The following is a 72,089-nucleotide window of genomic DNA, read 5'->3' as shown; positions in this document are numbered from 1 at the left end:
TCCCAATCTTAAACCAGTCCGTTGTTCCGTGGTCTGTTCTTACTGTTGCTACTTGGTCGTTATACAGATTCTTCAGGAGGCATACAAGATGACTTGGTATCCCCATACCACTAAGAACTTGCCACAATTTGTTATGGTCCACACAGTCAAAGGCTTTAGAATAGTCAATAAAACAGAAATAGATGTTTTTCTGAAACTCCCTGGCTTTTTCCATTATCCAGCGGATATTGGCAATTTGGTCTCTAGTTCCTCTGCCTTTTCTAAACCCAGCCTGTACATCTGGCAATTCTCGCTCCATGAACTGCTGAAGTCTACCTTGCAGGATCTTGAGCATTACCTTACTGGCATGTGAAATGAGTGCCACTGTTCGATAGTTTGAACATTCTTTAGTGTTTCCCTTTTTTGGTATGGGGATATAAGTTGATTTTTTCCAATCTGATGGCCATTCTTGTGTTTTCCAAATTTGCTGGCATATAGCATGCATTACCTTGACAGCATCATCTTGCAAGATTTTGAACAGTTCAGCTGGGATGCCGTCTTCTCCTGCTGCCTTGTTATTAGCAATGCTTCTTAAGGCCCACTCAACCTCACTCTTCAGGATGTCTGGCTCTAGCTCACTGACCACACCGTCAAAGCTATCCCCGATATTGTTATCCTTCCTATACAGGTCTTCTGTATATTCTTGCCACCTTTTCTTGATCTCTTCTTCTTCTGTTAGGTCCTTGCCATCTTTGTTTTTGATCATACCCATTTTGGCCTGGAATTTACCTCCAATGTTTCTAATTTTCTGGAAGAGGTCTCTTGTCCTTCCTATTCTATTGTCTTCTTCCACTTCTGCGCATTGCTTGTTTAAAAATAATTCCTTATCTCTTCTGGCTAACCTCTGGAATTTTGCATTTAATTGGGCATATCTCCCCCTATCGCTGTTGCCTTTTGCTTTCCTTCTTTCTTGGGCTACTTCTAGTGTCTCAGCAGACAGCCATTTTGCCTTCTTGGTTTTCTCTTTCTTTGGGATGTATTTTGTTGCCGCCTCCTGAACAATGCTGCCAACTTCTGTCCAGAGTTCTTCCGGGACCCTATCTACTAAGTCCAGTCCCTTAAATCTATTCTTCACCTCCACTGCATATTCCTGAGGAATATTCGTGAGCTCATATCTAGCTGATCTGTGGGTCTTCCCTAATCTCTTTAGTCTGATCCTAAATTGTGCAAGAAGAAGTTCATGGTCTGAACTACAGTCAGCTCCAGGCCTAGTTTTTACCAACTGTACAGATGTCCGCCACCTTTGGCTGCAAAGGATGTAATCAATCTGATTTCGGTGTTGTCCATCTGGTGAAGTCCATGTGTAAAGCCGTCTCTTAGGTTGTTGGAAGAGAGTGTTTGTTATGCAGAGTGAATTGTCTTGGCAAAATTCTATCAGCCTATGTCCTGCTTCGTTTTGTTCTCCCAGGCCATACTTACCTGTAATTCGAGGTGTCATTTGACTGCCCACCTTAGCATTCCAGTCTCCTGTGATGAAAATAACATCTCTTTTAGGCGTGTTGTCCAGTAGGTGCTGCAGATCCTCATAGAACTGCTCTACTTCAGCTTCTTCAGCATTTGTGGTTGGGGCGTATATTTGGATCACTGTGATGTTAGATGGCTTGCCCTGAATTCGAATTGAGATCATTCTGTCGTTTTTGGGGTTGTATCCAAGCACTGCTTTAGCCACTTGACTATTAATTATGAAGGCTACTCCATTTCTTCTGTGGTCCTCTTGTCCACAGTAGTAGATCTGGTGGTCATTTGATGTGAAGTGGCCCATTCCAGTCCATTTCAGTTCACTGACGCCCAGAATGTCTATCTTTAATCTTGACATCTCACCAATAACTACATCCAATTTGCCCTGGCTCATAGATCTTACATTCCAGGTTCCAATGGTGTGTTGATCCTTAGAACATCGGATTCGCCGTTCACCACCAGCACCGTCGGCCGCTAACCGTCCTTTCGGCTTTGAGCTAGCTGCGTCATCACGACTGGGGCTAGTTGAGCTCATCCTCTGTTCCTCCCCAGTAGCATTTTGACCATCTTCCGACCTGGGGGTCTCATCTTCCGATGGTATACCGACATATCTCTGGTTGTACTGATCCATTTAGTTTTCACGGCAAGAATACTGGGGTGGGTTGCCATTACCATCCCCAGGGATCGCATTTAGTCTGACCTCTCTGTCATGACCTTCCCGTCTTGGGTGGCCCTTCACGGTTTAGCTCATGGCATCATTGAGGTGCTCAAGCTCCAGCACCACGACAAGGTAACGATCCTTTGCGGAGCCTTTTAAAGTAAGTTTAGTTTATTTGTGTTTCAACTGTAGTCATTATTATTAAATGGGGACCTTGCATATCAATGAACAACTGCAAATGCACATCTGATTACCTTTTTGCCCTTTTTTAAAGAGTGATGCTTAAGTCCATCTTTTTGGTGCTTTTTTTTTCCTGATTCCATGTTCATGGGTTGTTGTTGATTTTTTTTTTTTTTTTTGGTAAAATTCAGTTCCTGAAGCTGTGGGTATTAGCCAATATAATTACAGGCATGACATGTGCCTTTCAATGTTTTTTGCTTCTTTAATAGATAGTTTCATTGCATACATAAAGAGAGTTGCCTACGGTACTATTTAAAACAGGAAGGGGACACTTTTTTGGTGGGGTTACCAAAAATGGTAGCGCCTAGCCATTGGCTGATTTTGAAAAAGCTGAGGAGGATCAGATCTGCCTAATACCTGAATGGGAGATTATTGGGAAATCCCAGGGCTGAAGGGAAGTTGAAACAAGATCCTTGAAGGCAGCCAGGGGCAAACCCCTTCTGTACTGTTGCCAGAAGAACTGCATGGCTGAGTCCACAAAGTCACTAGGAGTTGAACTTGATTCATGAGAGGCTTTATTTTTAACCTGCTGAGGCTCAAAGACAGGAGTGGTCAAGAAGGGTGCAGGCGTCTCCTCTTTCTCCACCCCCACCCCCCAATTCCTTCGTACTGCCCAATATGGCCCTGAGAGGAACAGTTTGTTCCTAGAAGTCTCAACAGATGATTTGCCAATGGCGTTTAAAATTAGGGGAAGAACCACAAGAAATTAGACTGCTCACTCAAATCTCCCCCCAAAAGCCAGCCCTTCCCCTGATATCACCTCCCCCCAATTGCTCATAGCCCTTCCCCTGATATCACCCGTCTTCCAGTTGCATCATCTGCAGCCCTCCAGCTGGTCAAGGGAATAAGTTGCAGGGTCCAACTCTGAGAAAGTTCTCTATCTTGGTTTAACAATTTTCCCCCTTTAATTGATCTAGGCAATTGTTAACATTAGATTCATTTGTTTAAAATTTGGGCAGCTTCCTGTGATCATTTGCACTATCATCTGTGCCAAATTCTATGAAGTCCGGGTGGATGATTTTGATCTTCTAATGATTGGAATATATAAGCATTATTAAAGGTAGGATGTAGTTTATACTCTCTGCCCCAGCTGTGTTGGCCCTCCTGTTTCTTGGTAATTAAGTCACAAAATCATCAAGATTAAAGGCCAAAAAAAGCCAGAGCAAAGAATCCACTGATTTGTGGAAAAGGTGAGAAGAAAAAGCAGCAGAATTAAGCCACTGTGGGTATAAAATTGCACGCTTGTGCTGCATAGGCAACCCGTAGAAGCCACAGCAACATCATGCACATCACTTAGCAAACAACACACATGACACAGTTCATGTCATTTGTGAGGTGATGTCATGATGCCCACAATAGCACTGATTTGCTATCCCTTGCTCCTGCCTGTGGACTTCCATGTTACAGCAGTGGGCAATCAACTGTTTCATTTACTGTAACTTTATTCCTGTTTGCAAAAAAATCCTCTTATCTAGCTGAATGGAATAGACAAAAACTAAATACAATAAAATACATACATACGTATATAGTGCCTCTGAGTCAGCGTTGACTCCTGGTGACTTCCTGGACAAGTCTCTGCAGTTTTCTTGGCAAGGTTTTTTCAGAAGTGGTTTGCCATTGCCTGCGTCCAAGGGCTGAGAGGGAGTGACTGGCCAAGGTCACCAGCTGGCTTTGTTCCTAAGGCAGGACTAGAACTCTTGGTCTCCAGGGTTTTAGCCTGGTGCTTTAACCACTGCACCAAACTGGCTCAAGTAAAATACGATGTAAAAAAAATAAGACACACAGTAGCTGGAATCATAAAACCATAGTTAATACAGCCAAGAGATGAGCTACACACACACACACCCAAGGCCCCATGCTCAGACACAAAACCAAGTTTTCAAGGCCTTTTGGAAGGCCAGCAAGGTTGGGGTCAATCTTCCACCAAGTCCTGGTCTAGGAGCCAAGGAAAGTTGTGTAGAGTCAGGAAGTCTGTGATTTCCTACTAAGTCCTGCTCAGGAGAACCACACAAGTTATTTCTACCTTCCATTTTTTTAAAAAAAAGTCATGTTTCCCACCCCGCCCCCATTTTATTAATAAAGAATTTGCAAACTAAACTGTTGTAAAAGAATACCAAGCACTACTTTGACCTCTCCCTCGTTTTACCAAATGTTCGAAAGACAACAGAGATGGAACCTGACAAATACATTTGGGGAGAAAGTTACACAGTTTAATTGCTACCCTGGAGAGAATCAAGGAAATTCGTTTTTCCTCATGGTCTCCAGCAGTGTCTGTAAAAAGCCACAGTGGTATAACAGAATCACAGAGTTGGAAGGAACCTTAGAGGTCATCTAGTCCAACCTCCTGCTGAGTGCAGGATCCACTAGAGCAGCATTTCTCAACCTTAGCAACTTTCAGATGTGTGGTCTTCAAGTCCACACATCTGAAAGTTGCCAAGGTTGAGGAACACTGGACTGGAGCATCTCTCGCAGATGATCATCCCTCTGTTTAACAATCTCCTTCACTAAATCATCACTGCGTGTAGCAGCCTGTTGCAGCTCATAAAGTCAAAATGATAGCACATGCATCATGGAAATGACAGAATAATGTAATGACATCTGATCTGCATGCACACATTGTGGTATTTGCATCGTGACATCATGACACACCTGCCATCATTTGTCCCCTTGGGTGCCCATGATGATCTCTACTGAGAATTGGCAGGATTATCTTATATACATTAATGGATCTGAGCTGGCAATGAATGTTTGAGAGACCTTGAGTAATGGTGAAAATATCAATGAAATTATCAACCCAATGGATCTGTTCACACAACATGCTTAGCCTGGTCAGTTAAAGACCAGATGGCTACTTTTGTATAATGTTCAAAGTTTAATGGGTGGAGGGGAGTTGTGCTAACATGCTGTGCAAACCAAGTCTGTTTGGTTAGTTTATGGATCAGTGCATTGTATAAGCCTAGGAAATGGGTTAACGCAATAACCAAGTTAAATGTGTTGTGTGAATGCAAGTAATATGAGGCTGCTATAAAAAAAACAAAGCAAATTCTATGCTTGTAATCATTAGAAAAGAAGTTAAAAATAGAACTGCCAACATAGAAAAGCCCTTACAGGTAGTTCTCGCTTAATGACCACAATTGGGACTGGAATTTTGGTTGCTAAGCAAAGTAGTCATTAAGTGAATCTGACCCAATTTTACGACCTTTTTTGCAGTGGTTGTTAAGCAAATCACAGCAGGTTTTAAGCAAACCATGTGGCTGTTAAGGGAATTGCATGGTTCCTCATCGATTTTGCTTGCCGAAAGCTGGCCAGGAAGGTAGAAAATGGCAATCACATGACCACAGGATGCTGCAATGGTCATAAATGTGAACTGATTGCCAAGCGCCCAAATTGTGATCACATGATCATGGGGACATGGCGATGGTCATAACTGTGAGGACCAGTCCTAAGTCATTTTTTCAGCACCGTTGTAAGTCCAAACCATCACTAAACAAATGGTTGTTAAGCAAGGACTATCTGCATACTTATCTATGGTGAACCCACATTAGAAACGTGCAATTCATTGTACCTCAAAAATATAGAGCTGGAAAAGCTGGAAAACAGGGTAAATAAAATTATTAGACAACTTAGAGCAGCTCTATATAAGGAAATATAGCATCTAGAGTTGTTTAGCATGAAAGGTGGGTAAGTGAAGACATGATAGCTGGTATACAAAATCATGCGTGATATGGAAAATTTGGATAGGGTTTTTTCCTCACTCTCTCATAATGTTTTATAGATGTTCTATGTATTATTATATCCATAAACTGTCTGCAGTCCATCTGGACTGAAGTGGAGGATAGATTGCATAAATAAATAATGTTGGGATTCAGGTCATCCTGTTAAAGCAAATGACTGGAAATTCAAGCCTATTAAAAGCAAGCCTTTTGTTAGCCGTTATACAGCTCAGCCAATTTAGTTTTAAAAGAGGAGCAGAGAAATTCATGGAGAACCTGGCCACTTGGTTCTGGGCTACCTCCTGAATCACGAGCAGCACACCGTAGGCAGAGGGGAGACCATTTTACTACTGCCCAGGTTGACAAGTTTCCTGAGCCCCGATCCAGCCTCAAGGGTCTCGTTATCCTGTAATGTTAGTGTCAGGCTGGCTTAAACCTCTCAAAGCTTTTGGCTGTCAGTGACTGTTTGCTTGCCCCCTCCAAGCAAAAGAAGGACGACCTTCTTCCTTGCCTTGGCAGGGGCTGAGACAAAGCAAGAGGCAAGTGAACACCTAAGAGCAGTGATAGAGGAGTAAGGAGTTGGATCCAACAGCACGGCAAAGGAATTGGGGATCCAGTGGCACGTTTTCCAACGAACGCATTTTATTAAAAGGCTTAAGCTTCCATAACCTGCAGCTCTCTTCCTCCTAGGCATCCTGATATTTTTCCATCATGGACTAACACGACTCTCCTCCTCTTATAACATCCCCAAGAGCAGGTTTCCTACATGCCTTCTCCCAACTTAGCAACTGGTGTGGACTTTGCCACCCTTGGGAGCCTGAATGCTCCACCATTTTATCCTGTCCTAGAAAAAGCTTCACCTACATTTCTACCTACAGAGAAGTTTATTCGCTTCAAATGAGATTATGCCATTTTTGTCTCCCCAGACCTGCACATGAACCAGAACAGACTGATGCACCTGTAGCACACTGTCCAGAACGTTGATGTGCAGGTTTGTAATTTTTGTTTTAAAAAAGCCCACAGGAAGATATTTATTAAGGAAACGTCCATGTTGAAATATTCTACATTATACTACATTCGCTTACTAGAGAATGTAAGTCGGTATTAATGTTGCTGGAGAATGGTCAATATCGATGGGGACGTTTACCAATCCAAACGATAAAAACAAACAGAAAGGCAAACAAGAGGTGTTGAAAATATCTTCCTTATATCATGGTCCCTTCCAGTTGGTCTTGTGAATAATCTCCTCCCATCCACAGATGCTCGGTTACAGGCTTAAAGGCACATGCATACCCCAGGTTAAACCGTGTGGGCTTATTCTGCAGATGACTGAGCAATCACAAAGCCGGGTCCAAGTGAGGAGTAGAAAATAGGGATAATTGGGCTATCCGGCAGCTGCTGGAGTGGTAATATTGCAGGTGGGGACTGTGCTGAGAAAGCGACAGCCACCTGTCCTCAGGACATCAAGTCACCCATCACCCTCAGTAGGCTTAAAAATACATGGCACCCGTCTCCAAGGGAAGAGAACAGATGCCAGATGGGCCATGCCAGCAGCAAAGCTGAAACAAAAGGATGGAGGGCGTTTGCAGAGAACGGGAGAAGGCTGAGCACGCGCAAGACAGACAGGTTCCCGATCCCTTGGCTAAGGGCTCTTCCTACCACCTCTGCTTCGTGGCTCGAATCTGGTTTGCCCTATAATTCCAGGAAGCTGAGCATTGGGTCACAAAGGCGGAAACTATCCAGCAGAGGTGCAGGATCCAAAGCAGGATATAGGGTTGTTCCAGGAAGAGCTAAAGCTAGACAGATCGATTTTATCTGCACCCTCGCACCTTCCTAAGATATTTAGGGAATGAATGAATGAATGAATGAATGAATGAATGAATGAATTTATTTAGTTAGTTAGTTAGTTAGTTAGTTTATATAGCCCCCCTCCCCCCCAAAAAAATCTAAAATAAGTGACTCAGGGCAACTAATGATTTTAAAAAAACAGCAAAAGACCCCAACAATAAATAAACAAACAAACTAGACAATCAGCAGCCAAGTTTTTTTAAAAAAATCAGTATACTGTAGATATAATACAAATATTTCAAGAAAACTAACCCACAGGCTCCAATAGACACTCTGACCCCCAAGCACAGGAACACAGCCATCTCTTCAGGGCCTTGTGAAAGGCCAGCAGGGTGGGGGCCAATCTGATCTCGGAGGTGGGGGCTGATGTTTCACAGGGTAGGGGAAGCGACAGAAAAGGCTCTCTTCCTGGGTCCTGCCAGGTGGCAATCTTTAATGGATGGGACCCATTACGTGCTTCTTCTGCCAGATCTCATGGGATCTATAGACATGATCAGGGAGAGGCGGTCCCACAAATAACCTGGTCCTGCAGCATGGAGAGCTTTATAGGTAACCACCGGCATCTTGAATTGAACTAAGAAGCATACTGGCAACCAGTGCAGCTCATGGAGCAGAGGTGAAGATTGAGAACCACCCATAACTGCCCACACTGCTGCATTTTGCACCAGCTGCAGCTTCTGGATGCTCTTCAAGGGCAGCCCCGTGTATAGCACATTCTAATAGGCCTTCTAGGAAGTGACTAAATTGTGAGTGACAGTGAGCAGAGCCTTCCAGTCCTGGAAAGGGTGCAATTGGCACACAACACAAAACTGTGTAAAGGTGCTCCTGGTCATGGCTGCTACCTGTTCCAAAGCCATTCAGATAATCCATCTCATTGAGATTGAGGGTCCAGCAATGGCTTCTTTAGGAGGGACTACCCCTTCTCTCAAGGAAGAATTGACCACTGCCAGAACCCAATCACATGTCACCTCCCAAGAAGCTTTTAGCTAGCCAGGAGAGACATATGTCTAATATGGAAGAGGCCAAGCTAGCAGTCCCTAAACCCCTGTCTGCTTTATCAGGAATGACAGGGTCGAATTCTTCCCAGATAACTAAGCTAGACTGAGCTTCAGTCCCCTGCAGGGGACCTGCCTCAAGGCCAGAGTCCAACCTGAGTCTCAGCACTTCATCCAACAGATGCCAAGCATATTCCGCATGGCAGCCCTGCAAGTAAACCTATGAATCAGTCCTCCCTAGGAGGGCCTGGATTACTTTAAACAGGGCAGCTGGATGACTACCCACAGATGCATTAAAAATGGGGAAATACTGGCATTTCACCATTCTTATCATGATGTTAGTCTTTAATAGCAGCTGTAGCTTATGCTTAGGCAGGTTCACTCCTCATTGTCCTCTAGTGGCACTCTAGGCATCTCTTCAATTGTTTCATCTCCCTCAACTCCTTGGTAAACCAAGGGGAGTTTCAGGATCTGCAGGAAAAGAGAAGCCTCAGGGGCACAATCCAAACAAAAGCCCCCACTGCCCTCTTGTTCCAGGCAGTGACCAAGGCCTCAGTCAGACTGCGCATCAGACCTTCAGGGACAATCCCATGCTCCCTCTAGAGCAGTGTTTCTCAACCTTGGCAATTTCAAGATGTGTGGACTTCAACTCCCAGAAGTCCACACATCTTGAAGTCGCCAAGGTTGAGAAACACTGTTCTAGACCCTGCTGGGTCCATTGGTTGCCTGCGGCAGACTAATTGAATAAGTCCAGCTTGCCTACAGCCAGAGGGAGCACCAGAGAACTCCAGGGACAACAGAGAGAGATCAGACCATGACAGAGGAGTGTTAGCAGTCTTTCTCAACTTCAGATCACTGGCAGTTGTAGCTTAGCAATATTTAGAAGACCACAGTAACCCCTATCCTTTCTGGATGGGCTAAGGATGATGCCAGGATCTTTCTATCAAGGTCTTCTCCTGACAGGAGCTGATGGATCATGTCACCAAGTAAATCAGCATCTTGATTGAACTGACCTGTTTGGCATCCTCTGTTTCCTCCTGACACAGTATCTCCTTTGAAGTCTGATGCCATAATGAAAGAGAGGGTATTCACACTCAATGTACCATTTTATCCTCCAAGTTCAAATACCAGCTCGCTTCTCCTACCAGCTATTAAGGGAGGAGGAGGAGGAGGCTTAGAAAGATGGAAAACAGGCTGGAATAAGGCAGTATCTTTGAACACTGTGAAATAGTAATGAAGCTGATAATGGAAATTTATGACAAATTATTTGCTTGACATTGCAAAATCAGGTGAATCCCAACACTTTCATGAGACAGAAGAAAGACAGTAAATACCACAGAAATCTCTGTTTGCTGACTCTTCTTAAAAATGCCCAGTCTGGCTGTATCCAATGGTCCATGAAAGAGCAATTAGAACAAGAAATACAATAAGAACTTATCCAAAAACTGGAACTTTGGCTCATTTTTTCCTCTTCCATTCCAATGCCGGATTCTTTTGTGTTGTGGTACCTGTGTGACTTTAAGACTGAGGGCATAAGGTAGGGATTATTTTTATTACTCATTCTGTAAGCTATTCAGGGAGCCATTTTCCATTAGAGAGCTAGCTAAAATGCTGAGTGTATAGCTACTGCATTAGCAGCTACCGATCAAATCTGATCCAACTAAATTTAAGTCCCATGAATTGAATGGTTCTGACTTTTCAGTAAGCATTTATACCATCACAATGTAAGAGACTGACCTACAAATCCAAAAGATGTCATTGGAATCTTTTCCTAAGTATGACTTTAAGAAAGGAACTATATTTTCCAGATTCAGTGTCTTCCATCTGTAATGCATATGTATGTATGTATGTTCTGATTTACAAGATTAAAGAAATTAAAAGATTTTTGCTGGATCAAAGTTTGTTGTTGTTTATTCATTTAGTCGCTTCCGACTCTTCGTGACTTCATGGACCAGCCCACGCCAGAGCTTCCTGTCGGTCGTCAACACCCCCAGCTCCCCCAGGGACGAGTCCGTCACCTCTAGAATATCATCCATCCATCTTGCCCTTGGTCGGCCCCTCTTCCTTTTGCCTTCCACTCTCCCTAGCATCAGCATCTTCTCCAGGGTGTCCTGTCTTCTCATGATGTGGCCAAAGTATTTCAGTTTTGCCTTTAATATCATTCCCTCAAGTGAGCAGTCTGGCTTTATTTCCTGGAGGATGGACTGGTTGGATCTTCTTGCAGTCCAAGGCACTCTCAGAATTTTCCTCCAACACCACAGTTCAAAAGCATCGATCTTCCTTCTCTCAGCCTTCCTTATGGTCCAGCTCTCGCAGCCATAGGTTACTACAGGGAACACCATTGCTTTAACTATGCGGGCCTTTGTTGTCAGTGTGATGTCTCTGCTCTTAACTATTTTATCGAGATTTGTCATTGCTCTTCTTCCAAGGATTAAGCGTCTTCTGATTTCCTGACTCTGCAGTAATCTTTGCACCTAGGAATACAAAGTCTTTCACTGCTTCTACATTTTCTCCCTCTATTTGCCAGTTATCAATCAAGCTGGTTGCCATAATCTTGGTTTTTTTGAGGTTTAGCTGCAAACCAGCTTTTGCACTTTCTTCTTTCACCTTCATCATAAGGCTCCTCAGTTCCTCTTCACTTTCAGCCATCAAAGTGGTATCATCTGCATATCTGAGATTGTTAATGTTTCTTCCAGAGATTTTAACTCCAGCCTTGGATTCCTCAAGGCCAGCTTGTCGCATGATGTGTTCTGCATACAAGTTGAATAGGTAGGGTGAGAGTATACAGCCCTGCCGTACTCCTTTCCCAATCTTAAACCAGTCTGTTGTTCCGTGGTCTGTTCTTACTGTTGCTACTTGGTCGTTATACAGATTCTTCAGGAGGCATACAAGATGACTTGGTATCCCCATACCACTAAGAACTTGCCACAATTTGTTATGGTCCACACAGTCAAAGGCTTTAGAATAGTCAATAAAACAGAAATAGATGCTTTTCTGAAACTCCCTGGCTTTTTCCATTATCCAGCGGATATTGGCAATTTGGTCTCTAGTTCCTCTGCCTTTTCTAAACCCAGCTTGTACATCTGGCAATTCTCGCTCCATGAACTGCTGAAGTCTACCTTGCAGGATCTTGAGCATTACCTTACTGGCATGTGAAATGAGTGCCACTGTTCGATAGTTTGAACATTCTTTAGTGTTTCCCTTTTTTGGTATGGGGATATAAGTTGATTTTTTCCAGTCTGATGGCCATTCTTGTGTTTTCCAAATTTGCTGGCATATAGCATGCATTACCTTGACAGCATCATCTTGCAAGATTTTGAACAGTTCAGCTGGGATGCCGTCGTCTCCTGTTGCCTTGTTATTAGCAATGCTTCTTAAGGCCCACTCAACCTCACTCTTCAGGATGTCTGGCTCTAGCTCACCGACCACACTGTCAAAGCTATCCCCGATATTGTTATCCTTCCTATACAGGTTTTCTGTATATTCTTGCCACCTTTTCTTGATCTCTTCTTCTTCTGTTAGGTCCTTGCCATCTTTGTTTTTGATCATACCCATTTTTGCCTGGAATTTACCTCCAATGTTTCTAATTTTCTGGAAGAGGTCTCTTGTCCTTCCTATTCTATTGTCTTCTTCCACTTCCGTGCATTGCTTGTTTAAAAATAATTCCTTATCTCTTCTGGCTAACCTCTGGAATTTTGCATTTAATTGGGCATATCTCCCCCTATCACTGTTGCCTTTTGCTTTCCTTCTTTCTTGGGCTACTTCTAGTGTCTCAGCAGACAGCCATTTTGCCTTCTTGGTTTTCTCTTTCTTTGGGATGTATTTTGTTGCCACCTCCTGAACAATGCTGCCAACTTCTGTCCAGAGTTCTTCCGGGACCCTATCTACTAAGTCCAGTCCCTTAAATCGATTCTTCACCTCCACTGCATATTCCTTAGGAATATTAGTGAGCTCATATCTAGCTGATCTGTGGGTCTTCCCTAATCTCTTTAGTCTGATCCTAAATTGTGCAAGAAGAAGTTCATGATCTGAACTACAGTCAGCTCCAGGCCTTGTTTTTACCGACTGTACAGATGTCCGCCACCTTTGGCTGCAAAGGATGTAATCAATCTGATTTCGGTGTTGTCCATCTGGTGAAGTCCATGTATAAAGCCGTCTCTTAGGTTGTTGGAAGAGAGTGTTTGTTATGCAGAGTGAATTGTCTTGGCAAAATTCTATCAGCCTGTGTCCTGCTTCGTTTTGTTCTCCCAGGCCATACTTACCTGTAATTCGAGGTGTCATTTGACTGCCCACCTTAGCATTCCAGTCTCCTGTGATGAAAATAACATCTCTTTTAGGCGTGTTGTCCAGTAGGTGCTGCAGATCCTCATAGAACTGCTCTACTTCAGCTTCTTCAGCATTTGTGGTGGGGGCATATATTTGGATCACTGTGATGTTAGATGGCTTGCCCTGAATTCGAATTGAGATAATTCTGTCATTTTTTGGGTTGTATCCAAGCACTGCTTTAGCCACTTTACTATTAATTATGAAGGCTACTCCATTTCTTCTGTGGTCCTCTTGTCCGCAGTAGTAGATCTGGTGGTCATTTGATGTGAAGTGGCCCATTCCAGTCCATTTCAGTTCACTGACACCCAGAATGTCTATCTTTAATCTTGACATCTCACCAATAACCACATCCAATTTGCCCTGGCTCATAGATCTTACATTCCAGGTTCCGATGGTGTGTTGATCCTTAGAACATCGGATTTGCCGTTCACCACCAGCACCGTCGGCCGCTAGCCGTCCTTTCGGCTTTGAGCTAGCTGCGTCATCACGTCTGGGGCTAGTTGAGCTCATCCTCTGTTCCTCCCCAGTAGCATTTTGACCATCTTCCGACCTGGGGGTCTCATCTTCCGATGGTATACCGACATATCTCTGGTTGTACTGATCCATTTAGTTTTCACGGCAAGAATACTGAGGTGGGTTGCCATTACCTTCCCCAGGGATCGCATTTAGTCTGACCTCTCTGTCATGACCTTCCCGTCTTGGGTGGCCCTTCACAGTTTAGCTCATGGCATCATTGAGGTGCTCAAGCTCCAGCACCACGACAAGGTAACGATCCTTTGCTGAAGGGATCAAAGTAAAAGGTCCATTTTTTCCAATGTTTCATCACAAAGATTTTTTTTTATCATAAAGCATACTTCGTCATAAAAATATTTCTGTTTCTTGTATAGAATCTACACCAATTTGTCAAGCTTTGAGTTGCTGGTCCCTTTATCTTTTCCATATCTTGAATAATATATATGGAGTAACTAGAAAGATGGGTTCACACAACACACTAGGCTAAGCTACAGTGGGCTGGCTAGTTAGTGGTTCAGTGTGTTGTGAGAACTCAGCTAATGTCCCATCATGTTAAGGATTGTCTGGTTTATTTGTTCATACTTTGAATACTATAATTTCCTTTTGGGCTTCTGTATTTGTGTGGGGCAGAAGGCCTTCCCAAGATGCTGTAATCACTATATCCTGTACTGAGTCAGCAAAAATCCAGATGACCATTAGATGGCAGCAAAGTTATTCTTAAAATGCTTGTTTTTTCAAGAGTGTCTGCAAGGGAGGGAGAGTGAAAAAATGTAAAGTTTTGATGCATATAAAAAGAGGTGGGGCTTCTGTCACATGATTTTGGCTTCCATCTTGACTTTTCTGACACACTCACACCCCTCCCATGGACATCCCTGAGTTCTTTGCTACCATCTAGTAGCACCCTGGATTTTGGCAGCTGAGGAAAGGAAATTTCTTCTACTTTCAATTCTTTTGAGAATTATAGCATGCCCATATCTATGACAACTCTCTATATTAATTGAAATGTAAAGGGCAGATTTAGAATTACTCTCATTTATTAAAACACAATTCTTCCTAGTTAAGGATAGGTGAACTGTTTGCAATTAAAAGCCACATTTATGCACGCGTCTGCACATATACAAATACAGTGTCCCAAAGTCACAGAAGGTATGATACTGACCTGATGATGCTATTCACAGTGATGGAATAGTTGACCTATTTTTTTTTTAGATGGGATGGAGGAAGTTATTTTTGATATTAATAGATGTACTAAGCCTGCTAGAGGACTATCAAACAATAGCATGATTTGGGGGGACTCTTTAAGACACTGAAACCCCCCACAAAGTCTGCTTGGTACGCTCCAAATTTAGATGCTAACTATGGATGGCTACCTTTCCAGCCCGCATTGCTTTCCTGGCTAAATGTGCTTCACCTTTAAATCAGGTTTGAGACAGGACACATCTTCAAAGAGAGGGCACATGGCTCCCAGCTCCTAGTGATCAACTATCTTTAGCCTTACCTTAATAATATTCCCAGGTCACATGCACCAATTGTCGCTATCTCCTGGCGATGGTCCCTGTGTTCTATGTCTATTATTCAGCATCCCGCTTTGGGATTCAGTCTAATGAAAAGCAAGCTAAATGCTGTTATAAATACAGTAAATGGAAAAATAAATATTCAGGAATTCATCCTTGGCAAATCCTTGTCCTATTTAGCCTTTAAGGGGAGAACTAAATTTACTTTGAGGGAGAGATATGGGAGTGCCTCTGGTTTTATCTTCCTATATCTAATAAGGACCTAACTGCAATTCTAAGTTCAATAAAAACTAGCATCTTGGAATCAAGGGTAGCCTGCCTTTAATCATGGAGGTCCATTCCACCCTAAGTACCACAGCTCATGAGATCATGAAGCAGTGTTGCTCAGCCTTGGCAGCTTGAGAATGTGTGGACTTCAACTCCCAGAATTCCCCAGGCAGCATGGAGAATTCTGGGAGTTGAAGTCCACACATCTTCAACTTGCCAAGGTTGAGAAACACTGTCATAAAGAGCTGAATCAGACCAAAGATCTATCCAGTTCAGTTTTCTGGTTCCTACTATGGTCAGGCAGTTGCTTTCAAGATGCTCACAAGCATGCAGGTAGGAACTGCTGCTTGTTGCTTCTTACCCTAAACTGCCTTGGACAAGAAATGCTAAGAGAGCATCCATAAATGCATGGAACCCTTTTTAGTCATCAAATATACTTCCATCTTGTGAGGCCATTGGGGTTCCTTTTATTAATTTGGGGGGATGGTGTTTTTTTCAGTTGGGGGACAGGGGAGAACCAGCAGTTCTATATAGCCCAATTTCAAGCAGCCCATAGCCTTTTTTATAATCATTCAGATCCATCTGTCTGTCTCCTACAATTGCCAGGGGAGATAGAGAAAGGATCTGTGTCTGTGCGTGTGAGAGAGAGAGGGAACTGTCCCAAAAAGATAAAAAGGAACGTTAAAAATAGGGAGAATGCATGGCCCCACCTTCTCTGGGTGACAGCCCCACTCACTGTTTGTTTTGGCCCACTTATGGCTATGGCCTCACCCACTGCATGTGGCCCAAAGCAGATTATGCACATGGAAATTCAGCCCTCACAAAAAAAAATGCTGGTCCATCCTTGATTTATGTGTTACAAGCACTTTGCAAACAAGCTACTCTGCAGCACAAGCTGGGGAAGTGCCCACACAGCCAACAAATTTGGCAGCCAGTAAAAAAGAACATGGAGTAAATGGCAATGAAGGGCTAGAAAAGGAATGGGATGCTACAAGGTCCTTGAACGGAGGAGAAATCCAGTGAAGACATAGCCCAAAATTTCCCTACCTGGTGCCCTCAAGACTCATTGAATGACAAATCTAGGCATCCTCCAGTCAGCAGGGCCATTAATGGCAGGTGGGCCTCCCCATCATATCTGAAGGGCATCGAGGTGGGGAAAAGTGGGATCCAAGACCTTCAGGCCACGGTGCACTGAGCCACAATGTGGCTTTGTTTGATTTTGGCTCTCCATGGTATGTAACCCAGCCAGTTATGTCTGATTCAATCAATCATAGTTAAACAACCTTGACTTAGGGTGCTATGTGAATTCAGAGTGGTGAGTTCAAGTAGGAACTCAGGTTGAATCAATGTGTGACCATGTTTAGGTTTGCTTCTATAAGTATAGTACTGTCTGTGTTTCTTTAATGGCCTTTGCTCATTTAATGTTCTTTAAAAATTGAGCTTTTTCCTTGTGCCAATCTGTCCCTGGTAATGACTAATTGCTACAGAGGGCACATCTTGATAGGAAGGAGGACTTAAGGATCTACGTGTCCATACGCCCATAGACCCTTAAGGATCTACGTGTCCGTACGCCTCTTCTGGTGGTTAATGCAGGGTCAGCCTATTAGAATAACAATCAGCCTTGGCTCAACTCATGTATTAATGTTTCTTTGCTAGGAATAGACCTTTAACGATTTCATATCTTGAAGGGTACCTGAGTGTCCCTTGTGGTTATCTTGTTTCCCTATCAGTTGTAAAGCAGTCCTTTCTATATCTGAGGTCCTTTGCTAACGACTACACATAATCAAACTGGATCAACATTCTTGTAGCCCTCGCTCTTTGCTCCTCTGGATGCAACAGACCAGTGAGTCAGTGTAACCTGCTAAGCTTGGACTAATAAACAATCACTTGGATTCTCTCCATTTATTGGTGCGTTGGGGGTAAATTATAAAGGGGTTGTTTGGTTTGGGTTATTATAATGTGCAGTCCATGGTATACCCATGGTATATAACAGTGTAGGATGCCACTCTAGCCAATCATAGCTTTTTCTTAAGGAAACCACATGGTCTTTGAACTAGGTCTACCTATCCCACCCCATACTTACATGCAGGATGCTCTTCACAAAAAAGGATGCTAGCATGTCCATTGGTGTTCATGAAGGTCTGGTTTGGAGTCTGAAAATGAGGGAGATGTAATGTAGTTATTTGCAAACATTTGAGGGCCACCTTCTCATGAGACTTGGTATCTTGACTTCAGTGTGCAATCCTGTAAATGCATATGAATGGATGCTCATTTATTTATACCAAAAATGGTAGAGACTCTAGGCAGTTTGTAGTAAAAGTAACACACCCACCAGGCGATCAAACCATCTCCAAACACCAGCAAATTGAAAAATCCCCCAAAATACAGTAAAAACCTAATACAGTAAGTGAGTTGTAATGTAATAAAAATAAACTATACTGAAAGCCAGCCCATAACCACCATTAGTGCCAAAAGGTCAGCAGAAAAAAGATGGTCCTAACAGCTTTATGAAAGGCTAGAAGGGGAAGACGGTCCATGAACCTCAGGGGGAAACCGGTTTCATAATGCAGGAACTGCCCCTGAGAAGGACCATGTTTGGACCTCCATCTCTTTGGGGAGTCTCGCCATCCCTGCTCAGAATGAACACACAGGATGGGCAGAATCTGGTGAGAAGAGATGGTCCTGAAGGTACATGGGAGCCAAGCCCAGAGGTCTGAATAATTAACACCAGCATTTTGAATTGGGCTCAGAAACTATTGACAAGCAAGGCAGCACCTGAATCAGTGTTATGCAGGTAAGGCTATCCATCCCTGCCAGCAGCTGGGCTCCTGCATTTTGGACCAACTGCTGGTTCTAGGTCATCTTCCAAGGCAGCCTCACGAGTGTGCATTGTTAGGACTGTAAGTGGCTCAGTAGTTCCTGGTGTGTGTGTGTGTGTGTTTGGAGATGAGGGCATGAGTCATTGTTGCGTGGGTTTCCCAGTCTTGAGAGGCCCACAGCTGATACATCAGAAGTTGGACAAAGACTTCCTTGGCCACAGCCAGCTGTTTCAGGGGCGTGTAACCTCAGAGCCTGAGCTGAGCCAATGATCTACGGATAGCACCTCCATCTTGCAGAGATTCAGTTTAAGCTTGTTTTGTCCCATCCCCTCATGCCTCCAGATTCCAAGTAAGGATCTCCACGGCATCTTCAAACTGGCCTAGGGTGATAATGTACATTTAAGCATCAAGGGTATATTGTGGATACCTCACCCTCAACCAGCAGATGCCTTCCCCCAGTGGTTTTATGTAACTGTTAACTAACATGGGAGAAAGAGCTGAACCCTGTAGTACCCCACACTGGAGCAACCACTAACCAACCATTTCTCCCCAAGTGGAACTTCCTCCTTAGCACAGTGCAGAACCATTGTTACATATCAATGCTCTGCTTCCTTTCCATATATTACACACACACACAAGCAACTGCTGAGCCACATACAGTTCTAACAAACAGCAGAGAAAAGCTTTCACCAATGACTCTGTTTGCCTGGCTTGTTTATCCATGGTTAAGTTAACCTAGTTCACTCCATTAACCCTCTTTTCTGGATTTGCACAACATTCGCAGCTGCAAATTAGTCACTTGGATTGGGTTCATATAACGCATTAAGCAATGACGACAACAAAAACCTAATCAAGGTTAAAACTAACCACGCTTAGGGTGATTTGCAAATGCAGCCAGTATGAAATGGGAGAAGATCAGGGGCTGAGGTTAAGGGTAGAATATTTCCAGCTGTGAAAGGTCAGAAGCTATAGGAGACCAAAAAGTCCTTTGGTGATGTAATCTTAATGCATAGCTATCCAGGAGTAAGTCTCAAAGTATTCAGTGGGGTTTCTTTCAGGAGGTCCATGCAGGATTGCTGTCTCATTCTTATGTTCAAAACACCCTTTCCCAGCACCGCACCAAGCTCGCTGCAGCCTGGGGGCTGAGAAATCCCTGTCTCTGTTGCAACCCTTGGGACTGCAGCGGAGTTGCTGGGTGCCTTTGCAAGTCATAATAATTCCAGGACTGCAATGGAGGCTGCCAGCAGCAAGCAACCCTCTATTCACTGCAGTGTGAGAGCATGAGACAGTGGTTCTGGAAAAACTCACACCAGGTGTGTGTGTGTGTTTTAAAGAAAGATGCACTCACCCAGGGAAAGGGAGAGGAAAGGCTGCACGGATTACATGCAAATCCAAGAGAAACCCTTACAGTGCAAGGAGGTAGGGATTGCCGGGTCTTGCAAAACTTTCTGAGGGGCTGGGCTCACGCTGCATAATATAGTCACTAAAACGGGGTGGGGCATTTGAGATTGTGCATTAGGATGTTGCACCAACCAGCCCATCACATTAAGCCACATTGTGATTTATTTTTCTGGGCATGGCATAGTGTTACACCAGGTTTAGGGTTTAGCTTCTCTGAACTTAAAGTGCCAAACAAATCTGTATGCCTTTTCCAGCATGAGAAGCTGAGTTCCTCCTCCAGTGGGAGCAGGTAGGAGCAGGCAGGGAAGACTCCTTCCCCTCTTTTTGCCCATCATCACATTTTAACTCATCCAAGTTTTTGCTTTCTTGAAGCTAAAATCCAAGCGTTGCTGCCACTAAAAGGTAGTGACTCCTCTGGGCTGAGCTCCGTTGCTGGTAACTACATGGCCATACTCACCAGCTTTCTTGGCAGCAATGCAGCACTGGTTTGCTCTTGCCATCAAAGGTTACTGCATGGGGACAGCAGAATTCCTACTGGCAGGAATGAGGCTGCAGTTACTAAGGGACAGCAGTACACACACACACACCCATTCCCTCTGCCCTTCATGAGTTGCCCTTCTCCAGCATGGCAAGATTCTTGACTTGAGGGGGCTACCTCAGACTGCCTGGTGTGCCTATTTTGGATAGATCCCAGGCCAGACTGTGGGGAAAGGCCCCTGATCAAGGGAGCAGGCAGGGAGGAGTGGGCATCGTGGGTACACATGCACTGTTTTGGCAGAGGCAGTACATGCTGGCACCATCACAGCTGCATTGCAGCATTTCCTGAACAGGCAGAAGCTAAGTGGAGGCCAAGTGCTGGAAGGTAGAGCTGTGGGGAACATGCAGCCTGCCCTCTACCCGTGAATGGGCTTTGCTGGGTTCCCATCACCAGAGGCAGAAGAGGCTCAGGATTAGGGCTGGGGGGAGGCACTATCTTGTCCTTTGCCTCCAGCCTCAGGATATCTTGGGAAAGCTCCATGCTTCACCTGGTCTTTCAAATGCAATGCTCTTTCCTTGCAATTGAATCCAAACACCTCCCCAGATTTTCAAGGGCCCATAAGGTAAAATCTCTCAATTTTTTTTTTCACCCAAATGTGCAGCTGAGCACAGGCTGCCTTCGCTTGCAACGGGAACCAGTACTGGGTCGCTAAGCTACACAGCTGTGTGTGCCTTTGGAGTGGGTATTCAGTGGGAGGCAGGCAACTGAACCACCTGTACACAGATACAGATGGGATTTAGGCCCACACTCTTCCTGATTCAGCAGAGGAAGGTTGCACGATTGCTTAGGAGCAAAACACACGTCAGTATCCGCCAAACTGAGACTCACTCATGGGGGTGGTAAACATTAATCCACGGAACTTTGAACCCCAATATATCCATCCAGAGAACAGTCTGTGTGCTTCAGGGATGTTTCAGTAGCTAGTTCAAACTTGCATTTGGGGCTAATTCTTCTGCTCCATACTCAACTGTCACTGCTGATCCAGCAGGGGTGGCTTACCAAAGCCCCCAGTCCCACATCCTTCCACAGAACCTCTTTTGCTCTGACCACTGCTGCTAAAAAAGGCTGGCAGAATTTCCTGCTATTTTTAGATACAGGTACTCCTCGCTTAATGACCACAATTGGGAACAGAATTTTGGTTGCTAAGCAAAGCAGTCATTAAGCAAATCCGACCCGATTTTACTGACGTTTTTTTGCGGTGGTGGTTAAGTGAATCACTGTGGGCATTAAGCAAACCACATGGTCATTAAGTGAATCACATGGTTCCCCACTGATTTTGCTTGCCAGAAGCTGGCCAGGAAGGTCAAAAATGGTGATTATGGGACCACGGGACGCTGCAACGGTCATAAATGTGAACCAGTTGCCAAGTGCACAAATCTTGATCACATGACTGCAGGGGATGCTGCAACGGTTGAAAGTGTGAAGACCGGTCATTAGTTGTTTTTTCCAGCACTGTTGTACGTCTGAACCGTCAGTAAACAAATAGTTGTTAAGCGAGGACTACCTGTAGACGATGATAGATAGTTGATGATAGAAGATAGATAGACAGACAGACAGATATAGAGAAATCCCCCCCATAAGCTTAAGAGGGTTAAACATACACAGAGAGAGCCTTTCCCCAAACCCCAAAAAAGCATGAGGAAGCCTGGCCCAGCTCACCTTTTGTCATGATGCCTGCATCCACTACAGCCCCCGCCTGGCCAGCCAAAGAAGCTGCACCCCCACCGTCTTCAAAAGCTTGATCACCCCATGCAGAATCAGACTCCCTTTGAGAAGCTGCTTCTCCTTTTGCTAAATACATTTCTCCTTCTCATCGGAAGGAAATGTCGTTAGAACTCATTTATATGATCCAGCTGCAGGCAGGCAGTGGAGAAAAAAATACTGTAGAGGACTGGACAGTATTACCTCCCTGGGCATGGGGGGCGTGCTGGATTCCAGCTCCCGTCAACCCCAGCCTCAGCATGATGGGAGTTCTAGTACAGCATCCAGGCAGAGGCAGAGCAGGCAAATACCGTAGAGAAATCTCTTGGATAAATAGGGAGTGTCAAAGCATGGAAGCAGCGACTGAATACACAAAAACTGAATGTTCTCCTCTACGGGGGGAGGGGTCCCAAATGCTAACAAAAGAATAAAGAAAATGCTTTGCTCCTCCAGAAGTAACCATTGTGTAATCCATCTTTAAATACTGATGTTCATCTTCTCTGGGAATGCCATTTCCTACCCAGTTCTGTTCCCAGGGCCATCTAATCCCTTGAGGTTGGAGCAAACAGGCCACACCCATTGCAGTGTTTCTCAACCTTGGCAACTTGAAGATGCGTGGACTTCAACTCCCAGAATTCCCCAGCCAGCCATGCTGGCTGGAGAATTCTGGAAGTTGGAGTCCACGCATCTTCAAGTTGCCAAGGTTGAGAAGCACTGCCCTATTGATTAAGGCCCTAGGAGAGAAGGTGATGCTCCTAGAAGCTCTCTGACAATTAACTACATTTAGCGCTGCCTCCATCCCACCTGGGGCTGGGCCCGAAGACCCTCGCCTTCTTTCTCCAGTCTGCTGGCTTCTTCTGAGCCTGGCTGTTTAGGGTGGGGCGGGGAAGAGTTACAGCGGCCCGCCTTGGCTTCCCCCTCCCTCTTCATCCCCCTTGCTTCTGATCTGTTCCTTGGCCGTCTTCCCTTCCTTCCCGCCCTCCTTTTCAATCTGCCAGTTCTGCAGATGGATCCCGGCAAGAAAGAAGCGAGTAAGCATAAAGTGCTGGGGCCATAAAGCACAATTAACTGACACATTAATTTTAGACAGGAGCAGGCAGCAGCAGCTCAGCCCATCCCAGGCATCCAAGTGCTGCAGTCTGCAGGGTGACTCAGCAGAGAAGCCAGAAGCCCTGAGTACTGGACAGACAGGAGAGATACCAGCCTGCCAGCACTCCCCGCAACTCAAAGGTCTTTTCTCTAAGGATATCCTCCCAAATGCTTTTATCCTATTTGGATCCAGTTTGAATCTTCCAAGACTTCACTGATAGCTTCTGGCTTTGAAAGGGGTCCTGTGGATTTTTGCCTGTGATTTTTTTTCAGGGCTCAACAATGTATAGGAGCATGTAGTTTCCCACCCATGGCTACTTAATGGACGACCAGCCTGCTTCTGTGCCAATCAAGAAAGTAACATAGTTATGCTGCTGTTTTCAGCCAGAGCCTTCCAGATGTGTGTGAAGGGTAATTCCCTGAATACTCAACTTGACTACCTTAGTTGGGAATTCTAGGAGTGCTGTTCCAGCAGATCTGAAGCATGTTAGGTTGGGAAAGTCCAATATTATCTATGTTTTTATTGGACTGATTCCAGTTAGCAAATGGCTCAGTCACACAACCAGTAATGAAAAGTATGTGTGTGTGCCTTCAAGTCAGTTTTTGACTCCTGGCAAGTGCCTGGACTAGGCCCTGCAGTTTGCTTGACAAGGTTTTTCAAAAGTGGTTTGCCATTGCCTCCTTCCTAGGGCTGAGAGAGGGACTGGCCCAAGGTCACCCAGTTGGCTTTGTGCCTAAGGTGGGACTAGAACTCACAGTCTCCTGGTTTCTAGCCTGGTGACTTAACCCCTACACCAAACTGGCTCTCCAATGAAAACTAGGAAGTTGGTAAACTATGACTTCTACTCCTGGTTTGCCAGATGCCATCCTGACTATACCCCTAATAGTATCCTGGCTTTTTTTCTTTGCTTCCAAATTCTATCCTGGCTGTAGATTGGACCAAACTCTCCTAGACACATCTGATTTCCCATATTTCTGACTAGACTTTGCTGCCTGATTCAGTTTAGCTGTTCAAAAAAGGTCACATTTTCAGAGCTCTGGCTGATATGGAATCCATCAATTGGCCATTGGAAGGATTAGGTCGGCCATAAGGAACCTTCCAAATTCTGTATTAAGATAATAGCTATGTTTGCCAACACACTAACCATGGTTAATTAAATAGTAATTTACTAAATTAACTCAGTTGTCTAGGTTCATACAACATGCTGAGTCATAAACTAACACATGGGCTGGGTGTGGGTAATACAATGAGTCAGGGACGAGAAAACCAGACACTGAGGACCAGGACAACGTTTGATTGGAGCAGAACATTTCTCTGAGGGATGGGTGGGGCCAGGTTGTTCTACTGGCCTTCTGCGGTCTTCCAGGAAAGCAGAGGGCGGAGCTTCCATCCCACTGGGATTGGAGCATTTTGCCCAAAGGATCTGGCTGGAGTCCGAAGGCATCAAAAAGCTCCTCCTGGATCCTGCATGAGCTTCTTTCTGAACAATTTCCTTTCCAGTTAGCAATAAGGTGGCAATCATCAGAAAGGAGAAAACACACCACACTTACTACCCCCTCACCACCAAGAAGAGCAAAAGAAGCACACAGGTTTGCATAACTTGCAATAAATGCTGATTTCTAGGAAATGAGAGAGAGAGATGGTATAATTTTTAAAATTATGTCTTTTTCACTGGGGAAGATTGTGGCCAGTAACCTATGTTCAGTGTGCTGTGCAATTTTCTGCTTTCCATAGATGAGTCTTTTCAAGGTCCTGTTGCTTTCCACTGATTGTATACAATGTTTTTTGGGGGAGGGAGCAGTGGGGGTCAGGATAGTTTGGGTACATCAGAAACCTCAGAGAAAGTCTAAGGCTTATAGAAGTTCAAAACACTTATAAGAAAAAAAACCAAAGGAAGATTCATAAAATGCCCAATAAAAACTGAACATGCTCAATAGTCACAAAAAAGCTGAGTTTATTATGGAGGAGGGGGATGAAAACCCGATTAAGAGGAAATGAAATGGAATTTTCTAAAAGTGTGTATCCTCCATTTTGTTGCAGGTCCCATGTCTTAATGTAACACTAGCAGTGCTGAGAATCTCAGGTTGAAAAAAGGTAGACTACCTTCTAGCAGTTCTTCAAGCAATTGTTTGAGTGATTATGTGTTATCAAGTTGTTTTTATGTGTTATCAAGTTGTTATCACCACATAGATTTTCTCCATGATAATCTGTCCCTAATGTGGTCTTTCAACGGTGCCCCCATAACCATAACTGAGTCCATTCACTTGCTACTGGTTGCCCTTTTCATCTCTTTCCTTCTACCTTTCCCAGCATTACAGCCTTTTCCAGAGAGTTAGGTCCTCACATACAGTAATGTGTCCAAAGTAGGATACTTTGAACCTGATTCAAGCAGTTAGTGTGCCACTAAAGAAACTATGGATCACTGAGAACAGATCCAAGATTAAAATGCTAACATGGTTGAACACATAGCTTTATACTAAGAAGACCAATTTTTTCCCCCTCCTTTAACTTGGGAACATTTCTAATGACCGTCTTTGAGTAGCCTTGATGGAAAAAGAAAGGGGATTGTGGATCAACCAAAGTAAGAAAGAAAGATTGATGATGAGTTTAAGTTCTAATGCAAGAGTTGCTGAATGTGTGGCTTTTTCTGAAATACAATCATCCTCCCTCTAAATATCTGGCAATTAGATTGGCTTTCTTCTATACAACTGAGAACTGTGTAGGACTGCGATGGACTTTGGGACCTTAGGCTGTCTCCTCTAAAGTTCTATGTGGCTGCAAAAGTTCTTTGTGGCTGTCTGAACCCATGTCCCTGGCTAAAATACCGCCTTGTGCCAAAAAAGCTTTTGGCTTCTGAGAAACCGAGACAATCTCAGCAGGCAAAGGAGCTTCTGAAACTCGATGAGCTGATGGCATGACTGACTTTGCAGTTCCTTAAAATAGTGGTGCTGTGCAGCAGGACTGCATGGGGAACCACAAAGGGAGGTTCAAAAGACAACTTTCAGCCAGCTTACCAGACCTCGACACACCTTACCTTAAGGGGCATCAGGCAGGATTTGAAACGAAGACTTGGTTGTCTCTCACAGCTAACCTCTAGTTGAGAACCATGAGTGGGCTATCATGGTAAGATTAGCAGCTGTAAGGCCTGAGGCTTCCAAGGTGTTTAGAAGCCTCTCTTCTCCTCCACCTTTAACCACCTTTTCTCTACACCAGGATAAGAAACCTGTGACCTTCCAAATGTTGCTAAACTACAGTGCCCAGCACCCCTCACCACGGGTTATTCTGTCTACAGCTGCTAATTATATTTATCAACATCTGGAGCAACTCACATTGCCCACCTCTGCTTTCTACTTGAAAACAGAGCCTTTGTCTACTCCTAATTTCAGAAGGCCCATTTTTCTCTGATTTTTTTTTTAATTTTAAAGATTTATATCCTACTCTCCAACATGATAATATGTCCAGAGCATATTCAGATAAAGTAATAAAACAAAACTAGGTTGCCCAGCTAGGTGATTGCACCTGGCTGATCTTGCCTGATCTCAGAAAGCTAAGCAAGGTACATGGGTGTCGTGCATGTGTGTCAAAAAAGTCAAGATGGCAACTGTGACTGCATGTTCAAAGCTCTCTCCTCTTTTCATGGGCATGCACATAAACCATTCTTTGTAGGATTTAGCCTCCAAGGCGCTCACTATCTTTGCCGCCCTTCTCGGCCTCCATCGTTGTTCCTTTGCAACTGATCGATACCAGACGGCATGACTCTTCTGGACTGAGAGTCCCTCCACAGATTTACCCAAATTAATGTCAATCACCACATTTTGTGCTAATGAATTCTGCCGGTTAAATATGCATTGGATGAAAAAATGCTCCCCCTCCTTTTTTTTTATCTGTCCTAAATCTTAGTCACTTTAGTACCCCGATTGCATTCCCCCACTCAGTTGCCTTTTTTCTGAGCTAAAGAGTCCCAAATATTGTAGCCTTTTCTTGCAGGGAAAATGTTTGAGCCCTGCGATCATTTTGGTGGCTTCCCCCTCTTTCTCTCTCTCTATTCTACCCTTTTTCAAATGCGACCGTCAGAATGGCACACAGAACTCCTAAATTAACCTGAATTGCTTTGTCTGTATGTGTGTGCATGTGGCTTAAGATGGTGTGTAAACCCAAGCCCATTTGATTCATTTTTGCCATGATATAGTGTGCAAACATGGACAATGAGTCAGTTCATTAACCAGGTTAAGTGCTCTGTGTGAACATAGCCAAAGTGTGGGCAAGAGTAGAGGAAAGAATAACTGGCTGTTTGGCGGGATTCATGTCTTGTACTAATTCATAGTTTATTTTAACCATGCTTTCTTGAATAAGCCACAACTCCCTGGCTTCACACAGCATACTAAACTAGAAATCATGGTTTTAAATTAGAACGCTGGAGTTCACATTACATACTAAGACAAAATTAAACAGGTTTCACCAGAGTTTAGTGTACATGTGAATTCAGATAGTCTTTTGAGGAGAGTTAATGCTGGGAACCTTTGGAAACATCCTAGAACAGTGTTTCTCAACCTTGGTCGTTTGAAAATGTGTGGACTTCAACTCCCAGAATTCCCCAGCCAGCATGGCTGGCTGGGGAATTCTGGGAGTTGAAGTCCACACATTTTCAAACGACCAAGGTTGAGAAACACTGTCCTAGAATAACTCAGTTCATAATCCAAGGACATCTGCGGAGGGGGGAGGGGTGTTAAAAAAAGTCACAATAGCAGCTGCAGCTACGAAATCAAAACTTGCCCCTTTTTAACATGTGTCACAATCACACAGTTGCGGCTGCCATCTTGATGTTTTGGACAACCCCCCACTGCAAAGGACACACAATATATTTAACGTATTTATTGAAATGACCCATTTTCTGGGTACCACAATATATTGAACTGTAAAATAATTTATGGCCTAATTTCATACTATACACTAAGTAACCTCTCCCCCCACAAAATGTCCAAATTTGGCCATTGGGAATTTAATAGCGGGGGTGGGGGGCTGTGGATTGTTGTTTGTTTGTTTTAACTTTGCTTGATGTCTTAAAATCAAGAAGATACACAACAGGCAAGTCTGTATTACTGATTTTTAGCTAATTGTACTATGTGCTTAAATTTAAAATAAATAACATTTTTTTAAAACTACAAATAACTGTTTGGAGAAATACTATAAACAAGGTATTCCTGGGAGTACTGCTTTTGTAAATTCTATGGTAGGAAATAACTAGATTTTCAACCCAATCATCTAATAGCAAACTATATCTAATTATTTATTATTATATTTAGTTATATTTATATTGTATCCTTCTTTTACTATATGGATGTTTCCATGAAGTTATCAGGAGCCAAGCAAATGTTTCCATTTTTTTTTCTCCAGTAGGAAAAAAATGACATAACTGGATCTCTACAGCACCTGATTTTAGCCTCAGAACAATCCCGTTCACACAATGCAATGGATACTTATATGCTTAGGAACCATGGTTTAGTCAGTTAATCCACTTTTCTAGAATTATCTGCCTGTTGTGTTAACCATTCTTGGATACTGTACCCACCTACCCCTTGGATTCATGTTGGTACATTTGCTGTTATGTCTCAGGCAGCAAAATGTCCTGTGTTTTATTAACCTATTATTAACCTAGGAAAATATCTTACGTGCTGGCCTTCAGGGAGTAATATCTGAGCCATTTTCTAAGCATCCAGCAGCCAACCTATGTCACAGATTAGATTTTTTTGTGCTAATTTATTTGGACAAGGCCTTAGAGTGGCATATTGGGATGCCCCTCAAATTCTGGGTAAGATTAGGACAAACACTAAAACTAATAAAATTAAGTGCACCTAATATTAATATTTTCTAGCAGTGTTCCCAAGGCTGTATGTGGAAAACATGCTTAACCTAGTAGTTGGAGTTGCATAACATGAGCAGTGTAGTTAGTTTTAACTTCAGCTGAGGGATTGTGTGTGTGTGTGTGACTCAAGTGTTGTGTGAATCCAGCCTGTTTGGGTCATTTAGGATCCAGTGTATTGTGCAAATCCAGAAAATGAATTTTATTTAATTAATTTGTTGTTCAATCATGTCTGGTCCTCAGTGACTGCCTGGACTAGACTCTGCAGTTTTCTTGGCAAAATTTCAGAAGTGGTTTGCCATTGCCTTCTTCCTAGGGCTGAGAGGGAGTGACTGGCCCAGGGTCACCCAGCTGGCTTTGTGCCTAAAGCGGGACGAGAACTCACGGTCTCCCAGTTTCTAGCCTGGTGCCTTAACCACTAGACCAAACTGGCTCTCAGAAAATGAATTATTAAGCCTGTAATGCAAGTCCTGCCACTGAATCACAAGCTGGTCAATTGTGCAGGTTGTATGAATCCAGAAAATTGAGTTCATTGAATAAGCTGTGATACAGCTTACGACCAGTAACCATTTTGTGTCCATGTACCTGATCTTAGAATCAAGTTACATTAACAATTAGAATTCAACAGCAATTTTGGGAGGGCTCTGGGGCTTGCATATAAGGCGTCTGTGTGTGTGTGTGTGTGTGTGTGTAGGAGGTGTGTGTAGCTTCAGAAGCCTGAAGCTGTGCATTTCTAGCATAGGAATGTTCCTGCTTGTGGGCTGATGGTGGAAGCCTTTTGCTATCCCCACAACTGATGGGAGGGCGGTCCAGGAGGATGTCCTCTAGTTACCTAGCAACCACCATGTGCGTTTTTCTTCCCATTTTTCTCCCAGCCTGCAAGAAGGAAGGGCAGAACTAGAATGTGGAAAGAAGCAACAGCCAGAGAGAGTGCAGAGCTGAAGAAAGAAAGGAGAGGCGCATGGGAGAAAGCTGGGGAAAGTCTCAGCTCTGACAGGATAAGTGGACTGTGGAAATGAGAGTGAGAGGGACAAAGAGATTCAAATATTCAGAGGTACCCTATGGTCTGTGCCACATATCTCAATATTTCATTCATGAAAAAAGGGTCCCATTTGCGGCAATGTTATTTCCTTATCAAGGCCCATTTCCGGTGTTTCCCCTCAGGAGGACCCATAGCTTCAACCGCCTGCCTCGTTTATTCTGCCCTAAGCACTTTGTGAGCTTTTCATTAAATGCTAGGAATTACTCATTTATAATCTCCTCTAATCAGAATTTTTGAGGAAGCATCAGCGGTGAAACAGAGCCACTATGGAAGTGGAATTCTAGAAGACAATTTTCTGAGAAGCAGCCTAAGATTTTTCGCTTGCCATGGACCCCGTCTTCGGCTGGGAACCAAAAGGCCCTTGGTAGAATTTTATCTTGAAACGGCTCAGCAGTTTTTGCTCCTTTCTGCCCGCTTGGATATCTACACAGTTACTGGCAGTGGCCATTAAAAGAATGCCTCACCACTTGTGGTGAAAATTCCCAGAAAATGTTAAATAAATCAGGCATAGAGCTCATAGGGCCACAGTCTTGTCCAACCAAGTGAGATCAAAATGCTTCTATTTACTTTGTAGTAATTATTGCTAGATACTATTTAACATCTGCCTCGTGTGGCGCAGAGTGGTAGGCAGCAATATTGCAACTGAAACTCTCCCCACGACCTGGGTCCAATCCCAGCGCAAGCTGGATTCTCGGGTAGCCGGCTCAGGTCGACTCAGCCTCCCATCCTTCCGAGGTCGGTAAAATGAGCACCCAGCTTGCTGGGGAAGGTGATGACTGGGGAAGGCAATGGCAAACCACCCCGCTCTAGTCTGCCAAGAAAACGTCGCGAAAGCGGCATCCCCCGAGGGTGAGACAAGACTCGGTGCTTGCACAGGGGACCTTTCACCTTTTTTTTTTCACTATTTAACATACAGTATGCAAAATGTATGCAAACATATGTCCTCTCTGGACACTTCTTTGGGTTTTGGCCAAGTGTAAGTGGGCACTCTAAAACATTTCTACATATCTACTGTAATGTGGATTATTAGTGGACTGATTAAATTTATATGTATATGTTAGTATATTCTCCGAGAGTAATTGTGGAAGGCCTTGAGAATTCCAGAACACGAGGATTGAATATGCTCAGAGGCTAAGGATTGTTAAGGAACTGCGAATGAAAGTAGAAAATGAGGAGAAAGCAGAGTTGGAATGAGGTATGCTTGAAAAGGGCATGGTTAGCTAGTGGACTTCCTGGGCGCAGCATTGCACACAGCAAATTTGAGTTTGGGGGGAAGGGTGTGTTGCAGCATGCATTTGCTACCGCCTATCTAGATTTTTATTGTGTCTGGGCTACAACCTTTTTTCAATAATTACAAGATCCATTGTAAAATTAAATCTTTTGAAGGTTGTATGCACTGTGTTTTTTTTAATTAAAGAAGCACTTATCAGTTCATGAACAGCTGCTGCTTCAAAAGCAGGATAGGAGCTCTTGCAGAGGTGCAATGCATCTCCAACAGATAGAGGAGAACCTTCTGTCGTAGAGATGGTGGGTGGGGGTGAATGCTGGGGGCGAGACAGTACATGAATACAGGAGTGCCTCTGTTTTCTTCCAAGGTTACATTAAAACTCTCCAGGGTCGGTGCTTGGTGAGCAGTGGGGTGTGGATCTGAGAGTTCCTCCTTGGACAGAGAAACGGGAACACCTGGAAAGAGGTAGCAAGAGACACTCTGGAACATTCTGAGGTTCTTGCTGGGGATGAATCACCTTTGTCTCCTTTAATGCCCCCTCTGCTCACTCGTCCTTATTTTGGACAGGCTGTAAATCCAGCCTGAAAATAACCACCAGCTCGGCTTCAGACCTTGTGAAATATTTATTCCTCTCTCCCTCTGCTCCTGCCCCAACCACCATTTCCTGCTAAGAGATGATGAAGCAGGAACTAATCGATGCTATTGAACCAGGCAGATCGAGCAGCTGGCATCAAAGCTGAGGTAGGGGGAATCGGCTGAATCCCAGGAGGGTGGGCTTTGTTCCCATTCAGGCACTGATGGCTTCCCCCACTATGTCATGCTCTCTTGCAGTTTGGCTGCTGGACACTTAATATACTCTTTTCTGGTGCTAAATCCCAGCCAGGGCCTTTTGGCTTCATCATAAAGTAGATCACTGGCTCATTCAGCACTCTGCAGTTTCTGGAAGATGCTTCTCCCACAGCCTTGTTAGCTGATTAACTGGATCAGTTGCCTTCTTTTCCTTGCAAGGCACTGGGCACTGATCAGGGAAGCGTGTGGGGAGGGGAGGACAGAAAAGTCAAGATATCAGCCATGCTTATGCAAAACCCTGTCCCTTTTTGCATATGACACCTGTTAAAAGTCAGGGCTTTGATTAAACCAACTACTTTCCATGTAGAACCAACGTATCCCTGTGTACATTAAGACAGAGACTTTCTGATTTTCCTTCTAATAGCCTTCATGTGATCCAGTAAGCAGGCAGATTTTTTTTTTGCTGATAATGGAGATGCTTGCATCTGGCTCTTTACACAACTGTCTCCTGAAAATCTATCAGTCCGGGAACCAGCTATTACAGTCAGGCGTGAGCTCTATAGCAAGGTAATGGAGCCTCCCTCCTTCCATCTTATGGGAGGAATTATGGAATCTTACCAAGCCTGTATGTTGCAATAGCCTTCATCATCTGCAATTTTCCAGAGCACCTTTTTCCAACTTAGCAGCTTCTTCCTTGGACTACATGATCCATAGTCAGCTTGAACATTGGATCACGAATTGGAGTTGATGGAAACTGTGGTTCTCTCTCTCTCTGTCTCTCTCTCACACACACACATCTGGAGAATGCCATTTTTGCGTTGGGTGCCCCAGGACAAGTTGCATTTAACTCATGATTGCATGAGTTGGAGACTCTCCAGGAAGATAGCCTAAAGGATGGAATCCATTCCACCTTTCTTACAGATCAGTGCTTTTCCCTCTTGGCAACTTTAAGAAGTGTGGGCTTCCAGAATTCTGGGAGTTGAAGTCCACACATCTTAAAGTTGCCAAGCTTGAAAGACACTGTTATAGATGAAGCATGTTTGAGAAGTTGTAAGGCTTCCAATTTTCCAAAAGTGTACAATGTCACATTTCCTACCTACCAAGGGTCAGTCGGAAATGTTTTGCTGCCAGAAGTAAACTAATAATTGTTGCATGTTCAGTCCAAATACAATCAAATCATGATGCATCATGTACAAAGCAAGGCATTTTGATAGGACCAAAAGTGTCATAAGTTACTCTACCCTTCCACAGTAATAGACCAATAGTAAAGATGCATTAAATAAAGGTATATCTTGACTGGACTGCCTTTCCTACACTGTCCCTATTGACTTTTTATGTCTTTCATAATTCTGGAGGAGGCAAGCCCAAAACTAGCATTCATCACCGAATAGATAGAAAAAAGAAGTTATAGATTTGCAGAAAGTATACATGAGCATAAGGGTAAGTTCAAATAGGGAAATAATTATTCATTTCTTGTCCAGCAACTGTTCAAAGTTACGATGGCGCTGAATGAGGGGTACTTATGACAGCGGCCATCTCTGCATCCCCGTGGTGACAGGATTGCCATTTGCGACCTTCAATGCTGGCTTCCAACAAAGTCAACGGGGAAGCCAGCAGGAGGCTGCAAATGGTGCTCACATGACCATGGAGATGCTGCAACTGCGTGGGATTCACCTAACAGTGGCAACTGGGACTGCTGGAACTGCCATCATAAGTTAGCACTGCCACATGATGTCACACTTTATGACCGCATTGCTTAGTGATGGAATTCCCGTCCCAATTACCATCCATAAGCAAGGACTACCTGTAATCATTTAAATAGAAATATAGATGATTTACCTAAAACGAAGGCAACTTCTGCCTCCTTGCAAAGATGAAAGATCATAAACTTGTCTGCCCCCTTTACCACGTTCTCAGCAAATCCTAAGTTGACAGTCCCATGTCAATGCTCTGTAAAGCTGGAAATGGGATCACCCTAACCGAGACACTACACACTCTTCTTTTAAGCAGCCTTTACAAAAATTAACCTTCACAGCAAACTCACAGTATGCAACACACTGAATTATTGATTTTTCTGTTGAAGAACTAAGATCCAACAGCTATTATTTTGAAGTCTTCACAGTCGGGGTTGGCCCTACCATTAAGCAGTGTGGCAGCCATTTTTGGAAGCAGCTGGTGGGTGGCACGGAGTGCCAGCAGCTATTTCCTCCATTGAATTACCCTTCCTAAGTGAAATAGAGGATGCTTTTTCCTTTGCTGGTATTCAGGGAACAAGCTAGTCCAGTTGAATATAGAACTGGGATGTGCCGTATTGGCTTTTGCCTCAGATAATGTTTGGAGCCATTCCTCTTCCCCCAGGGCAATAACAATGCACCTATTTTATCCAAAAATAGAATTATAAGATCAGGGCTACAGCATTCTGATGGCCATGAAATGGCAGCAGAAATATTCTTTGCTGCCATCTGGTGCTCATCTAGATTTTTGCAGCCCAGATCTGGGAGCCCTATCCAGGAGTGTTAGAAGCTAAAGCAGTGTTTCTCAACACTGGCAACTTTAAGATGTGTGGACTTCAACCCCCAGAATTCCCCACCCAGCTGGCTGGGGAATTCTGGGAGTTGAAGTCCACACATCTAAAAGTTACCAAGGTTGGGAAAAACTGAGCTAAAGAGATGTGTAGTGCAGTGGTGAAGGTGTTGGACTAGAAGGGGACCACTGAGTCTTTCTCAGCTAACCCTACCTCACAGGCTTGTTGTTGTGGGGAAAAATGGAAGGAGGGAGTGCAATGTATGCCACATTGAGCTCCAGAATGAAAGGTAGGATATAAATTAAATCAATTATCAATAAAACAGCAGTTTCAGAGCCCTGAAAAAGAAACAAAATTAAGACAGGTTCACATGCTGTGTTAAGCCAAAATGATTATTGAGTACAGATGCTGCCATCTTACCCAACATTATATGCATCTCTTAGATTTACGGTGTCATCTCAACCTTGCAGAAATCAGAATTTAAACCATGACAAGCCTTGGTTACAAATATCAGTAATTCATTCACTAATTTTTTTGCCTTAATGTGGTAAAACAGCTTTCTTGTGTGGTCAACATTTATGGACTAACACCTCACTTTCCCTCAAGATTAGGTGTTTTCCAGATATTAGCCAGGAATGATAGAGATGAAACGTCCCTACTAAGTTGGAGGACGACACCTAATGGGGAAGGCTCATCCAGGTCATGGAAATACAGCAAATTGGCTAGATAAATGTTTAAAAATATTTATGCCTCCCTTCAGAGCTGTTCATACCTCCTTACAGACTGTCCAGGATGCTGTAATGGTATGTGGGAAAGACCTTGGGAGACGGGGTGAAGAGATGCTGCCAAGGAAACAGTCAGATAAGAGACAGCATAACCTGTAGCTGGTTAGTAGATGGGGCAAGAGGCTCAGAAGGGACCCTCTCTAGTTTCTGGGGGTGTAAAGAAGATGGACAAAGGTCTTGATGTCAGAAGCTCACCAGCCACTGCTTCCCCATGATATTCTGAGAATGAGTCAGGGCAATACATTCTCACTCCCCAAATCTGTGAAATGCGCCCCTTTTCTTGCCCTTCATTACCAATGCAACATGGTGATGCCAAAAAATGAGGAACATTCTAAGGATCCTAGCAATTCTAGCAGCGTACGCTCTACTCCGCTCTGCCAGAAAAGGGCAGCAATTTGGATGTAATGCGGATCAGATTTCAGCCTTCTCTCTGCTTTGGAACTAACCTGAACAAGTATAAAAGTGAGCTATGTCCTAGTCATTATAGTCCTGCCTGTGCTGTGGCAAATACATACTGCTGAATCACAACACCTTTTCAAGAGCCTTTATTTATTCAAAACAGAAACTGGTAAGAAAAAGAAATGACAATGTGGAATATGAACACTGTATTATATAAAAGCACCTTTCAAGCATCCCCCCTGCCAAATGACATATATTACACGGTTGGATGTTGAATCATTTTTTTTTGCCTAGAAACCTGCACTGAACCACTCTGCATATTCTGTTCCCTTCTTTTCCCCATTTCTGCCACCCACCTTACAGATCAGATTGCAGATCTGCCTTCCGTAAATGCAGTCAAATTCTATTCATCACTGACTTCATTTAGATCATTGAAAAGTAATTTAAGTTCTACACACAATGGGAACACCTTTTTTTACACAAACTGGTACCTGGCACTAAACGTCAGGGGAAATGGAATGACTCAGTCCTATATCCCCCCTTAACTGTGAGCAAGCCTCAGTAGCCCCAAAGGAACTTCCTTTTGAAGAAAAACGATGAGGATTCTTCCAATAGAATATCTGTAGCTCAGGGTTGAGCTATGGAGTCCTTGGTGGTTTGAGCTTGGTCATTTGCTTGCAGACATTTCATTACCCAACTAGGTAACATCATCAGTTTGAGGAGTTGTTATGTTCTCACCGTCCATTGCAAAGTCAGTCAGTACTTTGCTGCTCTCTTAGGGGCAGATTTGGATAGGAAAAGAGTTAAAGATAAGATCAGGAATCGATGGCCAGTTTGTCCCAGAAGGTAAAATGTAGGTTCTTCTTCAATACTCTAATCAAGGAACTACCAAGGAGAAAACCACACCCTACCAAAACTGGCAGGGCAAGCTACTGTATATAAACAGGGAGCAAACCTCACCCTCCCTCGCCCTGATGATGTTACCCAGTTGGGTAATGAAACGTCTGCAAGCAAACAACCAAGCCTGGAGAGCACCAGGGACTCCACAGTTCAGCCCTGAGCTGCATATATTCTCTTCCATTGGAATTATTGCTTTAATACAAATAGAAAAAATACCTACCTAACAAGTAGCCAAGCAACCTGTGTGTCAGTTAGCTCAGTGTGTTATCCAGAGCAACTCAGGTTTCTCTGCTCTCCCTTCTTAATTCCTCCTCCTGAAACCCAGGCTGGACTGGACAACCGTTAAAATGCAAGATACTAAAAGTTGAATTCTAATCCCAGCATCCATCCCTGACAGCTTGGTTTAGCAACATTTGGAGAGCCAGGAATTCCCTACCCTTGCAAGGATTTCAGACAGAGGAGAATGCATAACCACTTTTGTTTGAAAACTACCTTCTTCCCATCTTTGTACAAGTTGTTGGGATTTCCTTAATAATACAGAGAACACCTTTTGCTCAGCAACCTAACCTGTCTTATTTCTGCTGACTGTATAACTTGGCTGGAAAGTCTATGCACTGTTATACTTCCTGACAATCTGAGTTGGATTTTGGAGTAATGTCTATTTTGATTATTGATTGATTGTGCAGCATTAAGTCAGACAGACCTTCTCCAGGATGATCTGTCCCCAGCCTAGCCCTTCAGGTACATCCATCATGGCTGTAATCGAGCCCATCCGCCTTCCACTGGTCATCCTCTTCTTCTCTTTCCTCCCACTTTTCCCACCACTATGGACGTCTCAAGGGAGCTGGGTCTTTGCATAATTTCATCAGGCAGCTGGTGACAAAGGGGAGATGTGCTCTGGAGACCCTTTTGTTTGTAAGGCATCACAACAGTACTTTTTTTTTTTCTGAAGCAGAAACACTGCTAAGTAGCAACATGAGAAAGGCTAAAACCAGAGTATTTGCTCTGCTTAAAATGTGAATATAAGGCACACACCCATTGCAACTCTGATTTTGGTTTCTGGGTGTATTTGGCTGCAACTCTGCACTGTAACAAAGTTTAAAAACTAGGTAACGTTCTTATACACATTTGATCCTTCATTCCTGCACATCCAAAGTGTTTAAAAACAAATCAACCACTTTGGGCTACTTTTCCCTCCTCTACCTGGAAAGATAAGCGATTAGCCTTTTGCTGCTCTAAGTGTCTTTGCTGTCTCATCTCTTCCAGCTTCACTCAGAATTCTGTTGCAGGGTATTCAAAGAGTATGCTGTTTCCCCTGCCTATGGTGCCAGCTCACTCTGTCCCTCTGCATATCCAGGGAGCACAAATCATCCCTACTGAAAAGTTAAATATTGCACACCTGAAACATATTTTGTCCGGAGCAGGCAGAAGACACATTTGTCCTGAGGAACCTCCATAAAAACCAGCACACACAAAAGAAGAAACCCTACATTCAGAAAAAATACTGTCAAAATGACAGACTAGAGCAATGTTTCTCAACCCTGGCAACTTTAAGATGTGGGGAATTCTGGCAGTTGAAGTCCCCATGTCTTAAAGTTGCCAAGGTTGAGAAACACTGGACTAGAGAATGCATCATATAACAGATGTCACCAAGCTGGGATAAAAGATTTGTGGAGATCTGCCCTGGATCTGTCCAAAGTGTCTTGTGTGGAGACCTGCTCTGAAAAATATATAGTATCTCGTTCATAAACTAACTGCACACTGAGAATGAGCAGTGCTTCAGATTTAACTCCAAAATGGTGCTTTGGGGTGTGCAGGAGTGAGAAAACAGCACCTGCCTGTGACTCTTTAAAGCAGCTACATCTTTTTCCAAGGTCACATGGTAGGCACAAGGGGCAGCCGTGAGATTCCAGGAAAAGACATGGGTGCTTTAAAACGCTGCAGGCAAATGTTATATCTGCACTCCTGTACCCTCTGAAGCAACTTTTTGGAATCAAATCTGAAGCGCTGCACATCTTCAATATATAGACATATTTGCAGGAGATCACATAGCTGCAAGTCACTGAGAAGACTCCATTCCGGTATGAAGACTTTGGACATGCACTGAGGGAGTTCAGTTTCTTACAGCTGATACAGGCACAGAAGTCTACAAATTTCATCTGCAAAAACAAAAGCAAAACACAGCTTTAACCAGCTTCAGTTGTGACAGTATCTAATCCTGAAACGACTTAAGAAACAACTTCAGAAACTTTTTTTTAAAATATGGCTGCATTTATTTTTCCCATTAAGCCATAAACGGTTCTGGCTTAATGGATTAAATGTGTGGGTATGCAAAGTGGATCACTCCACCTGATCTTTGGGCTTTGCACAGTGAAGGCAACGTGCTCTGTGAAGAGTCAAGGGAAGCCCAACCTGCCACAGTGATGGTCCTCCTGCCTCAAAGAAAATGAGTTGGTGAAGCACAGAAACTTTGTTGGATGAGCTTTACCACCACAGCAGCAGCCTCCCCAGCTAGAAGGGGGGCAGCTCAACACTTCACAGAGCTGCTTCAAGGTGATGTGGGCTTTAAGATTCACCCATGCAAAGTTCCCCTTGAAGTGCTAACTCCCCTAGTTCAGTTTTAAAAGGAGGAGGAGACTGACAGAGCTATTGGCCTGCTTCACATATTAAAGGTAAAGGTTTCCTTTGACATTAAGTCCAGTCGTGTCTGACTCTAGGGGGCGGTGCTCATCTCCGTTTCAAAGCCAAAGAGCTGGCGTTTGTCCGTAGACACTTCCTCTGTGGTCATGTGGCCGGCATGACTACACGGAACACCGTTACCTGCCCGCCGAAGCGGTACCTATTAATCTACTCACATTTGCATGTTTTCGAACTGCTAGGTCGGCAGGAGCTGGGACTAGCAACGGGAGCTCACCCCGTCACACGGATTCGAACCGCCAACCTTCCGATCGGCAAGCTCAGCAGCTCAGCGGTTTAACCCGCAGCGCCACCACGTATTACATCACGTATTACACTATGCCATAATGTTGTTTGCTTACATTAGTGTGCAATGCAGCAGCATCCACGGTGTGTGTGTGTGTGTGTTAAAATTTGCCCTGGGCACACTTCAGCCTCCAGATTTTGATCCCCTTGTAAACCCTCCTAGTGAAATTTAAACCTACCCGATTCAATTCAACAAATTGTGGTTCAAAAGTTTGGCTTGGCTTGGGAATAATGTCTTGGGAATAATCCAGCCATCCTGGTTGGTAAAACTGTTGTTTGAGGTTTTGTATGATATGTGCTGCAATCAGTTGCAGCTTAGACAACAAAGCATGGCTTGGTATGTCATGGGAACCCCCCTATTGTCTCCCATGGCTAGTGATATAAGGAAAGCATCAGAAGTTCTCCAGGTCCCTTTTCCATCTGCAGTAGCCCTCTTAACTCAGTCGTGAGTCATCCAAGCATTATAATCATTAACTCTGTACATGGAAACACGATTGCTAATTATCATGGTTCCAATTAGCAAATGCCAAGAACAATGCACGCTGGCCTTTTCAGATTTGGTGCCCTCTGAAATTGTTTGATGACTACTTCCATAATCCCTGTCAATCCTAATTTGGGGTTATAGGAGGGGTAGTCTAGCAAATCTTTGGAATGGCAGATTTGGGAAGATTGTTCTACACAAATGCAAGTAACCAGTGTGAAAAAGAACCCTTTTGCTGGATCAGACCAAAGGGCCCCTTGAATGGTTGGCTGTACAGTATCCTTTTGAGAAGCCCAAAGTGAAACACAAAGATAACAGCCCTTGCCTAAAGCGGCCCCTACAAATTGGTATTTGGAGGCAGACGCCTCTGAACCAAAATATCCGAACAAAAAATATCTGAACAAAAATAAATAAAGATCACGACTAAGAGATCTTAGACTAAGATCTAAGATATAGATAAAATGCTTCTCCCCCATGGACAGCTCTAATCAACTTCAGAATTGTTTTCTTCACCCGTTCTTTCACTTCACCGGGCATTTCTCATCTGTGTATAATTTATTTTGTAATGACTGCAAGATAGGAATGACTTGAAACCAAGTTCAACAATTAAAAAGGAACACAACCCCTTTCTTTGCTGTTAATAAGCAGGCCTCCCAGCCATACCTTCTGGCACGGCATCACAGCAGGTGGCAGAGGGCGCCAGCGTCTTCCGAGTGATCACAGTTGTGCACATTCCACCGTATGTGAGAGCAACTCAGGAGAGACATTTCATCTCCTTTGCACTTGAGGTTGTCCAGGAAAATGTATCCTTTGCCCTGGCCATATTGCGCTTCTCCAAAGGCTGCCAAGGCACCTCCACAGCCAAGCTGCCGACACACCACCTTCACATCCTTGAGATCCCAAGCATCGTCACACACTGTCCCCCACTGGGACAGGTAGAACATCTCCACCCGGCCTTCACAGCGATGGCTGCCATTGACCAGCCTCAGAAAACCTTGGGGGAGGACAGAATCAAAAACATGGTGTCATTACAATGGACAAAACTGGGGGTTTCCTCCCAAATCTTTACCTTAATTCTACACATGCTCGGAGTTACTCCAAAAAGGAGGTAGTTCAGGGTAGCTCTAAATAAGTCATTGCTCTGAAGGTGCCTCTTTCCACTAAAGTGGGTGATCCTCTTCCATGTTTGTATCATTCAAACACTCCTTAGGCAGAGATGCACTGGCCTTATTGGTAGCTAATATTTATTCTTGCATTTTCAGTATCCAGAAATAAATTGTTTTCAATTTAAGTGCCCAGTTTTAATTCAGAAACACACCTTTGATGCAGCTCTCCAATGCACTTCCTTAAAGCAACCAGGTCAAGAAACGGGAATGTAGTTATCCTGCCCTAAACCATCATAGTCATTTTCCTTTCTGCTCCCAAAGTGTCTGAAGAGACTACACAAGGGCAGTGGTAGAAAAAGAGGTTTCTGGTACTTATTATGATAGTGCTGCTCCCCCTTAAATGACCTAAAGTCACCTCTGTATGCAGTGACCCAACTACACTGGGAAAAATCAAAGAGCTCTGATGGATCAAGTCAAAGATCTATTTAGTCTGCTTCTACCAGACTGCTTCTACTTCGGCCTGGGAAATCTAAAAGCAGAATGTGAGCGCCCCGGCACCTTCCTCCTAGTATTTTTTTTGGCTGCTAAAACTGGAAAGCAACCTGACTATCAGATAAAAATAAACACTGCATTCACACAACAACCTTAGCCAGGTCCATCAGAACCTAGCAGCTCCATATCCACATGCCGTGTTTGGATAAGTTATAACTTTTGTGGGTGCATATGTGTATTGTATTTATTTATTTATTTATGTCTCAGATTTGTACTACTGCCCATCTCCCCCCAGGGAGGGACTCTGAGCAGTTTACAATGTTAATCAATTAAAACATTAAAACAATAATGATAGTAAAACATGAAATATAATACAATATAAGATTAAAAAGTTAAAACAGAAATCCAGATGGCTATAAAAGGTTGTAAATATGAGGGGAGCACTGTAAGGTGCCAGCCATCTCCAAAAATGACTCCCCCACTCCCCATCCCAAGCACGGCGGCAGAACCAAGTCTTCAGGGACTTCCTGAAGGTCAAAAGGGATGGAGCTTGCCTGACCTCCAGTGGCAGGATGTTCCAGAGGGTGGGTGCCACTGCAGAGAAGGCCTGCCTCCTGGACCCCGCCAGGTGGAATTCTCTTACAGACAGGGTCTGCACCATGCCCTCTCTGCATGAACAGGTGGGATGGGTCGATGTGATGGGGACGAGATGGTCCCTCAGGTAACCTGGCCCCATGCCATGTAGGGTTTTAAAGGTGATAACCAACACCTTGAATTGGACCTGGAAGCAAACTGGCACCCAATGCAGCTCCCACAGCAAAGATGTTATATGTGTCCTAACAGCCAGGAACCACGCTGAGACAAGGAATAGGTCTCTAGTGTTTTATTACTGCTACATAACAGAGAATCCTAACAAACTGAAGAAGCGTGGGAAAACCCAGACATATAAACCCCAAAGACTAAGGCGGGCCCGATCTGTGTCTCTTTGAATGGCCACCTAATTCCTCAGTACTACGCATGCGCTTTACAGCCTGGATAGGAGCCCCCTGCTCGCCATCCTCACTCATGACAATATGTGCCCTTCTAGAGGCGCCAAAAATAACCCGCGCGGCTGCATTCTGGACCAGCTTCCAGATACTCAAGGTAATTCTGAAGCTTCCAGATACTCTTCAAGGGTAACCCCATGTAGAGCGCATTGCAATGGTCTATGTGGGAGATGACCAGGGCATGAGTTCGAAGAGCCTCTTGCTCCAGGAAGGGGTGTAACTGGTACACAACACGAAGCTGCGCAAAGGCCCTCCTGGCCATGACTGCCACCTGCTCTTCGAGCAGGAGTCATGAGTCCAAGAGGACCCCCAAGTTACGCACCAGGTCTGTCTGGGGCAGTGCAACCCCATCCAGAACCAAAGATGACAAAGTCCCGGATACGGAAGAACCATTAACCCACAGCCGCTCCGTCTTACCAGGGTTCAGCTGAAGCCTGTTGTTCCCCATCCAGGCCCCCACAGCCCCCAGGCCCCTGGAGAGGGCAGTCACAGCATCACTTACCTCACCTGAGACAGAGATGTATAATTGGGTATCATCAGCATACTGATGATACCTCATCCCGTGGTGATGGATGATCTCACCCAGCAGTTTCATGTAGATGTTGAATAGGAGAGAGAACCGAACCCTGTGGCACCCCACAAAGGAGGGGCTGCAGGCCGGATCTCTCACTCCCTATCACCACTGACTGGGACTGGCCTGAAGGAAGGAGGCGAACCAGTGCAAAACCACGCCGCCCACCCCCAACTCCCTGAGCTGCCCCAAAAGGATACCATGGTCAATGATATTGAAAGCTGCTGAGAGGTCAAGAAGAGCCAGGATGGATGCACTTCCTCCACCCTGCTCGTGCCAGAGATCATCCATAAGTGTGACCAATGCCATTTCCATCCCATAACCGGGCCTGAAACCTGACTGGAAGGGCTGTAGATAATCCGTTTCATCCAGGATCCTCTGGAGCTGCAACGCCACCACTTTCTCAACCACCTTCCCCAAAAAGGGGAGGTGGGATACTGGACAAAAATTGTCCAACACAGTAGGGTCCAGGGATGGTTTCTTAAGGGGGGGGTGCACCAGCGCCTCCTTAAAGGCCGCCGGGAACACTCCCTCTCCCAAGGATGTCTTAACCATCGCCGGGGCCCAACCACATGTCACCTTCCGGGCTGCTTTTACCAGCTAGGAAAAGCATGGGTCTAGATGACATGTGGTGGCATTCACAGTCCAGAGGATCCTGTCCACTTCCTCAGGCTCAACAGGATCAAACTGTTCCCAGATAACTGGGTAAGTACATTCCGTCAGCATCTCCTCAGACTGTGCCTCACGCTTGGAGTCCAACTTCGAACGGATCTGAGCAATTTTGTCCTGCAGATGCACAGAAAACTCCTCCGCACAGGCCTGTAGGTGGGTCACTGGGCCCACCTTCCCCAAAAGGGATTGAGTGATCTTAAACAGGGTTGCCAGGCGGCATTCTGCAGATGCAATAAGAGTGGAGAAATATTGACGTTTTGCCGCTCTTACCGCCACACGGTAGGCCTTAATAGTGTATGGCTTAGCATGTTGTACATACACAACCCATTGGATCAGTCTGTGGTTCAGAATATTGGGAGAAGCTCAAAAATAGCTTAATTCAGCAACCAAATTATACCTGTTGGGTGCAAGCAGCCACTTATCCCACCACTGAAGCCATCACATTTCCATCGTTGAATAATAAGCACTGCTGTGTAAAAAAATGTTCTTCCTTTTGCTGATCTGGAATGTCCCACTATTTACTTCATTGGATGGTCTCCTTACCCAATCCAGAGTCCCCTTTTTGGGAGAGATGGGCGGTGATAGAAATTTGAAAAATAAATAAACAAACAAACATTTTCTTTCCCTGGGTACTTTCTCTAGATAACATGTATAATTTTATACACTATCATTTTCCCTCCTAAGCTAAGAACATCATGTGCTAAGGGCAGCTGGGGTCTACGTACCATCTTTGGGACGAGTAGTAGTTGAAGTTGTGGTGGCAAACGTATCTTCTCGCAAGGAAGCTCCTGATTCTTCTGCACCTGGGATCCAGGAAAAAGCTTAGGGGCACTGACTAGCAAAGGGGAACACCACAATGCACATTCAATTAGTTAATCTCAGTTTCTTTTTTTTTTTAAGGGCATCTTTTAGCTGAGTCCTAATTAGGGCTGGTGTCCAAGGCATTTGCAGATATCTCCTCTGGGATCTACCACACTCCCCACCTTGCCTGGCTGTTTCTTTTAACTTTTTAATTCAACAGTAACAATAAATCAGAAGCAGGCCAAGGAAAGCTCTAAATTCCAGCACCACTCTGATTTGCAGATTTGCCTCTCGTCTCTACACTAGCCTCCTAGCCTTTTCCCAAAAGTAAAAACAGTGAATGGTTGCAGCTGAGTGCTTTCTTCTGAAGCCCACTGGTCCAGAAAAAAAAAATCAAAGGTAAACTGAGGCAGCAGGAAACAGTCTAAGGTGCTGGAGGGGTTGCCTGGAGCATCCTTTACAGTTTGCTTTTGGCAAATGAGTGTTTTGTAATCAGCATGGCAATCAAGAAACCATTTGGGGAATCAGCAAGTAGGAGCACCCATAATATGGTCTCAAAATTTCACATATGTTCTCTGCTCCAGAAGCAGTCGCCTACCCTTGAACTGAGTATTTAAATTTTCCCAGACAGTGAATTAAAGGCAGAATATGAGCACATTTTTCCAGGGACAAAAGCTGAAACAGGGTTTGCAATCCACTTCACTCAAACACACACACACACACACACACACATACAGACAGAGACACTTTGCAGGGAGGTGAGCAAAGAATAAAATGTGCCTGTACACACTCTGAAATTTCACTTCTGTAGCAGCTAATAGGAGGCGTCAATCATGATGTATCTTGATACTTGCATCTCTCACCTCTGCAGATGACACCAGCATCTTCGTGATGCCCACAATTATGTTGTCCCCATCCCAGGTTAAAGCAGTCGGCCAAATCAGTCTCTGTGCCAATGCAATCCACGTTGTCCAGAAGAATGGGCCCAATGCCGTAGCCAAAGTAGCCCAGCAGGGTAGCCACAATGGCTGAGCCACAGCCCACTTGGCGACATACTACCTGTGCGTTGGGGTAATCCCAATCATCATCACAAACAGTCCCCCAGAAGTCCCCATATAGAACTTCCACCCGACCTTGGCAGCTGCTGTTCCCATTCGCCAGTCGTATGCTGCCACCTGCTGGTCAGAGTGGGAGGAAGAAGAAGATGAACTGGCATCACACATGAGAATCTCCCGAGTTGCATTTAATTTGGAACTTTGCGAAAAAATTCCATAGCCAGGATCCACCCTGGCTGGTTCTGAGCTTGTTTTTAGAGAGGTGCCAATCTCACTCATTTGAGGCTCCAGAAACACTGGTGGTCACCAATTTCAGTTTTGTAGAGATCACCTTGTGGAAGAGCGGGCTGCTTGAACAAAACTGCAGGCACCTGTGCTGCCCCCCTTCTTTCTCTCCCATTTGAGCCTGTCCCCCAGTCTCAGCATGGCAGAGTTGCCCATAAAGCTGCAACCTTGACACAGGTGTGGGAGGAGATGTGTGTTTTGGAGCTGTGCAGCCACCAGCACCAGCAGAGTACAGCAGCAGCCAATGAAAAAAAGTGCTTTTCCTTCAGAAGGAGTGGAGGGTCCAAAAGAGAGGAAAAGAAGTATAGCAGCCCAGCAAGACAAAGCACAATGTGAAAAAGGTGCAAGAGCTCTACGTGCTGGCCATTAATAGAAAAAAGAAGAAGAAATCTCAGAGAGAAGGGACTTAAGACAGAACAGGTTTAAGAAAGAAACGTTGATGCATACTAGTAATAGAGTAGAGCATAGTATACAGGTAGTCCTTGACTTACGACCACAATTGTGACCGGAACTTCTGTTGCTAAGCAATGCGGTCATTAAGTGAATTGTGCCAGATTTTACGACCTTTTTGTTGCAGTCATTAAGCGAATCACCAGGATCGTTAAGCGAATCATGTGGTTGTCAAGTGAATCTGGCTTCCCCAATTGATTCTGCTTGTCAGAAGCCCTCTGGGAAGGTCGCAAATGGCGATCCTGTGACCCCGGGATGCTGCAACCCTCATAAATACATGCCGGTTGCCAAGCACCTGAATTTCTATCACATGACCACGGGAACACTGCAATGGTTGTAAGTGTGAGGATTGGTTGCAAGTCACTTTTCCCAGCACCATCAAAACTTTGAAAGGTCATTAAATGAATGGTCGTAAGTCAAGGACTACCTGTATAGGTAATTATAATAGAGTAATAGGTAATAGAGTAGTAGGTAATAGTAACAGAGTATAGTAATTGAATAGTAATACTATAGAGTATAGTATTGTCATAGTAATAGTAATTATCATAGAAATAGTATAGACTTAATAGCAATAGAACAGAATATAGGAAGCACTCGAATATTACTTTGATATGTTTGTTTTTACAAAATAAAACATCTCCCCAGCCCTTATAGGAGGATATGAAGAAATGTCCAGGGTCCAGTGCTTTTCTCTCTCTTGAGTCTGGGTCAGTCTAACTGGGTGCTTAAAAAAACCCTGTGACATACCTAGAGCAGGGGTCAGCAACCTTCCCAGCATGCTTTATCACTGCCTGACGGTGCCTGCTTTTTGGAATATCATCCCCCAGGAGATCAAACTGGCCCTGACCCTGTTAGCCTTTGGTAAGGCCTTAAACACTTGGTTTTGTCATGGGGCCTGGGGGTCAGGAAGGGAGGCTGAGCCTGTGCTTTAGTTATGTTAACTTATGACTGATGGGTTTGTTTTTACCTCAGCTGCTGTTTTATGCATACTGTTTTAGTTTTTTCGGGTTTTTATGCTTTTATACTTTTTAGCACTGTTAGCAAGTATAAAAGTATAAAAGTTCAGAGTTGTGAACTTGAGATGGAAGGCATATAAAATGAAATAATAAAATAAATACATGATGTAATCTAATGTCAAGTGCTAATTCGTTTTTAAATTGGTCAAGGTCTCAGCAGTTCAGGTAGGAACACAGATCTAGAGCTTCCCTGAAACCCTGGTTGTGGGGCAGGAAGAAGACAAGATAGGCAGTGGTCCCATCAGGATGCAAATCTGGGATCCCACTCAGCAGAACGAGAAGGGGTCTCTAAATGCAGCTAGGCAAGTTTAATCCATGTTAAAGTAAGAAAGATAATATACATTTACTACCATCTAAAGACACCCACTTACCCACACACACTGATAAAGCTACTGAATCCAGTCTAAACTGACTTTTTTTTTTTGTCCCTTCAAGTCAATATTGCCTCCTGGTGACTGCCTGCACAAGTCCCTGCAGTTTTCTTGGCAAGATTTCGGAAGTAGTTTGCTCTTACCTTTTTCCTAGGGCTGAGAGAGGAGGACTGGCCCAAGGTCACCCAATTGGTTGTGTGCCTAAGGGGGACTAGAACTCATGGTCTCCTGGCTCCTAGCCTGGTGCCTTAACCACTACATCAAACTGGCTCTGACTTAGCTGCATTAAAAGGTAAATAACCATCAAATCACAAGTGATTCCTGATAATTTCATGGACAGGTTCATGTAATTTCCTTGGCAACAACAAGTAAATAATGTGCCATTGCCTTCTCTCATTTTTCCCCCAGTGGTTTCCATCCAAATATTAACTGGGTGAAACCCTGCTTAGCTTTGTTAGGATCTGACAAGATCTGTTAGGTGCTACCTGCTATGGTCACCTAATTGCATTAAAAAGTAGCATGTCCTCTGAAGTGAGCTCAGCTTCTGGTGGCTCCATGGATGTATCCATGTAGTTGTATATTACTATTAAAGTAAAGAGGGCAACATGGAACATTCAGATGTAGCTGAATTTCAACTCCCACCTGCAACGGTCAACTTGGCCAATGGTGCATCAATGGTGATATAACTGCTAGAAGGCTACACAGTGCTCATCCATGACCCAAAGGCAAGAATGACAACATATTGCCACAAGGGTATGAAGGTGGTTATAATGGGGAGAAGGAATAATCTTGAGGAACAGGAGGAACAGCCGCAACCAAGGCAATGGTCAGATAAAAGAACTCTGAGTCCAGGGAGATCTGTAACCTGAGTAAGCATCTCAGATAAGACCCTCCCTAGTTCTCACAAAGATAAAGGGAAGGAGAGGAAAGCACATTCAGACTTGCAAGATTTTGTTACTATAACCTTATAGTAAAAGTAGTATTAGCATGCATAACTTTGGTTAACTTATCCCTGTGGTCATTTGCTTTCAGTTCAGCTATCTGAATGAGCCTTATGCTAGACTTCTCCAACTTGGGGCTCTCCAGTTGTGTTGGACTTCAACACCCAGCTTCCCAAAGCCACAATGGCTGGGAAAAGAGGAAAGTGAACACAAATACTTCTGAACACACTAACTAGAGACTAAAGATTTGCATTCAAATTGAGACCTATGGGCCCATGAACAGAGCACCTGTCTGTGACACATTAAAGCAGCTGCATCTCTTTCCAGGACTGTGTGGCTGTAGCAGAAGCTTCTCTGCAAAATCTACATCAGCTGTATAATCCTAGAAAAAGATATAGCTGCTTTAATGTGTTGTATTGAATTTCCACATGTTCCAAAGCACCTCTTCCCATTTGAATCCCAAACAATGCAAAGCTAATACAAACCCATTATGTTTTTAAACAGGTTGTACTTCAGGGGATAGGGCTGGAACAGAAAGCAGAAGTCTCTACCAATCCTTGCCTCGGATGCTTTTTTATTGTAATGGTATGTGGGAATGACCTTGGGAGGCAGGAGAAAGAGCCACAGCCCAGACAACAGTCTGATAAATGAAATCTGAATCTGAAGGAGGAGGGTTGGACAAAGCGTCTCAGAAGGGACCCTCTGAGTTTTCAGGAGAGTAAAAGTAAGGGAGGGAAGAGGTGCTTTCAGACTTGCAAGATTCTGTTACTGGAACCGTACAATAAAGGTAGTGGTAGCACTCATGGTTGGTGCTTCCTCTCTCAAAGAGCTGACATCTATTCTTTCAAAGCCAGTGGAATGTTGGGGGGAAAAAGATGTAAGGGAGTCAGGACATCCGACTGTCCATCAACAGGATAGCCCCCAAAACCTGAACAGAATGGGATCAAATTTGGTGTGGGTAGAGAAGCTGACAAAAGAAAAACTGAGTTCAAAAATGAGGTGGATCCAGTTTAGGATCCTATGGGAGAAACACCTGGGCAACAGCTTGGAGTGTCGCTCACTGTTCTTCTCAAAGCTTCCTTCCCACCCACCCCGTTCCTGGTCCCGTGACCCAGAGCAAGACACATGCAGCTCGCCCCATGCTTCCCAATGCATGCACACACACAGATGCAACACAAGAGAAAAGCAGAAGCACACACAGTGTCACAGCATGTTACTTCATTACACAGGAAAAAATAGGAATGCCTCTTTTGGCCACCGCTAGTAAAGGGGTTGGAAAGAACTCCAGACGCCTTGCTCTGCACACTTTCCCGGGCTTATTCGTATCATCAGAGCTAATCCCAGAACTTTTCCTACACAGTTTTCTACTAGCAGTCATTCCATCTCATGAAAGAGAATTTGCTTTTGAGATTTCTTTCAAAGAAGGGGATTTCACTGACATCTCATGCTTTCAACCTATCTGGTTACTAGGTGGCAGAATCCTATTTTTCACTGTATAACTATCTCTCAGGAGTCTGCTAGGAGGAACAAAAAGCCGAGATGACAGCTGTGACCACGTGATTGAAGTACTGCCCCTTTTTACATCTGCTGGGGCCCATAAAAAAGGGGTGGGGCTTCAGTCTCCATCTTGACCTTTTTAAACCCCCCCGCGGATGCCCCAGCTGGGTCCCTTGCTTTAATTCAGTCCCAAGGGAAGACATCATGAGTGAATTCTTCCCATTGGGTTGAAAAAAGTATTGGAGAACTACTCCTGTTCCAGGAAGAATCACACACCTAATTTTTTTGCCGAGATATGTGGTGGAAAATTACAAAAGGCCGCTTGTGTCTAGCTCTGATCAAGACCATAACATTTGCATAGTAGTCTAGGCCTTCTTCCTAGCTATGAAGAGTATAAAAACTTACTTTTTTTTTCCAACAGAAGAAGGGCTGAAGTCATCCCCATCTCAGTTTCAGAGGTAGGCTGGTTTTTATCCTCGGTGACTGCAAAGGCATGCAATTGTGAGAGCATTTCCACCCAGTTGTCTACATGGAGTGAGTGTTAGGAAGGTGAGCTATTCTCTGTTGTTTGAACCAGTTTACAGAATCACAGAGTTGGACAAGAACTCAAAGATTCTCTAATCTGACCTCTCTCCAACCTCATGAAGAAAGTCCACAACCACAGCAACCCTCTAGCCTCTGCTTAAAAACTTACACTGAAAGAGTCCAGCCTGTGGTCAAGGTAGCCTGGTCCACTATCAAAGAGTTTGGATTGCCAGGAAATTATTAACCCCCCCCCTTTTCTTGAGTATAAACCCCTTTCTCTGAGTTTAAATCTGTCAGGCTCCTACCTTCTGACAATGGGGTTTATTGCATTTATTGGTTATTAACTGAACAGGTTAAATTAATACAATAAAATGTGTATCTCCTCTTAATTATTGTTTCTCCAGGCTCAACATTCCCCAGCTCCTTCAATCTTGCTTCCTAGGACTTGAGCTTCAAGTCTCCCACCAGTTCAAATCACCCAGTCTAGGCCCTTTCCACTTGTCAGTAATCTTCTGAAATTATGATGCCCAGAACTGATGACAATCTTCCAGGCCTCGCCTTAGCAAAGATTAAATCACTAGGTTCTCAATGGGCTCCAGGAGTTGTCTCTCAATCTTCAGTGAAGAGCACCTGAGTTTTGCCACTATTTGATCACACTCTTCAAAAGCCCTCCCTGAAAAAATAATAACCTTGATGTGGACACTTCTCCAATGCAAAAACAAAAAACAAAACTGACCCTCTAGCCCAGAGGCCCAAACACTGAAGCCACAGAGTGGCATGCACTGTCACCCAAAACTTGAGGGAGGCCCAGAGTGCCTTCCAAATTGTCACCAAATTCTAATTGTTAATGTTCCCAAAGGGTAAAATTAAGAATAATTTAAATTAAGCTATGAAGATAAAATTTAGGTTTTCTCTAAGTCCTACCTATTTCTTTACCTATCAGAGGATATTGGAGGGTAGGTAGGTAAAAAAGTCAAGATGGCAGCCATGACTGCATTTTCAAAGCCACCAACTTTTTAAACCCATCCCTGTAGACACCCCTGGATCCTATTGCTTCTTGGAATGTGGCCCTTGGCAGTCTGCTCAGAGGCCAAATATGGCCCAGGCCCCAAGAGTTAGCCTTCCTGCAATCAACCTGTTCCCTTTTTCAGTAAATCACTGGTAGCATCTGGCCTACCCATGGTAGCCTTCCTCAATACGGTGCCCTCCAAGTATGTTGCTCTAGAACTTCTTCCTCCCCCAGCATGGGAAGACACAAGACCCACATTGGAAGATTCTGATTTAGCTCACATTTCCTCCCCTCAAATTCTGTGATTTATGGAGAGTGAAATTATAGAAAACATGCCCCCTCTTACCCGTGACTGTTTCGGTGAATGATTCTTTGTAGTGCTGTACCAATAACGTGGTGATTGGCAAAATGGTTGTTGTTATCTCTAGCCCTGGAGAGACAAAACAGCAAGAAAGGTTGGTCATGCCAAGTCAGTGTGCCAGTAACAGATTTCCAGGTAGTTGTCTGCTGAGGAGTTAATTCTATCAACCTTTTCTGGTGAACTGTGTGTATTTTGCTCATTAAAAATATTAAATGAAAAGCAATTGATGGGTACCTTAATTATTTCTAATAATTCCAACAATAAGTAAAAAAGGCAAGGAAGGATCCTGAAGCTTTGTGTCCTTCAGCCAAGCCTCTGGAAATCTTATAGTGTAATCCTATGCATGCCTAACAAGATTACACAAATTAACTAACCACATCTTAGTCTAGCATGTTGGGTGAATCCAGAAAATTGGGCTGACTGAATCTGCCATTGCTAATTATGGGAAACTGTTAGTGAGAACACATTCACTGCCATTTCTAGGACCAGTTCAAGATGCAGGAATTTTTGACTCACAAAGCCCTGATTTGACACAACTTGAGATCTTGCCAGTTCAAGGGCTGCCTCTTACCAATTTGCCCATGAATAAAGTCTGCCATGGAAGCCTTACTCTGGATCTAGCTAATTTTCTTAGAAGTAGTAGAAGAAATCTTAGAAGGCAGTAACCAAAAATGAGTTCTTTTCTACTGTAGCACTCCATCTCTAGAATTTCTTTCCTTCAGAGATGTCCAGGACAAGCTCCTTGTTTTCATTTTCAGCCTATATTAAAACCTTTCAATTTCTCCAGAGCAATATTCTCCAACCAGGTTGAGAATAAACAATTCCCCAACCCTCCAAATTAGTTGGGATTGTCATTCCCAGAATTCCCAAACTGGCAAAGGCCAACCTAGTGGGTATTTAACAAGACTTTCCCCCAGGGAGGCAAGTTGAAGTAACAGTGGCAAAGGCTCCACCAAGGAGGAAGCTATAGCCTTTAGAGCAGTGTTTCTCAACCTTGGCAACTAAGATGGATGGACTTCAACTCCCATGCTGGCTGGGGAATTCTGGGAGTTGAAGTCCACCCATCTTAAAGTTGCCAAGGCTGAGGAAGGCTGCTTTAGAGCTTCAAAGCTACATTAGAATAGATCTAATTAGGAGTTCTGTTTCCATGCTGCTCCATGTTGGGTGAAGCAAAGGACATTTGAGCCTGGCTTCTCTGAGCTTTCCCCTTACACCAAGGCTGCATTCACATGATATCTTAAAGAACAAAGAAAAGTCCTAAAGGACACACATGCTGCCCTCTTAATCTATTCTTGTGGTTCACTAACTAAAGTTAAAACCTTAGCATGTCATTGGATATTTTGGGATGTATAAAAAACAGAATTGCAATCTACTTACTTTCCTATTTCAGCTTCCTTTGGCTATGGCCTATTCTCTCCAACCACTCCCACCAAACCATTTCAGTCAGAGTCCTTCTGACCTATAAACATCCTGTTTTAATTCAAAATAGCAGTTCCATGGTTGGAATATCCTGGTTCAAGATCAGGCCACTTGTAGTACGTTTACAACAGCCATTCAAAGAAGAAAACAGGATCTTCCAAGCTTGGGTCATGTTGACAGTTTGCACACCCCTTCTTTATATTGCTGGAGTTCAAAATGTCTGCGCACATACAGAGAGACCTGGGAACTGCCTGCCTTGCCTAGATGGCTGAGATGTCTTTTCCAACTTGCTCACCAGAGCAGATGACCCCAGCATCCTCATGGTGACCACAGTTATGGATGCCCCAGCCAAGGCTGAAACAGGCTGAGAGATGTGGTTCGTTTCCATCGCAATTCACATTATCTAGGAGGATGCGCCCTGTGCCGTAGCCAAAGTAGGCATTGGTCCTGTAGGTCACAGCATGGCCACAGTCCATCTGCTTGCATACCACATTGGCATCCTGCAGCTCCCATTCATCATCACACACAGTGCCCCAGTTTCCTTTGTAGAATATCTCCACTCGGCCTTGGCAGGAGTTAGCCCCATTCACCAGCCGGACTCTCCCATCACCTGAAAGAGACCAGAGGAGCCTTTCTCAACTTTTTGACCCTGGAGGAACCCTTGAAATCTTTTTCAGGCCTTGGGGAACCCCTGCACACTCAGGCTCAAATATGGGCCAGAAGTTACAAAATTATTACTGTATATTTGTTTCATGTGTCGGTCTGTATATATGCATTAACAGTGTTCTTAAACTAAAAATAAAGAATGAAACTTACCTCTTTGATGTGAAGTTGCCTGAATTTGAAATAATTTTTCAGATAAATTGTGATCTCCCAGGGAACCCCTACTGACCTCTTTACCCTAGGGTGCCAGGGAACCCTGGCTGAGAAACCCTGGACCAGAGGATTATAACAACAATCTGCCTTGCTATGTTTATTACTTTTGAGAGTGACAATGAGTTCTTCTTATAAAAGAGTTAGAGATGCCTACTAACACAAACATACACACAAAGCCTTGCCTGAAGGAACCCCCACTCCATGAGGCCACCATTATGCAACCTTTCAATTTTCTCCTCTGCCATGGTTGTATTTTTCTGATAAGGAAAAAAAAATGGCAGTAGCAGTGAATGGAAGACATGATCACCTGAACTCTCTCATCCCATGCTGTAAAATTCCATGAACAAGGCAAAGTAGTACAATGGCTATTTAGTACCGGTAGTAAAAAGTTATTATAGCTACCAGACACCGCTCTATCTGAGCCTAAGTAGATATATCTGAAATAAATGAATATTTCTCCCTAGCTTCTATTTTCCTTCCTTTCTAATGCTGTCTACCATATGCTGGTTGTTAGATTATAAGGCCCTTGAGACACATAGCCTTCCCTTCCGTTTCCATGTACACGCTTGCAAAAATAAATAAGCAACCAAGTTAAAGATGATTTCTTAAGTAAATCTAGAAAGCACGTACTTTTCCTATCTTGTAATGAGACTGTGGTTGTTTTGCTGGCAGGGCCTTTTTCTGATTGCATGGGTAGCAGTTCTGCAAAGACAGACAAAATTGACGCATGAGGATCAAGAAAACTCTAGAATTACTATATCACCACCATGGCCATGTGCCATTCCCCCATCTCCTCTGTATATGCAAGGCCCTATAACTTCTATTTTAAATTATAGTTGGTCAAGTTGATGGATTTAACCAGCCTTCCCAAATTTGAGCCCTCCAGATGTGTTAGGATTCCAAGAACCTGTAGTCTTAGTACATCTGAAAGACACCAGCTGGGGAAGATTGATGTAAAAAAAACCCTGAAAAACGCTCAGTTTAATCCATAGGCAATGTTACTATTATTGTTTATTCTGGTAACATCCAGACTTTCAACTGTCATATCTCATGTCTCAGGGGTAGACAATGTGATGCTCGTGTCACACATTGCCTGGAGATACACCTCATGGTGCCACTAGGCTCTCCATCTGTCCTCCCTGAAAAAATTAATCCTGCTGTGGTCCATTCTCCAAAACACTCCCGGTAGCCCAGGGCCCCCAGGCCTTCAATTCAATAGCCAGAAGTGTTCTTTGGGAAAAATTAAAAAATACAAATATTGACAGACACCTCCTCTATCTTATACAGAAGTTATATTCTAATTCCACCTTAAGAGTAAGGTGAATCCCCTAGGGACTTTATCTGGCTTAGTAAGTAAGCAGAAAAGAGTACATCAGGGATGTATTTTTGCCCCCTCACTTTTTAATGTATACATTAACTCCTTGATTAATCTTCTTCACAATCTGGATTCCCAGCCTCCCAATCTAGCACAACGTAAAGTACGGATACTTCTTTATGCTGATGATGCCTTTATTATTTCACAAAACCCTACTGGATAGAAAACAGCCATAGCAGCAACACTAAACACCTAGGGCCCCCAAAACTGAGTCCGCAGGGCTATATATGCCCATCAACCAAATGCTGGGGGACCCTGTAGTGGCCTCTAAAAATTGCTTCCAAAGTTTAATGATTAATATTACCAAAGGACCAAATTAAGGCCATGTAATTTAGATTAAATTAACCTAATTTAATATTTAAATTCTAAGTTTTTGCCCAAAGCCTAGCTACTTCTATGCCTTGGTTCCAGTTACTAGTTGGAGTGTGGCCCCAGGCAGAGGACTCAGAGGCCAAATGCAGCTCTTGCCCCAGAGTTGTATTGCAACCCCAGCCTTTTTGCAGTCATCATCATCATCATCCCTTTAATTAAAGCATAACATTAGAAGGGATAATTCAAAGCCACATGCTGCATATCTCCCTCCTTCCCACCAATCTCTCTTGCTTGATCTAAAAATATGTCAAAGGTAAGTGTAGATGATAGAGAGCATCCTGGAGGACTAGAGGGGGTGGCATGGAGTAACACCCCTGCATACAATAATCAAAGAGTTTTCAGAGAAATGGAAGAGATGTTGCTTCCAGCAGTGCTTAAGAGAAGTCAAAATGTCCCTTTGCACCTTACTTCAGGAAAAGGGGATTAAATTAGCAATACAAAAGTGCCCCATCGAAGAATAAACCAGAGGCACTTGCCCTTTAAGGCTTCAATAGCCAGTCACTGGGGTCACAGAACTAAATGGCAGTTCTATTTTCATGTTGCCTAGCAACCATGCAGCTAAGGCAGCTTGCATTGGGCTTCTCCCTGTCCTTCTTCTAAACTGGGGTAGCAAGCCCTTGCCCACATGCTCCAGCCTCTCATTTCCACCTCCCTCCACCACCCCCACTCCCCAGATTGCACCATTAAAATACAATGCCATACTGATCTCTTTTTCAGGAGTGGTGGGGAATGGGCGCAGATTGATTGCGGGATATCCTGTTCCATCCTCAACCCTAAACACCACAAAAAAGCAAAACAGGGAAGGCAAAAGGATTCAGCCGGATGTAATTGAGTCAACTGCTGGCCTCTTGCAGCCATTCAGAAGGATGGGAGGTAGAATTGTGTTGGAATTGGAACTTGGCATGCAGCTAGTGACATTATGGGCAATAGATATAGAAGGACTCTGCATTTTGAATTCCTCTCCTTGTCTGAAAGATTTACTTTGATTTCTCTGTGTAACCTACCTCCTATCCTTAGGACTTTCATCACTTCCCTCTTCTCCCAGTTCAGTCCTTTCTCGTCTCTTTCTGACCTGTGCAGATCACATACTGTACTTCAAAAAGGGAGGACAGCACCCTACAGACCAGTGTTTTTCAACCTTAGCAACTGTAAGATATGTATAAGATGTGTGGACTTCAACTCCCAGAATTCCCCAGCCAGCCTGCTGGCTGGGGAATTCTGGGAGTTGAAGTCCATACATCTTACAGTTGCCAAGGTTGAGAAACACTGCTACAGACTCTTAGCTGTAGACAGTAACTCAGGCTGTCGTGTGTGTGTGCGCGCCTTCAAAACTCTATCACCATGCTATTTCCTAAAAAAGGCTTACCATTATGTTTCTTTCACAAAAGCACCAGCCTCAATAATATTTTCTTATAAAAGTTTCTCTTTCCAACAAATTGTGCTCTGTTCCCTCAAAAGTTGCCTGCCCTGTACTGTGTCAGCTGTCCTGATCAGTTTAGTCTGTTCTGATCTCCATTTGCACCACAACAGTTGCTGATCTGCTCAAAGCAGCTGTTTAAAATGCTCTGAACATAGGATTCTCTTTTGCTTCTGAAGCCACTATTACTCAGCCACCCTTTTAATCAAGGCTTCATCTCTTTCTTTTATCTATTAATTGATGGAAGCCCAGACAGAGCCAGCTGTACTTTCTTTACTGAGGACATTGTAGGAGGAGAGCCGTGTTAATCAACAGTAGCAAAAATCAGGAGACTGGTAGCACCTTTGCTGACTGAAGTACAGCATATGCCTTTTAATAACATTTGATACTCAGATAATATGCTACCAGACTCCTCCTGATTCTTTAATGAGGGTGCAAGTCCTAGTTTTAAGCATTCCCTTTCATGAGGTGGTAAGGAAAATACAGCATTCCAGGCAGTGGTGGGCCAACAGATTTCTTGTTTACTGATTCTCTAAAACTGCAGAAATAGTGAAATGGCCAAGCTTTGACTGGCCAAAGAGCACAAAGCTGACAGCATGGGCGCTCCCTGCCACTTCCTGCCTTGAAATGAACAGAGGATTATCTGTTGAAGATCTAGTTTAAAGAGACAGACCAGATTCATATAACACACTAAGCCAAAATCAAATCCACATTACGGCTTAGTGCAACGTACGATGTTTCTGGTGGTGACAGTGGCATTTCCTTTCAAGGGATATATAACTGCTCCACCAGTTCTGGCTTCCAAACATGACTTGAATAATCTGCCTGTAGTAATTTCTGGGCTTTTTTTTTTAATTAGGTAGTGATTGCATTTCTACTGGATTACACCCACTCAGGGGGGCTTTAAGAATCCCAAAAGAAAAGTTGGTGGGCTGTGCGTGGCCTCTGGATCACACCACTCTTTCTGCAGAATCAGATGAAGATGGAAGGGAAGATTCATATCTCATTCATCTATGAAGTTTGCCTGGGTAACTTTCGGCTAATGCTTATTTCTCAGCCTAAGATTTTGGTCCTTTCAGATTGTCTGTGAGGTTTCAAAAAAGGGGAGAACACCATATACAGCACCATGATCTCCTGAAGGAAAGATAGTTTAGACATGCCACAAATGTTCAAGCAATAAATAAACAAATCAGGTTGGAGGGTCCACTTTGATACCAATCCCTTCCCCACCACCACTACAATCCATCAGGCCCAAACCTTTGTACCATTACACGTGACGGCCACATCTTCATAGTGGTAGCAGTTGTGGATGCCCCATCCATGGCTGCTGCACTCAGTGAGGGCTGCCTCTCTGCCTTTGCAGTCCACATTGTCTAGAAAAATGGGCCCATGCCCTCTGCCAAAGGAGAGGATTGGTGGCATGGCGATGGCATGGCTGCAACCGAGTTGGCGGCACACCACATTGGCATCCACAATGTCCCAGTCGTCATCACACACTGTGCCCCAGGTATTGTTGTAGAAGATCTCCACGCGTCCCTGGCACCGGGTGCGTCCATTGACTAGCCGTACCTCTGGAAGAAAGAGGGCAGCTCCACTGTCTTGAACAAATCAAGAAGAATGACTTCAGTGGGGGAGGAACAGCTGCATTATAGCTGGTGGGCAACTAAGATAGGGTCAGGCAAGTCATCTGGGGCTAATTTTACATACTGGAGTTCAAAGTCAAAAAGGTGCACAGAATCAGCATAAAGAAATGAGTGGGGCCAGGACAAAAATTATATTAATTTAAATAAAAATAATTAAAGCATGGGAAAAAAATTTCTGCCATGGAACTTCCCAATCTCAAAATGGGCCATTCTGAGTATTCTGAAAGTAGCTGGACCTCAAAACAAGCTCATTTCAGGGCTGGAATATTCTGTGACAGAATATTTTGTGCAGCCCTATTAATTAAATACGGTAAATATAATTATTCTCTGCATACTAAAGATTTCCCCCTTTTTTGGTCCTAGTTACACTGGGAGCAGCTCCTGGCTTTTGAGGCATCCATTCAAATCTTTCAGGGCTGTCATTCAAGAATGTTATATTCCATCTTGAGGCGTCATGCTGTGCACCCTTGGATTAAGGGAAAGCAGGTATGCTAAAATGAAAAGGTATCTGGAGTATAGCTATGGTCCATTAAATGTGCAAACTCTGTGCAAACTTTGACGCAGCCCACCAAGGGAAAGAATTACGGTGGCTGCTAGGATTAGAACCATCAACCTCAAGCTTTGTGGATCACTATTTCTTCTTGTGAACTATCAGAGCTACAGGCTGAGTATTTCTCTAAGTGATGGTTTCTCTGGTCTGGTCCATCCATCCAGACTGGGCACCATCTGTTCTCAAATGTAACCTGCTGTGTCATCTCAGTCATGTTCTCTGGTTCTCATCTTGCACCTCTGATTTCTTAGCTTCACATATGGTTTCTAGTTCTTGGTTTCCACTTTCAACCTGATGGCTTCCTACATTCAACTTGTCACTCCAAGCATTTTCTCAGCTGGCCTTAGGTCTGGGCCTCTACAATTGCCCAACCTCAAATGATGGCAATTGTCAGCTGGGAGGAAAATACACCCAGCTTGTTCTTGTGCCCAACCATAGCTTAAAGTACAAAAATCCTCAAAGGGAACTTTTGGGATATGCAACTAAGGAGGATCATTGGCTCCTGTTTTTATGTCCAGCTGTTATTGCTGACACTGCCATGGTACCTGGTAGAAACCTGCTAACTTTAGGTGTACATCATGCCCTTTATGAATTAGTTGAGCTCAGATGCAATGAATAGTCACCTTCTTGCTAATGGTCAATTCTCAGTAAGGTAATCATAGGCCCTATATTACAGAAGATTGAAGAGTTTTCCACTTTGAGCCCAGTTTCAAGATCAAGAACCATAAGAAGGCAATGTTAAACACCTGGTTACCAGGCTTAAAGCAACCAAGTCAACTGTTGACAGTCCTCCCCACTATGATGAGAAGTATTTCAGTTTGAATTACTGTAACTATTTCCTAACTGGCATCTATATAGTTAAACTAGCATTTATTCATTTGATCCAAATTCCTGTGCTTCCAGTGATGATCCATACAGTACATTCTTCAGATTAGAAATTGACAAAAGGTGATTGATTATGCTACATCAAGTTGTGTTGACTCTTAGTAATTAAATAGGTAGATTTTCTTCCAGAAGCTCTTAACATGGAATTTATTGATAAAAGTTGCCTGTGAAGTCTAATAAAGAGCTTTAAAGCAGATGGAGGGGGAAACAGGGAGGCAAGAGTTCCCAAAAATAGCAAATGGCACATTCACCCCCAGGGAGTTCCAGGTTGCAAATGTTAAAATGGAAAGTTTGCTACTTTAGTTGCACTTCATCCAAGCAGGAAGAAAATAAGTTGCCCGAAGAATGATGTTGTGGGAAATAGAGCAGGAAGGGGATGGTAGTGTTGCTAGATCAGCACAAATGCCGGGTATGAAAGAGCCCTTAAACTCAATATGTATCTCCATATAACACAGTCTCACCTGTAACGGCCATAGGTGCAGCCCCAGTGCTGCCACCTGAAACAGAAAAAAAAAAAAAAAATTCAAACCAATTGAATTATATCCCCATTTCGAGGGAATGAACCTGGATATCCTGCCTTCTCCATCTGGTGACTTTCAGATATGTTGACTTTGAAGCAGACTGGATAACCATTTGTGTAAAATGCTTTAGCAGATCCTCCACCAAGCAGGAGGTTGCAGTATATGAGCTCAGGGGGCCCTTTCAACTTTATGATTCTATGACTCAAATCCTAGAATTCCCATCCCGCACGATGACAGGGAATCCAGGGAGCTATTAATCCAAACACAGTGGAAAGTAGCAAGATTGGACTGCAGAATTCTGGGAGTTGAAGTCCACACATCCTAAAGTTGTCAAGTTTGAAAAACACTGATCTGCACAATGCTGGAGTTTGGATGTTATTTAGTGCCAGAATAGGCAATCTTTTGGTGGTCAAGGACCAGGTTTATCACTGGGGAGACATAAAAGTCAGAAAGTGAGTGAAGCTAGGTTTTGCAGGGATATATTAGGTTGTTTTTTTTTTTGCTTTCTGTGATATTCTTATTTTAGGGCTTATACTATTGTTTTCATGTTATTTCTGATCTCTGTGTGATAGGAAACTATGCTGTCAGTTTACAGCAACGATGGTCAGAGTAGGCTCTGTGGGCTGCAAAAAGGGGACCTGGGGCAAAGGTCAACCACCCCTGGTCTAGTGCCAAGACTGAGCAGCCTATTTTTCTCCAGTTCATAAGCACTGGTTTCACTAAGCTCAAGAAAAGCTGCATGCCACTGAATATGGCTGGAGTCAACAACAGGCCTGGTCTAATTCAAGGGCGCATGCACACTTTCTTTCTCAATTTCCAAAGCTTCTCCCTGTTAGGTTCAGAAGGGGAATTTCCCCTCTATTCCAGGCAGGAAAGATTGCTCTCCCCCAGTCTTCCAAACAGCTGTAACAGCAATAACATCTACATGGAGAAGAACCAGATACTGCCATATAATTGTATTTGATTTACATTTGGCTGGAATTTGGGGAAACAAAGTCTATCATACCTACAGAACAATAGGAGGGAACAGCTCTTGCACATCACCTGGCAGCCATCCTAGTTCAAAGTCCTCATAATCTGCCTACAGGTACCTCAAGTGTCCAGTTCCACCATTAAGCAGCAGAGGTTTGAGTGCTACATTTATTTGTTTGTTGTTTCTTTGTTTATTATTCCAATTTCTATCACTGCCCTTCTCCCCCTTACTTGGGGGAATTAGCTTTATGATTTTGTACCTATTCAAGATCACACAGCACAGATTAGATATTTGAGATTTGCATATTCATTTGCAGTGTAGCTAACTTTGGTCCAAATCTAAATTTAGACATTGCATTTGGGAATTTCATATAAAAGGGAAAAGTGAATTCTGTTTTCTCCCCTTGAAAGCAGTAAGAAAAGCAAGGGGGTGAGGCTGGTCATCAATATGAATCTGATTTCTTTTGGGATGATACAGCATTACAGAACAAAGGCACTGTTGTTGTTTACAAATATAGACAGAGGGCTTAAAGGAAAGAGGATGATCATAGACTTTGAAAGGAAGATTTTCATCAGGACAGTGGACAAAAGCAACATGGATTAAGGATCATGGAAGCAGGGAAAGACTTTTGCCCCTTGCTCTGCTTGGAGCATTCCCAGATGAAACAGCCACTGCAGGAAAAAGGTATATCTTTCCACATATATAGATACAGCATATCTTTCTAAAATCCTATGGCAATAGCAGATAATGCAGATGCCCCGCTTAATCCATGAAAAGTTTCATCATATAGCATTAGCCAGACACACCTAATACAACACACGTTCTGTTTACACAATATCATTGATATCAACAGCGCAAAGACTTTGCACCAAGGAGCTGAAAACCTACACATGGAATCTATAGGCTACAACAGAGTTACAGAAAGGAAAAGAAATGTAGCAGAGGCTTGTTGTAAGCAAATGCAGTTATGCATGTTCAGGTGTGGTTAAAACACCAGTCTTGAGAGAAAAGTTAATTGACTTGAAAATAGATGAATCTTGGGTTGGTCTCCCCAGAACATCCCATTTGGTAGCCAAATTGCCCTTATTTGCTACCAGAGGGAGAAGACATCATTAATCATGCCAGTTTGCCACAGCTCCATCCAGCAATGACTCGAAGAAGGGTTTTCCTGGTGATATCCCCTGCTATGGAATTCCCTTCACTGGTGATATGGCAGCCCCTATGATGGAGGTTTGCCACTGGTTACTAAAAGCTTATTTGTTTGTTTATTATTTTATTTATTTGTTCAGGCTGCCCAACTCCAAGAAGAATCATCTATTTAGGCAAGCCTTCCTGGACACTGATATATAGTACTGGTTTTGCCAAATGCGAGACCCAGTTTGGTGTAGCGGTTAAGGCAGTGCTTCTTAACCTCAGCAACTTTAAGATGTGTGGACTTCAACTCCCAAAATTCCCCAGCCAGCCAATTCTAGGAGTTGAAGTCCACACATCTAAAAGTTACCAAGGATGAAAATCACTGGGTTAAGGCACCAGGCTAGAAACCAGGAAACTGAGTTCTAGTCTTACCTTAGGCATGAAGCCAGCTGGGTGACCTTGGGCCAGTCACTCCCTCTGAGCCCTAGGAAGGAGGTAATGGCAAACCACTTCTGGAAAACCTTGCCAAGAAAACTGCAAGGACTTGTCCAGGCAGTGTCTGAGAATCGGACATGATTAAACAGATTATATATATATAATAGATTACCAAGTGCAGGTTGCTTTACAGTACCTTGGTGTTTTTACTTTGTGGATATATTTATCTATTTACAACCATTTGTATGCAATCTGTTCTTATAACTCTAGATGGCTTGTTATTTGCATAAGAAGCAGCAGAGGAGAAGAAAAGGAGGAGGAGGGGTAACTCACCTGTTAGTAAAAGGAAGAAGAATGGAGCCAGTGTTGGCAGGATCAGTAAGGCAGGTGGTACCCAGAGTGCTGGCTTCTGATCTTTCTTCCTGTAACCTGGCCAAGGTCCAAAGTTCATTTCTGCTTCTTGCAGGATTAAGTGGAAGATTTTCGGTGTTCTCCCAAGGAATGTCTGCCAAGCCACACCAGGAAGAGGGAAAAACAGTGCAGGGGCATCCTTCTCTCATCATGTAAAAGACATGCAACTTGGCATGGTAGAGAAATTTATGAAGGTTGTGTTTCAATGCAAATTAACCCAATTTAATTTCCTTATACAGCAGCCTTCCCTAACCCAGATCCCCCTGATTTTTGTTAGTTTCTGGGGGAGTCACAGGTGGTATGGCAATGATGTGGCGACATCACTGGAGGTGGGACTTAATCCACCCATTTTACTTGTTATTGTTAAAAAATAATATCTGCAATTTGGCAGAGTTGTGGGGCAATCTTGGAGAGGCTTTAGGACCAGGAAAAACGGCTGAGAAGGTTGCTCTAACCCAGTGTTTCTCAACCTTGGCAACTTTAAGATGTGTGGACTTCAACTCCCAGAATTCTGGGAGTTGAAGTCCACACATCTTAAAATCGCTAAGGTTGAGAAACACTGCTCTAACCCAAAGGCTGACCATCTCATCTTACCCTCTTCACCTCCATAATCCAGCCTCACAAGGACTGTTTGAGAAAGTGAGGGAGAATTAAATCTCCCCCCACCTACACATTCACATACACATTTCTCCATTCTTGAATCCTGCACGCTGGCAGACAAACGGCATCTGAGAATGAAAAATAATCTACTTCATCTGTGTGTGTGTGTTTGAATGCTCTATTCATCCATCACACTGTGACGCTCCTTTGCGAATAATGTTGACTTTTGTCCTGTGGGGCCCTTACCTGCCTTTCCCTCTTCTGCTGGTCACTGAGAAAGGCTGAGCGATGGCAGATGAGCTGGCTCCAGGCAAGCAGCGTGAACCTGTCCTGGCTAAAGGAAAGCATGTGGCTTTTCAACAGGAGGCAAAGCATCTCCACCCTGTGGCTTGCTCTCCTTGCAAAAGGATGAACTGCATGATCTGCATACTTTCCCAGTTTTCAAACAGACTGATTTTCCTCCTTTTTTGGAATCTTTCAAGTATGCACCTTTACATACTGTATAGGCATATCTTTTAAAGTATATGCATTTTGCATTTCACTGTCATTTTCATTTTGCAACATGGCACTGATGATTACCATATTTCAGGAATATCACATACACACACACACCAAAAAACCTGGGCTCTTTGCAAGCTTTGGCAGACACTAGTTTGTTCCTAACTAAATAATTATCATAATAATAGTAGTTGCAGTAATTTGGATTTCATAGAATCACAGAATTATAGAGTGGGAAGGGACCCCCAGAACATGGAGTCCAACCCTCTGCAATGTGCAGAAAAACCACAGCAAAGTCCATAGTATTTGGCTGCTTTCATCAGAATGACAGCAGCAGCAGAGTGGCATGATGCTGCAAGCTCCACCTCTTTGGGGTATGTGCTTGTGACATCACAATGCACATACAAAAGGGGCGGAGTTTGCATCACAATGACACAACGCTACTTTCCTCAATCTGACCCCTGAAAATCAATTAAACCCTTCTTGAGAGGTAGCTGTCCAGCCTTTCTAAAAAAACAAACAAACCCAGAAATGGAGAAGCCACAATTTCTGTAAGTAGACTGTTGTACTGCTGTAGAAGTCTTACCCTAAGAAAGCTTTTCCTTATATCTAAATGAAATCTAGATTGCTGCATTTTATACCCATTACTTCTGGTCCCGGTTTCAGTGTTCATGGAAAAGAGTCCCTGGCCATCTTCCCTATGGATTTCCACCCTTCCACCTGAAAGGGGTAATCAATCAACCAGCAGCAACTATAAAGCTAACCAATTAGCATATTTTTGCTAAGCCTGTCAGGTCATAGAACAGCCTTCTGCCCCTCTCAAGTGCTCTGCAAATATGTTGCAACTACAACTCCCATAACTCCCAGCCAGTGTGGCCTTTGTTGGATGGGAATTCTGAAAGTACTACTCCCAGCGGCATACCGGATTGAGGGAGGCACGTATAAGAGCATTGGTTTAATTAGCAGTTAGGGCATGAGGGGGCAGTTGAGCGAGAGTCCCTTGTTTGCTTTGTTATGCTGCTTGGTCACCACTTTATATTTTACATTTATATATTGTTTATGTTTCAACCTTATATGGTTTGGGGGGTTGGTTTATTTTTTGTTTTTTATGCTACATCTCCCCATCCCCCAAGACACAAGTTTTGAGTTGGGCGACCTTATAAATCTTAATTATTATTATTATAATAACCAAATTAACAAGGTTAAGGCTCTGCTGGCATGAAAGGCTTCCTGCTGGTTAACTGAACCATAGCTTTTTCAATTAACTTAATTTTCTGGGTCTGTACATGACCCTGAACCATAGGCTAATCTCACAAGCTGGGTTCACACAAACACTAGGTTAAAGGGTGGTTGGTTAATTTGTGACTCAGTGTGCCATGTAAAGACAGCCTAAAGATTAGCAAAATTCTCAGCCAAATTAAGTAGAAGAGGCATCTGCCAAAAATGCACAGACGTGAATTATACTTCAGTCAAAAACGTTTGCTGATTCCTTCTCTTTCCCCCTTCCTGCCTTTCTGTTTTGTGCTACAGCAGGAAGGACAAAATGTCTGCAACTTTGAGCAAGGCTTATAGCTATCTCAGGGAAGATATGGATTAAACCTTCAGAAAGCTTGAAGGCTGTGTCCTCTTGTGACTGAGATTTAATACTCAGATTTTCTTTATCCACCCTCCACTTTTTTCTGGTTTGTGCCATGTCCTTTAGCCTGTAAGCCTAATATCTGATCTTTAATAGGCCACTCCAGAAGTCTTTTTCAGCTGAAAGACAGGCTGATAAAAATGCTATTGATACATACATCAGTGGGGACTTAAATATCTCAGAACATGCTTCTCTGAAGGGACTGTTCTTAATCTTTCTTTGTTGGGTTGAGTCTGTTGCAATGAATTTGTTATCTAATCTGTAGACCCAGGCTTTGGTGAACCACACAATTACTCTATTTTTGGTTACTGGCCTCTTTTCTTCAAGTTATGCCACCCGATAGAGGACATCTTTGGATCCTGTGCTCCTAAATACTTACAACTCCGTATGTATTCATTTTCATTCAAGGGGGCTACAAGATTAACAGGCAAATAGCACAGCTCTAACATTTCTGGATGAACATGACAACTTTAATTTTTATTTCCCTGGTTTCAGACTAGATTTTAATGTGCTATGCCTCCTTAGTCCACAGCAGATACTAAAGCTGTGATTACACATCATATGAGTTGTTTTCGCGTTAACTTTGCTAGGGTGCTTTGTAATCTGCTAATGGATAATTTAGTTTGTTGTGTGAAAACCCACCAACTGTGTTTTATTAAGTTAACCTAGGTTAAACAAACCAGAATGTGATTCTCTGGGGAATGGGCTATTTGCTGATTTTTTTTTACCCCTCTACAATTTTCAGAATTCTCTAAATCAGTGCTTCCCAAAATTTCCCCTCATTACCTAAAATCGCTTATCAGAAAGTCCTTTTTAGCCAGTGTAGGTAAAATATCAATTTAAATGTCCCTGTTGTGATTGGGTAATGGGTTCTGGTGTCATTATGCAAAGAAAAACCACTTTTACCCAATTTTGGGTAATTTACCCAGGTTTGGGAAGCACTGCTCTAAATCATGGGACTCTTCTAAATAGCTTTAGGTTGTCTGGGATTTAGATGAATTACTAACCCAATTTTGAGTAGGTAATATGGAATGAGTGTATGTGTTTGTGTATATTTGCACACGCACAAAAGGATTTCAAAACCCATCTGGAGGAACTTCAACCCCATTCCTTTCTACTGGTTGCAGATAATGGGGGTGGTGAGAATGGTAGTGTAATTAAACATTTAAGTATAAATCACACTTAATTAAGCATTCAGTCTGGATTGTTCCATTTCAAAATGCTGGCAGAGGGTTAAATGCTGAATTATCTCTATCAAGAGAAGGAGGAATCCTAGCAGTTTAAAAAAATAGAGAAATTTAGTCTACCTTACTCATTTACAACTAATCAATACAAAAGTACATACACACCTATATATGATCTTCTTTCAAGTTTCATAGATCCAGCCCTTTCAGACTTGCCTCATATGGTTTAACTCCAGAGACCTCACCGTTTTTATTACTTTATTCTAGTTACTCAACTTGTTAAGCCTTAAATGATTTTAAATGTATGACAATCCAGCACATGCCCCTTTAAAGTTCTTGGCAATTGAATTGAGAACCTGGTTCCAAGGTTTTCTAGTAAACATCCGCCAAAGTGTGTATTGGGGAAGCCATACTCAACTAACAATTGGAAAGTGGGAATTGCCTCATTGGGATAAAGTGCAAGTACAGGACAAATTTTCCATCATGGCACACCTTGTTAAGATTGACCTGCTAAGTGTCTCCCCCAGTGACAAATTATTTCACAAGTAAACAATTTTTTTTTCTTATGATGAAATGCCACTGGTGTATTTTCAATACTTGTTTATTCACAATTATCTTTAAAGTAGTTTTGGAAAAGTAAAATATAGTTCAAGAATATGGAAAAGCAACACCAATGTTAAATATTGCACGTCAGCTCTATTTTTTTTAAATTTCTAACTCCTGATATACAGATATGGATATATCCTGTACTTAGGACATGCAGAGTAGCTACTTTTTCTTGTTGTCTTCTATAAGCTGGTATTTCCACAGATGTTGTAAATATCTACAGAAAAAAGGAATTGTAAAGATCACCTACCTGTTTGCTATTCTGCTTTCCACTGTCGAAAGAAAATCAGGGTTACATTCCAAAATTTATGGAGATGAAAGGAAAGGAAAAAAAGCTTTATAAAAATATATATTCTTTAAAAACTGAGTGGCAATCTTTATGCCAAGGAAACCAACCCCCTTTTCTTTGTCCTTTTTCTTTCCTTGCAAATTCTGAAGGATCATGGAGGGAAAAGTCTCTCATCTATTAATCCCGTGGTTCCAGGCTGTCATTGCAGTAACCTTGTGTTATGTGCATATGTATTTTTGGAGCTGGCGAAGCAGGCAGTTAAGGCTTAAAATTAAATTGTAGGGCAGTTGTTCTCTTTATGCAGGAGGACATCTTCATTTAGTTTAAAAAAAAAACTGTAACCATAAGCAGAGAGGCAGTGATGGGGAAATATTTCAGCCGCGACATCTCTAAAGCTACATAATTTTCTGATGAATGGGTCAAATTTCCAGAGAGTGCAAAAGAAATGCAAGAGGTGTTTGCTCAAAGTTATTGATGGAAAGCGGACACTAGATTAGAAATTCTTTGGAGAAAAGTGTGTTGTTGTTGCTGTTTTGGGCGGAGACATTTTATTCCTTTTTAAACAGGAAAAAAGATCTAAATTGGGAGGAAGTTGTTAATGATAATTGGCTACAACCATCTTGGCTGGAAGTCTTTGCATACCAATCCCAGTGTTCAAGGTGCCAGTGAAAAAAAAGCAGGGGATGCCTCATTTTCATTTTGGGTTTTAATTTGTTTCATTTAGCTTGCTTGCCTCTACAGTGAATGAAATAGAGAGAGGGAGACTCTGAAATCTGGAGCTGACAAGGATTTTTTGTATTGATTTTTTAAAATCGTGTAACTTTTGATTAAATGGTTTAATGCATATTCCAACCATATAGTCAAATAGCTGGCTGTGGAATTCTGGGAGTTGAAGTCCACACATCTTAAAGTTGACACGGTTGAGAAACATTGCCTTAAAGGTATGGATGCAGCAGTGTGTGCAGTATGAAGGAAAGTGTTCAACATGTGTTCTTACCATGAAAACTATCAGGAGATGTCCATGTGGTCATCAGTGTTCAAGCTGAATAAACTTCACATTCCTTTGCTGGAATGGGGACACAACTGTGTCACTGGTCTTTTAGCTTAGTTGCACAACAGCAAAAGAGTATCCGCTGCTTTCCTAAGTGTTTCCAGCTTAGCATGTGAAATGCCAAGAAAACTATCAAGAAGGATCAGTGAACATGAATTATTTTGCATGTGTACACCACTCAGTCTCTGCTATATTTGCAATAATCTAAATGCCCAATAAATAAATCCATGTATTTGCCAAGAAAACTATATAGACGTGTCCATGCAGACATCAGGATTCAAGCTGAACGAAGGAGACTTTACATTACTTGTTGTTCTTTCCAAGCAGACAGAAGGAACTGGACACTCTGTCTGCATATCTCTTCATAAGCCTGATAAATTCCTGAAAACTGAACCGAATGGGTCTGAATTTGCTGCGGGGGAGAAACTGGTAAAAGAAAGGTCAGGTTCAAAAATGGATAGGATCCAGCTGAAGGTAGTGGAGAAAAAAAAATCCCCAATATCTCCCTATAAAAGAGTCAGTTGGTCAGTGGCCAATATCTCCGTTCTAAATACTCTTTCCTCACACAGCAGAGCTATTATTAAGGGGTCAGAAGGATTTCCAGAAGCCATGTTCTCCATGCTTTTCTTGTTACTGTAAAACAACAAATTGTAGCAGGAGCTGCCACTCTGTTATCAGTGAACTGGATTAGCATAGAATTAGACCCTTCTAGCCATTCAACTTTATGGCCTTTCCCAGTTTTGCACCAGGGCAAAAAAAAATAAAAAAGCAAAAAGTCAAGAATAGAGAAATTCTAAATAAAAGTGTTATTTCTCAAGAAATGTTACAACTCCCTTTGTGTTTTATTTTTTAAAAGTACACTTCATTAGACTTTGGTTATGACAGAGTGAGAGGCACACAAAGCAGCTTACAAAAGGCAGAGATTTGAATTTGGACCCACCCCATTCCTGCTGCAGTGCTCTGATTGGTGGATGCCAATCGTGCAGGCTGATGACATACTGAAAACAGATGGCAGTAAGACCAAACCAATCAATTGCCTTGCTGATCATAAGTTGTGCACACAAAAGGCAGGACAACCCCATTTGGCCATGCTTTGGATAGACCAGACATGCTTTGGAATGGGAACCAGAAATTTAATGTCAGTATTGTCTTCCACCACCTGAAGGACTGTTGGATAGCATTTTAACATAGAGGTGGGGAAAGGCCCTATTATTTTTTGTAGATCTGTTTAATAAAGAAAAAAAAAAAGGGGGGGGTAGCTGGTTAATTTACTAGATCAACCCAAAAATCTCACTGGAAGCACAAATGATCAGGCTCCAATTATCTTACTTTGGACACATTATGTGAAGACCTAACTCTCTGGAGAAGGCTCTGATGCTGGGAAAGGTGGAAGGAAAGGGAAGGGAAAAGGAAGACCAGCAGCAAGGTGGACTGACTCAGTTGCAGTGGCGATGGGGGCACTGTTGGGAGTCCTGAAAGACCAGGTTAGGGACAAATCATCATGGAGAAAATCTAGGTATGTGGTCACTAAGAGTCAACAATGACTTGATGGCACAAAATCATCATCATCATCATCAATTTACTAAAACAGTGTTTTTCAACCTTGGCAACTTTAAAATTGTCCACACATACTAGAACCTTGAACAGAAGCATTCGATTCTGTGGCAGATTCTGCTACAGTTTTTGTCTTGGAAGTTTTTATCTCTGGATTCCCAAACTTCCGCATATCCATAAAACCATTCTTACCCAAAGGAAAGATTTTTCAGCTGCCTTTCCAAGAATAAATTTGTACATCTGGGATAATTGGCTTGAAAGTGGGCACAAGCAGCACCATCAAGCTGGAGAAAAGGTGACTCAAAAGCATTCTGTTGAAAGGGGGCTCCTGAGTATGCCAAATGGTTTTTCT

General features: G+C 43.3%; 1 protein-coding gene across 1 annotated transcript; it reads right to left on the bottom strand.

Moving 5' to 3' along the window:
* Positions 1-40,787: 40,787 nt before the first annotated feature.
* Positions 40,788-64,359, bottom strand: SSC4D (scavenger receptor cysteine rich family member with 4 domains). The gene is made up of 11 exons (XM_063291108.1): positions 64,270-64,359; positions 62,972-63,029; positions 61,307-61,342; positions 59,033-59,365; positions 55,234-55,305; positions 54,023-54,337; positions 52,294-52,377; positions 50,819-50,896; positions 45,662-45,976; positions 44,723-44,800; positions 40,788-41,104 (listed from the first exon to the last, which is right to left on the bottom strand). Exons 1-11 carry the CDS (start codon positions 64,357-64,359, stop codon positions 40,788-40,790), a joined length of 1,776 nt encoding a protein of 591 aa, XP_063147178.1.
* Between the last annotated feature and the right edge of the window lie 7,730 nt (positions 64,360-72,089).

This window comes from Candoia aspera, chromosome 1 (genome assembly GCF_035149785.1).
Source record: "Candoia aspera isolate rCanAsp1 chromosome 1, rCanAsp1.hap2, whole genome shotgun sequence".
Lineage (NCBI taxonomy): Eukaryota > Metazoa > Chordata > Lepidosauria > Squamata > Boidae > Candoia > Candoia aspera.
This window is presented reverse-complemented; position numbering and strand designations above follow the sequence as displayed.

Excerpts from the sequence above, each read along its gene's own strand:
- SSC4D (XM_063291108.1), bottom strand. The coding sequence starts at position 64,359 with ATGAACTTTGGACCTTGGCCAGGTTACAGGAAGAAAGATCAGAAGCCA. Across the intron at positions 52,378-54,022 it reads TGCTGGGGTCATCTGCTCTG|GGCTAGAGATAACAACAACC; the intron begins GTGAGCAAGTTG and ends TTGTCTCTCCAG. Across the intron at positions 50,897-52,293 it reads ATTCACCGAAACAGTCACGG|TCACCGAGGATAAAAACCAG; the intron begins GTAAGAGGGGGC and ends ATGCCTTTGCAG.